This window comes from Pelodiscus sinensis, chromosome 14 (assembly GCF_052426305.1).
Source record: "Pelodiscus sinensis isolate ZL-2025 chromosome 14, ASM5242630v1, whole genome shotgun sequence".
Lineage (NCBI taxonomy): Eukaryota > Metazoa > Chordata > Testudines > Trionychidae > Pelodiscus > Pelodiscus sinensis.
Window position 1 is genome coordinate 3,821,852 of NC_143065.1, and position 65,922 is coordinate 3,887,773.

At 44.2% G+C, this 65,922-nt stretch overlaps 1 protein-coding gene across 2 annotated transcripts; it reads right to left on the reverse strand.

Moving 5' to 3' along the window:
* Positions 1–1,758: 1,758 nt before the first annotated feature.
* On the reverse strand, positions 1,759–46,075 carry ANXA2 (annexin A2). 2 transcript variants are annotated; one of them, XM_075897688.2, is made up of 14 exons: positions 45,929–45,982; positions 44,805–44,885; positions 38,586–38,645; positions 34,214–34,313; positions 20,041–20,135; positions 15,712–15,825; positions 11,204–11,294; positions 9,173–9,252; positions 8,200–8,259; positions 6,685–6,778; positions 5,866–5,961; positions 4,681–4,739; positions 2,987–3,109; positions 1,759–2,127 (listed from the first exon to the last, which is right to left on the reverse strand). In XM_075897688.2, exons 3-14 carry the CDS (start codon positions 38,631–38,633, stop codon positions 2,068–2,070), a joined length of 1,020 nt encoding a protein of 339 aa, XP_075753803.1. In that variant the 5' UTR covers positions 38,634–38,645; positions 44,805–44,885; positions 45,929–45,982; the 3' UTR covers positions 1,759–2,067. The 2 variants fall into 2 exon arrangements, with proteins under 2 accessions (XP_075753803.1, XP_075753802.1); XM_075897687.2 differs by lacking the exon at positions 44,805–44,885 and having other exon boundaries at positions 45,929–46,075.
* Positions 46,076–65,922: the final 19,847 nt, after the last annotated feature.

Below are 65,922 nucleotides of genomic sequence, written 5' to 3' on the forward strand. Positions count from 1 at the left end.
GAAAGTGTTTGATTGGGGCAGGTGTACTGTGAGTGTACATCCATGTCTGTGACTTCCCTGGATTCAGCCTCACTTAGGGTCGGGGGTGAAGCTCTGACATAGGGAGCAGGGCAGCCAGTGACCCCACAGAGGCACACTCCTCCCCCCAATTACTGCAGCTTGCAAATGTTTTGCTTTGCTTTCTTGGTGTCAGGCCATCAGTGTAAGGGTCTGAGGTTGAAATTTAGGTCCATTAATGGCTACTAGCCAGGATGGGTAGAAATGGTGTCCCTAGCCTCTGTTTGTCTGGAAATGGATGACAAGGGAGGGATCACATGATGATTGCCTGTTGCGTTCACTCCCTCTGGGGCATCTGGCCACTGTCAGCAGACAGGATACTGGGCTGGATGGACCTTTGGTATGACCCAGTATGGCCGGTCTGATGTTCTAAATTGGAGCTAAATGTAAGTTGTGAATTCCTAGGACCCGATCCTGACACAAGTAATCCATGCTCCCTGTTGGAAAAATCTGGCCCAGAATCTCTGTCGGGACTAGCAAGCCATTGCACTCACGGACAGTGAACATTTATTTCAGTTCTAATAACATTTTCTAAAACAGAGCCTGCTGGATGGGGGACATCAGTTACAAACATTAATGAAGCAGAGAGAGGAAACAGAAGAATGTCAGGTTAGATAAAATGCAGAGACCAACATGATTTGCTTTCTGAGGCCACTCACTGTGAAGTTTATATTACTGGATATGATTTTACCACTTCAGGTGTATCAAAGGCGACCAGAAGGAAGGCCAGAAGCCACCTCCAGATCAAGAACAGCCGGGAACTTAATCAATGCCTGTAACTGTCTGCAATCCAGTATGAAACAGCATTTTTTTGTAAACGAATTCAGAATAATCTGAAAAAATAGGGCGTGTTCCCCTTTAAAATTAGACAGGTGCGTTCAGTGAAAGATTAGTATTATCTACTGAATGGTCCCACTGGCCAGCTCAAGAGGTATATTTGACAAATTTGAAAAGCTCAGTTCTCATTCCTGCATGGTATAACCTTCTGCAGATTGTCAGATCCTGCTCTGAAATATTTTCTAGCACCCTCCTACTCACTCCCGCCCCCCAATTCATGGTATTAAGCTCTTATTTCTAGATCATCATCATCATGAGATATCCAATCTCAAACTGCCTCTGATCTAGCAAGGAATATTTCTCATCCAGGGCCTTGCATCAGGGCAACATGAAGAAAATTTCATGGAGAAAATAAAGCAGGCAAAAAACTGTAAGGCTGTGTCTACATTGGCATCCCTTTCCGGAAAAGGGATGCTAATGAGACACATCGCAATTGCAAATTCCGCGTGGGATTTAAATATCCCCCGCGGCATTTGCATTTACATGGCTGCCGCTTTTTTCCGGCTTGGGGATAAGCCGGAGAAAAGCGCCTGTCTGGACGTGATTCTCCGGAAAATAAGCCCTTTTCCGGAGGATCTCTTATTCCTACTTTCAAGTAGGAGTAAGCGATCCTCCGGAAAAGGGCTTATTTTCCAGAGAATGACGTCTAGACTGGCGCTTTTCTCCGGCTTATCCCCAAGCCGGAAAAAAGCGGCAGCCATGTAAATGCAAATGCCGCGGGGGATATTTAAATCCCACGCGGAATTTGCAATCGCGATGTGTCTCATTAGCATCCCTTTTCCGGAAAGGGATGCCAATGTAGACACAGCCTGAATGTTTACATGTCAATCTACGCTATGAAACAAAGCACCCAACAGAAAGACATGTTTTCTTAAAGTAAAAATTCAGTTTTATTTGTATTTCAACAGAAACATTACATAAAGAGGCAGAGTCTTTCACAAACACATTTCACCTCCTTATCCTTGGAATGTTCATTTTTCTTGCGAAAAAGGACTTTGGTAAAGCCAAGCAATGCACTGTTATCTAGAGAAGTACAAGAAAGCAAACAATACCATCCATCTTGCAAATACAGAGGCAAGTTAAAGTTAGCTAGGCAAGTCGATTTTCCTAGGACTGCAGGAAGATTAAGAACAAAAAAGCACATCTGTTGACAGATTTCTTTGGTCACAGTTTTCAGTCCTCTCCTCCACACAGGTTCAGCAGTGCCCTCTGGTAATCGCCCTTTGTATCTTGCTGCAAAGTGAGAGAAGAAAAATGAAAAGGAAACTTTAGGAAGAAGCAAAGATTACACAAAGTCCCAGGGTGACCGCACTCTATCATGGACTTGCTGGAAAAAGTTTGAGTAGGAGTCTATTTATAGGCAGAAGTTTCTACACTGTTTGGCAGGTACCATGATAAAAGTGGGACCAGTAAGGGGAATTATATAAAATTAACAAACTAATGGCAAGGAGCAAAGGAACATGGTTCAATTCTATCCTATAGTTACCATCTATTCACTAATCTAGTTCCAGGAAAGCATTCTTCCATGAACATAGCTACCACCTCTCAGGGAGGTGTATTAATTACAGTGATGGTGGAATCCATCCTGCGTCTACTCTGAAACTAGTGGCACTGCTAAGTGGCACCAACAAAGCCCCCCATTGTCCATGTAATATTTTTAAAGAAAAAAAATGGCTTGAGATTTATCTTCTGCATACTCCATATGGGCCAGGGCTATGGTAACTTCCACAGACAGCACGGCTTAGAATCAGGGCAGGATCTCGTCTTCCTTGGGCAGCTCCATAACAGCCTGTCTGTGGCTATTTTTTTCTGGTTCTCTTTGTGGGAAGGCCCAGCTTATTGACACCAACATTCTCCCCACAGACTGCTCAACACAGCAAAAGTGGCTTAAGCTCTGCATATAGCTAGATTCACTGTATCCAACTGCTGAAAGCTAAGGGTGGGATTTTCAGAAGTGAGAGACACTGATCCAACTGCTCCCACTGAAGCCAATGATAAAATTCCCACTGACTTTAGCAGGAATACTTAGACCAATGCTGGGTGCCTCTGAAAACCTCAGACATGGATTATAACAAGGAGCCTCATGATTTACCTGGATGAAATAATAGAGGGATTTTCCATATTTCCTCTTGAATTCACTCTTAATTTTCAGCATATCAACCTCCGAGCGGGAGACCATAATCCTGATCAGGATCTTATCACGGGTTCCTTTGCCCTAAAAGCAAATTTACATTGAGAGCTGTAGTATGGCGAAGTGAAAAAACGAGAGAACCAGTGTAATGTAAGAAGGAAGAAACTCTACTGATGAGCTGTACTTTGCCACAGGGACATAAGAACGGCCATATTGGGTCAGACCAAAGGTCCATCTAGCCCAGTATCCTGTCTGCTGACAGTGGCCAAAACCAGATGTCCCAGAGGGAGGGATCACAACAGGTAAACCTCATGTGATCTCTCCCGACATCCACCTCCAGAGAAAGAGGCCAGGGATACTATTCCTGCCCATCCTGGCTAATAGCCATTGATGGACCTAACCTCCATGAACTTCTTTCTGCATTCAAAGTCCTCCTAAAAACCTGAGAAACGAGCTTATTTTCCAAACAATACTCTCCACCACCTGACAAGAGACTATATTTCAGTGCAGCAATTAAAAACAAAATTAGCCTCTGAAGGGCAACCTTCCCTCAGCCCAAGTTTTAACTATTTTATGTTACTGCTCAGTCTGAACCTTAACTATTTGTAAGTGTTCCATTAAATCAATTTAAAGCACATGGGTCTGAGAGTCTGAAGGTTCAATCACCAGTTCAAAGAGGCTCATCACTAATGTATTTGGTATCTGGAAGGTTTCACTCAGACTTGCTTAACAATCCTCTCTCTAGGTAACAGAATGTTTATATATTTTATAATAATCTTTCGCTTCTTTTAATCAATCTTGTTTCATACTTGGGACCTTTTCTACAGTCTGGTGACTGAACTGGGACACAAGGTGATCTTACATGTGCCCTAAAACAATTTCTTGTGACTTGTGTTGGTTCATTGCCTGTATTTTCACTCCCCAGAATTCTGGTATTCACCAGGTTGCAGTCGTGCACTTTGCAAAGTTTCATTATTCCATTCCTACACTCACTTTCTCTTGCTATGTATGTTGTGTATGGAATCTCTCTGACTCCTACCCATGGGCCAGATACATTTCTCATTCACTTCGATGGAAGTCAGAGTAGGCTAGAGCTTGAACTTAATTTGAGTGTCAGGCTTTGTTCTAACTGCTCATCAGTGCTCCCAGCTTATCTAAGTCAGTCTAGCTTTTTGTCACTTTCCTCTACTTTAATTGGTGCTTACCCCGGAAACACCAGACTAAGTTTATTCTAGAAAAAAATGAACACTAATATTTCATCAAGGTCTATATTCCTGGCCTAAGGAAAAACATGCACGTGAGAGACTGGTGCGGAAAAACTGATAGTCACCACTGCTCTGCACTTTTAAGTAACAATTGTAGGGGCTTCTATTATAATTCTTTGTGTTCTACTTTTGCAAGCAGGTGCCATTAATCTATTTTTGCATCAAATGTCTCCTGACATCATTGATTAGGATACATTAGGCTAATTTCTCTATGCATAGAATTTAAAGCCTTCTTTTGCAGAAAGCTGGCCATGATGCCATCATTAGGTATTCCAGTGCCATCTAAACAATCACAGATTTCATGCAGACTAAAGATCAAAAGGTAGTTGACTACAAAGATGTACAAAAAATTCAGTACAAGGAAATAAGGCCTTCTTCAGTCCACCTTACCTTCATGGAGTCGTACAATCGATCAGCAAAATACAGCTGCTTGTTCTGAATGCACTGGACTGCAAAGTGAAGAACATAATATTAGTTAAGTATACTGCAGACAGTCAGATCAGCAAACTAAAATGACTTAGACTCCTTCTTTATAGATCTGATCGCTGAACTAGGAAAGGGTTTTCAAGATCTGATTGCTGAACTAAGAGAGGATTTTCCCACCCCCCAAAAAAACAAACCAACCAACAAAAACCTTAAGGACAAATGATCTGTGCCTGAAACATTTACTACCTAGAAGCTAATATGTTTAAGTAACTGTACCAAGGAAGGTTTGCAATTTAACCATAAGTCCTTAAAAATCAAATAAAATATTTTCTTTCCTTCAATTGCCATCTTATCTCATTATGGCCCGTCCCCCCCAGGTTTCAGTCTTTGATCCATACTCATCTTAATACATTCTGATCACATTCTTTTTGAGAATGCAAATGCAGATGACACAAATAGAACAAACAAGAACCTGGCTCTACCATAATTTCTATCAATTCGGTGCATCTGAAATGAATAACCCCCTACAATAACGTCCCTCCACCAAATGTCACCACAATGGACTCTACAGCCTCCTGAGGTCTATGATTCTATGATTACTCTCATTCCACAACCCAGATCTCACATTCGCCCTTGTGTTGCCATTCATTTCACAGAATACAGTCTCAAATCAACCTCCGTTTTCTAGTCTCCAGAAGCCTTAGACTGGCTTCAACCCAACACACACATACGTACATACGCCCTTCCAGCCACCAACCCTCTACAGTCTTTTTGAACTTTTCAGGTTTCCAAAGAGGAAATCACAAGCAAATATTTAATGCCTCAGATTGGAGCTGTAATCGCCCTTTTTACAAACAGCTGGAAGAACAACTGTTTCCACTGAAGATTATAAACTGGAGATGAACTCACAGCAAATCATCCACTTTGGGGAATGAAGCTGACTTTTACCACAGGGCAGTAAATCACTCACTAAACTCCTCCCACTTCAGATTAAATAATAAAATACAATGACTGATCCCGCACTGATAGCGCTCCGAGCTTCTCCAGGATCCTCGAATTGGTCTTGAAACAGCCGGGCTCTGCCTCGTCTCAGCAAGTATAATGTGAGAGCACTTCCATTCTTAATAACCTTAACAATGGTTTTCTTACCAAGATTAAGGAAGGCATTTTCCAGGTCTCCCTTGACCTCCTTCTTGATGCTCTCCAGCATATCATAAGGGCTATAGCTCTTGTACCTCTCAAACACTATAGTGAGGAAGAAAATAATTAAAGAACAGGAGTGCACCTGAGTTGTACACACAAATTCAAGGGGGAAGAAAGATAATGTGCATAAAAACCTGCATAATACAACTAGAAAGGGGCCAGGGACATTAAGAAATCTGACCACCAATATCTTGATCGTATGCTACTTCATTTTGATTGCCATGAATATTTAAGGAAGTTCTCGATTCATCAATGATTTGGGAAAATGTCACCACGTATTGGTTTTCTCACTATGATATATAAAAAATTATTGTGAGAGATTGCCCATTAGACACATATTGGGTCCATCTGCTCTACTTCACACTGTGGCATTTATGCCCTCAGAAATAAAACTCTTAAAGGAATTTCCTGGACAGTTGTTATGTGAAAACATCAGAGGCCACTCCTAGGGCCCACTGACAGAAACGTTACATGTGTGATGTTCGCATATGGAAAGGATACGCTTAAATGGTTCCAGGAGTGAATTTAGAGAACATTCCCGAAAGTGCTGCTTTTGGGCGTGTATACGTATGTTCGAATCGGTGGACTAACATATTTACTCTACAGACACAAATGCATTTCTTTTCAAATAGTCATGGTTCAGCAGATACACTTTCCACAAACATCTCCCTGTTTCTGGGTTCTTGCTTGATTTAATCATTATTGCAACCACGCAATGACCATCTCCTAACTCCCTCTTCTCGATTTTTTTATTTTCAGCAGTACCTTTCTGGAGGTGGGGGATGCTCCTTTCAGTCATAATATTGATCCACTTAGGAACATCAGTTCCCTTCCTCTTCACACCAGCGTCATAGAGGTCCTGTGGTTAGATGAAAAGTCCTATTTTAGTCACCCAGGGTAAAATGAAGGAGCCACTGCAAAGCTATAGGATATTTCAGAAGAAAAGTCCTACTTGAGCCAAACCAGAGGGAAATGTTAAATATAGACACATACGTAACCTAACCACTGAGGGGGATGCATACAGAACCATGGACTTATAGACCTGATTCTCGACTAACAAGGTTTAATTGCTATAATTCCATTGGCTTCGGTGAAGATACTCTTGACCTCCCAAAGAACAGTCAGGTCTTGGGTTTAAATGGTGACAGGAACAGTTTCATAAAACTGTTAATACATTTAAATCATTACTAGGGAGCTGTGCCACCTACTCGCTACGCTCACCAACCCTCCTCTCATGCGGGGTAGCCAACCCTACCGCCCCCGTCACCAGGGAGGGGCAGGCTGCAGCTACACCAGCCCAGGACCCTTCTCCTTCCCCAACTCCCACCCCCACCCCCCGCAGCTACGTCAGCTGGGGCCCTCTCTCTCTTCCCTCCCTCCCGGCTGCAGCCTAACCCTAACCCCGCCCCCCAGGCGAAGCCGTACCAGGCCTGGCTCTGTGGCTGGAGAAGGCTGGGCCAAGGTGTGCCAGGACATGCCAGACTCTGCTCCCGGCTGCCGGGCAGGGCCAAGGCCATGCCAGTCCTGGCTCCCCCATCCCAGACAAGTCCGAGGCCGTGCCAGACCCAGCTCTGCCCTTGGCCTCAGCAGCCCAGACTCTCTCCCTGCCTGGCCACAGGGGGCTGGGCCAGGTCGAAGGCACAGCCAGGCCCAGCTCTCTCCCCGCAGCTGCCAGGGGGTTGTGCCACTCCCCCCATCCAAGCACGGGGGAGGGAGGAAGGCCGCATCGCTTGCAGCTCCCATCCAAGCACGGGGGAGGAAGGGGCCACGTGGCTGCCAGTTCCACAGGGGGAGGCCACATGGCTGAGGGAGGGGCTGCGGGACACAGAGTAATGCATGACGTCACTCTGTTGTCTCACAGGAAGAGGTTTTTTTAGAGAGAGAGAGAGAGAGAGAGAGAGAGAGAGAGAGACAAGAAAAGACTTCTCCATATTCTCTCTTGGAATCATCTGGGCACTATCATTTCTCAGTCTCAGCAGAGGATCATTGCCCTGTTATGCAACTCCACTAGGAAGTCTCTTTATCAAGGAAGCAATAGGACAGCTATGTATGGTACAGGTGGGAAAGGGAGCCCTGGTATGGAAAGGGCTGAGCTCATGATCCTAAGTGCAACATGCTGAAACCAATGTTATCTGCCTAATCTGCTAGGGAACGTATGCGCACGCTCTCGGTGTGAAAAAGGAAGCAGCATTTCTACTCTCTATTCAGAGTTTTCTGACATGTATTTTCAGATGGAGCACATTTTGGACAGTTCAGTTACCACTGGCCCTCAGCACTTACCCTGGCATCCATGTCAATCAACTCATAATCAATCACAGAGGTGTCCTCAGATCTTTTACCCTTCAAACAAGAAGAATAAACATTAAGCAGATGTATCCGAATTCAAAGAGTGGAAGCTGCTATCTACGTGGGTTTGTTTCAGTTCATGTCAGCCAACGTTTCCCAAATGAGCATTACAGCATGTTCCAGCTCCATTACAAAGCTCTGTTGTGCTTGTTACTCTCATCAACCTGCATGGTCATTCAGCATCTGCAGAGTGCGCTTTCAATCAGTCAGCTGTGCAGGGACAATGCACACGAATCCAAACTGGGTATCAGTCAGGGGACTGGATTTCTAGGCAATCGCTCATCACAGTCAATGTAAATAGCTGCCACCACAGGTGAGCAGACTGAGAAACATGATAGAATTAAGGAAAGCTAGACACTGACAGAACTGTCCTGTCCATAGGACAATTTGGGGCAGTTGCCTGGAGCTCCACGCTTTGGAGGGCCCCCCTGGCAATCACCCCAACCATCCTATAGATGGGACAGTCCCCCATCTTGATATTAGCCGGGGGGCGGGGGGGGGAGGACAACCTGGGGAATTACTCAGGGGCCAGCATTAGGGGGCAGGCCACCTGAGGCAGGAGGTGCAGCAAGGGGAGCCGCTCCACTGCCATCTCCCAGCTGAGTCACTCCACTTCCCCAGGGCAGCAGGGAGCTAAGCGCCCTGGCTGGGAGATGGGCAACAAAGCGGCACAGGCTGCTGGGTCACTCAGCTTTCTGCAGCTCTCACTGCCATAGTGAGTGAAGGGGGCCCCGACCCCGCTACCGCCCCTCACCAGACACCCCAGTAATCCCCCAGATTAAATCACTGGGGTAGGAGCTTCAGGGAAGTGGTGCAATGGGAGCAGGAAGGAGTAGAGCAGGGGCAGAGTCTGAGGCAGAATTGCCCCAGGCTCCACCCTCACCTCACAGACTCAGAATAGCGTTACCTTTGCCAGGGAAACCATCAGCTTGCGGAAGTCGCCAGAGGTGTCAGAGATAATGTCCTTTTCCAGTTCTGTTTTGTACACTAGAAAACAGCAAATACTTTTCTATTTACTGCTGACCCACTGAAATTACTCCATACCTCATCACGGTCAACTGGAGGGGTGGCATCTGCAAGTTACTTTAGATACTGTTATGGGAAGACAAATAGGAACCACCAGCTAATCTATTAAAACAGTGTAACAGGCTGGATCACGGGTAGCCCTGCTCATATCCCTAGGGCAGGCAAGGCTCTACCATCCAGGTGTGCATTGCTAGCCGTTATTACAATCACAAGACCAAGGCTCTTGCATGTTTCATTACAGAAGATCCAGATTACCAAGCCCTGATTTTTTTAGACTGTTTGCAGCTAATAGACAATTTTATACAACATGACTATAGTTTAAATATGTATGCCTAAATACAGGAGTGCTTTCTTATCAGAGTATCAATTTTCTGCATTGCTACAAGACTGCTCCTTTCCCTCTGGAGTTCTATCGCTATCTCTCTCTGGATTGTACCATCTACAGGCTTTCATCCAATTCCTCGCTATAATAATTGTTTTCATCTTACGCCATTAACACTCAGCTATTTTTGTTCATACTGTATTGATTTTGCCATTGCTACTTTACAGAATTGTTTGCAGCTATCAAATATATCAGTATTTTCTCCAATTAAAGCTAAATAAGACTCTTGTAGTTACCTGTGAACACACTGAACACCTTTGTGATGAATGTGATTTGAAACATGAAAGGGTCATAAAAAATCTTAAGGAATACTATTTGATACTGAACTCACGTTCAAATCACTGTTAAATCCTGTTACCATCAACTTAAAAATACAGCTAGGAATGGGTAATATCCTACAGCAAAGTGTAAAAAAAAATCCATGCTTTTATCAAGTCTTGTCCAGATCTGCATGCCTTTTTTGGCAGCTCTATCAATTAAGGTGATAAAAAGGCTTCTTCAGTAGTTTCCAAAATCAGCTGCTCAACATGGACAGAATCTATGAGCAGTTTTTTGCTTTCGCTTACTCCAACTCTGTCTTTCTTATAATAGAAGCAGAAAACAGACTAGTGCTGCTGTTTTCACAGGAAACAAATTATTGGAAGATGCCCCCCATATTTGTTTACTATAAGATCTGCAGTTGATTCCAAGGCACCAAACCCTGAGATACAAATTTCTGACTCAATGGAGAATGCTTCTGGGATTCAAGTTAATTTCAAGATACAAAAATTAAGTAAAAACAACATTTGAAAGGCACAATTGCACAGTACCTTAATCTATGCAGATTTGGTTATTAAGAAGGAGTGACAGTGGGTAAAATCCTGGGTTCTAAAGACAACAGTGTTGGCAGTATTTCACCCTAGAACATCTCCAATATCCAAGGGTCCATAAATCATAAGGAGTTATACACAATTACACTGAAAACTTCAGTTATGCCAGCATAAATACCTTTGCCTGTAGTATCTGACCAAATCAACAGGGATAATGAGAGCCCCTAGGAAGGCCAGTGGTTAAAAAAAGTCTTCCAAATTTTCCCATCACTCATCCAAAAGGAGAAAATGGGAGGGCCTAAGTCTGCTGTGTTGAAAACACTAAGGGTGTGTCTAGACTACAGGGTTTTTTCTTTAAAAAAAAAAAAAAAAGTGACCTTTTTCGAAAAACTTCACCTGTGTCTAGACTGCTGCCGTGTTCTTTCGAAATTAAATCGAAAGAACATGGCGGGTTTTTCAACCGCGGAAAAACCTCATTCTACAAGGAATAATGCCTTTTCTCAAAAGTATTCTTTCGAAAAAAGGCGTTATTGAACACAATCAGTGCTTTTTCGAAAGAGAGCATCCAGACTGCCTGGGTTCTCTCTTGCGAAAATGCGGCTCTCTTTTTTGAAAATACTGGTTGCTGTCTAGACCATCTCTGTCTAGACGATCTCAGCTTTCGAAAAAGCCTATTTCAAAAGAGGCTTGTAGTCTAGACATAGCCCAAGAAAATACTTACTTTCCCTGTAGACTTTATTAATTTCACAGAGCTCCTGGTTTGTCCTGGAGCAGATGATCTCAATGAGAGTATCTTCATCAGTTCCCAAGCCCTAAAAAACAGGTCAAGTTTCCATCAGACACTAAAAAAGGCCAGCCTGAAAGAATGGTTCTGAAACATTTGGCACACACTTTGGTGGTACTCTTTTCACTCAATCTTAGATAACACTCCCTTCCCCACACAGACATAAAAGTGTTAAGCTGGTATTTTTGCCAATGATATTGACCCTGGTGCTAATGGCTGAGCCTCTTTCTTCTCGTTAACTAGTTTGCTACTGGGTTAGTGACACAGCATAGAAAGCAATGTGAAAATGAATGCTACCCAATATCTCAGTTGTGACAAGCCAGCATTTCTCTATTAGAATCTTCAACTGGCATGGCTGAGTACTGATTTACTGGGAGCAGGCACCCACCCAATGCTAAAAATCTCCCTTGAAAACACAAAGGGTTTGTCACAGTGCATGGGAGGCCACAACCAAATTGAACTCTACCTTCCATACAATCACATAGTGGAATGTTACCTAATTTTGTATGTACAGGCAAATCACTACAGTCTAGCATAAAGCACAGAGGGCCGGAGTTCTTCCTCTGTCAATGACTAGCTGTTCAACCTTTGGGGAAAAAAATCACTTTGATCCTCAGTTTACCTCAATAGCAAATGGGACTAACAGTACTATTTATCAATCATGTAGGCTGCCGTGAGGCTGACATACTTTTTTTTTTTAAAGGACTTTTAAAAAGCCAAAGATAAGCTGTGTTTGAGTGCCAAGTATTAGTCTAATAACCTTGCAATACAGATAACGATATCAGTGGTAAACCACAAGCTGGGAGTATTTCAACACTGCTTTGACCATCTCACTGAGTTTCAAAGAACATAAGAATGGCCATTTTGCATCAGACAAAAGGTCCATCTAGCCCAGTATCTTGTCTGCCGACAGTGGCCAATGTCAAGTGCCCCAGAGGGAGGGAACACAACAGATAATCCTCACGTGATCCCTCCCATCGCCCATTTACTGACAAACAGAGGCTAGGGACACCATTTCTAGATGAGGCCAACGTGTCAATAGCAACCTGTCTGTTTAGTGCACTGGATCAAAAACTTTACCCCTTCATGTTGGGCGCCGACCCGGTCTCTTGTACACAGACAATCCTTGCCAGTCATTTAGCAAAGCTACTTAAACATAAGACTTGGGGTAATATGAACTCAGAGGCCAGCACCTTTCATACTCCTAATCCAGCAAAGCATTTAAGTAAATTCTTGACTTAAGGCATGTGAATATTCTCTGCTTGATTTTTCATTTAAAAGAAAAATGCTGTTTGTATTCATTTCTTTAACTGTTAAAGGTATGTGTTTCAGAACAGGTCCTACCAAAAATAACAGTATCTCTTATTTTATGCCCCTGATCAAGAAAAGCACTTCAGTACATGCTTTACTTGACATTAATGGAGCTATTCACGTGTTTAAAGTTAAGCTCATCCTTAAGAGCACTGCAGAATCAGCATACCTAAAGTAAGGAACATTATAATTTTCAAGAGGAATTGTTTATTTCAAATGAAAAATACCTTTTAACCATCAGATAATAATCCAAATAAAGATAGCCTCACCTCTACTTAGCTTTGTTAAAATAAAAAAATTGAGATTAACATTTTATACCCACAAAGAATGTTATGGCTCTTACATATTCTTTAGCTATTTTACAAGAGCAGAAATCAATACAGTAACCCAAAATTTAGAGGGATCTGGCAGTATTATTACCCATGTTAATACTAAGAAATAAAAGTGTCTTTAGCATGATAGACTAAATATTCAGATGAACAGACACATTTTGAACAAGCTGTATGTACTGAAAGGACATGATAAAATATGTATTGCAAAGTCTGATTTTGTGATCAAAGTGAAGATGTAATAATCAGGTTTCTATATTACTTGCCTTTCTGTAGAGCGACAGTAAAAACTAAACATAGCAACACTACTTTGAACTACAATGAATTACAATTGATTAAAATAGAAATCAAATATTGTTAATACAAACAGAAAATTACTAACCCCTATGAAAAGGTGTCAGGTGATAATTAAACCCTATAGGAGTTCAGATGCTCCAAAACAGTGTAGTTCAATCAATGTGCTCCTATCCTCAGGTACTGGTCAATTGTTTATTTCAAAGTTTTATTATGAAAAAGAGGAGAAGTTATTTCATGAGCCCATTCCTTTTCCTGAAGGGGTTTTACCCAAGATTTAATGAGGCTTTGTATTTGAAAAGCCAAAAAACCCCACCTCCTAAATTCCTAACTTTATCAAGGAAAAATATGTCATCAGCAAGACAGAAGTCATGTAGGTTACTTTTCTTATAGATGGTAAAAACGATACTCAATTCTGCTTTATGTTGAAAGTAAAATGATGGGGAAAGCTTTCCATAACATATCCATACAGCTTTACTGAATTAAAATATAATCTTAGGGTCTAATCGTAAAACATACTTCTAGGTAAGGCTACAAAATTAAACCTTAAGGCCTGGTAAATTCTTACTAACAAGGACTTTGGTGTGACTTCAGGCTTTTTAGATCCATTCATGATTCCTATAAATTGAGCAACTTTTCTACCTTGTGAGGTACACTGCTTCCAACAACAACGGATTAAAAACAAACAAAAAAGCCCAATTGCGCCTTTGTTTTGTGCACTCCAGTCCTCTGGTGGGGCAGCAGGTGTAATAGAGTGTCCAGCCCCCGGGTATCAGGCATTGGATCAGTGGAAGAGGTGAACATAAGGAGCTGATGAGGATAAATACTTTGTCACCAGCTGGAAGTATAACTGCACAATGCCACCAGCAATGGTTCTGCTGTGAGCTTTGCAGCCTGGTCTTCTAAATACAAATACAGTACTGCATCAGTGAGTGTCCATAAGCACAGACATATAAATAATGAGAAGACAAAATGATAAACAAAAGTCTATATAATCTAGAACAGTGTTTCTCAACCAGTAGTATGAGTATTCTCAGGGGTACTTGAGAGAAGTCTGGGGGATACCTCAACACAACTGAAATTTGGAGAAAGCTGACTTTTTGTACTTTTTACACCCCAAAATTTCACCACCTGCCCGGCTACGATTAAGTTGTTTAAACAGATGTGTTGCAATGGTAGAAAAAAATTGTGTGCGTCTGAAAACTGTAGGTACTGGGGGTACTTATACGTTTTTTTGAAAAACGAGTACTTTATAAAAAAGGTTGAGAAACACTGATCTAGAATAAAACATACTGTATCTGTTTCAGTCAGCAGAGGGCAGCATTTGATTGTTCAAAAGAACCAAATTTGCCTAGGAATTATTAAATGGTTTTGTACCCTTTCTATGAGCTAGGATGTCTAACTGTTTTGTTTCTTGCTCCCAACTTTAATACAAATTCTTCACACAAATATTTATTTTAAATTAATTAAAAAATTAACACACCATGGAATATCAAAAATGTAAGTGAGAAGGTGGATGATGAGGTAGTGTCTTTTACTGGACCAACTTCCGCTTGGCGAGAGAGAAGCTTTTGAGCCACACAGAGCTCTTCCTCAGGTCTGGGAAAGAGACTCCCAGCAAGGGAAGGGGCCACTCAACCATAAATGGTCCTTTACAATGTGTGCTAACCACTTACACTAAACCATCTTTACGCCTTGCATTTTGCTGTGATGCTGGGAGCTCCTTTCCCGGACTTGAAGAAAAGTTCTGGTAGCTCCAAAGCTTGCTGCTTACACCAAGAGAAGTTGTCCAACAACCAACATTACCTGATCCACCTCATCACTCAAACATCCTGGGACTGACACAGCTGCAAGACCACAGCATACAAAATGCTGAGTGAAATTTAGAAATATGAAACCCAAACTATGAGTTGTCTTGTAGGATTTTAAAAGCAAATCCTGGCACTGGTAGGTGTTCACAGTTTTGTATGCGCATAGTTAGTCAGTTTTCAAAGCCATCTTTTCACAGGCTCCTTGGGAAATCTGCCTTATGCACCTTCTTGTATTCAGATTCCAGGATGGGAAAGGATTAGGTAAGTCACGCTCTCACAATCAGTGGTGTGACCCAGTAAGTGGATATGATTTATGTTTTATCACAGGAATTTTCAGCTCCAGCTAACAATTCCACTACTTCATTTTAAGACTGTAAACACCTTTTTCTTTTAATGCAGAAATGCAATCAGGAAACTAATTTGTTTTCTCAGTGCTCTTATACAGGTTGCTATGCAAAGCAGCTGATCAATTATGGACTTAACTCTCTTTTCATTTTTCCATGTTATTTTTAAGAAGTGACAAAATTTAGGCTTGAGAATTCAACAAGTGGATACTGGTTCGGAGTGCTTTACATTGCACACGTGAAAACTGTAGCACTTAAAAATACGTGGCCATTTTAAAAAAAAATCATGGCCTCGAGTAGTAATTCTAAAGGATGGCATCAGACTTGGAGAGACTTTAATTTCAGTCCTCATTTACCTTCATGGCAGCTTTCAGTTCAGAAGCATCATACTGAGCCGGTGTCTTCAACAGGCCCAAAATAACTGTCTCCAGGTGACCTGATAAAGCTGACTTCAATGATGCAGAAAGGTCCTTAAAAAAAAGGTAAAAATGATTAAAGCTTATTTTTTACCTCCAGACAATTCTGTCTTCAGTGGTTGGAAAGACGGTCCCTGCTTTACCTGGAGAGTGGACAAGGAAACAGAAGGCAGGATATTTCTACAGAGAAATCTAGAAAGGAAGATGGGACAAGCGGCGTTTCCTTCACCCCTTTAAAGGAAATGATCATCAATCTGTTTACAGCCTAAGTCCCCAACCCTCACTGTGTCAGAGAAAAATAGAGGCAGATAGGATGTGTTGACAATCCAGGAGCTAAAGTTTAGAGTTCACATTATCTTAGGAGTTTCAGGTCTTATTTCAATTACACATACTAGTTGCCCTGCCACGCAGGTAAGAAACACCAAATCTTTAGCATCAGTTTTGGATCCACACACAGTCAGTAACCTCCTTAATTTGGACCTTTCAAAGGACACAGTGGGGTTCGTTGCTGCTGTTAAGAGTTCTCATCTGAATGAGTTGTGGTAAAAAGGAAACAAAAGAAAAGCCACTATGATCTCCACCAAGTGCTGAAGAAGCTCAGCTCAGGAGTCAGAAAGAGCCAACTTCCAGGTCTGCTGATTTGTCTCTTAAAGGAACCCATTACACCAATCACTCAAAACATGCTCTCATGCTTAGTTGTAGTTATTCTGTCCCAGAGCTGGCCCTTAAAGCAAACTGGGACCCGGGTTCTATGACTTGAGATGGATCAAGAGACTATAAAAGCCAGTGAGTAAATCAGCAGCAAGGGCAAGAGCTACATGAAACAAGCTGGGGCACAACGTAAGAGGCAAGGATTCCAGAGCTTGCTTTGGTCAGATAATAACCCCAACTCTTTATTTAGGTGTTAAGTTTCTGATTTTTATGTTTTGAGACTAAAACCGCACTCTGAAGGAAAGACCTGAGCAGGCTTTGGGGGTAGTCTGGGGCTGGGAGAGACAGACCAGACGTCCTACACTCGGAAAGCTGACCAACAACAGAATCATCAACAGGAGTCTTTAGGATGTTCTTTCCCCTTCAGTCTGACGAGTATGTAACTCCACTAGCCATAGTTGAAGTGCACTGTTTCATTGTGTGCATGTGAAAATAACTCTTTCAGGCTTCCGATTAAATGGTACAGACAATGCACTCTAATCAATTCCAGTATTGGACAATCAATTTTAATTAGCGTTGTGCAATGTCTAATCTTTGCACTTGCGTGTAAAGATTAAAAAGCACACAAACCAATGCCATGGAATTAAAACCAAGAGTTTAATTCACATGAGTTTGGGAGTGTAAACTTCTTTCCTCATTTCATCTGCTTTTCAAGCTTTGGGCTTGTCTATATGGCACTAGCAAAGCACGCGAGAAGGATACGACTTGTAAACTACTCCAACTTCCCCATGTAGACACTGCAGGTGCACTCTAAAAGGCCATGCTGGTGGACTTCTGTTCCAAACAGAATTACATTAACACAAACAAGGTACTTCTTAGAGCACACCAGCAGGGGTCAACCCAGGGCAGCTAAAAACATCCTTCCAGTTTGCTTTGTTGCACCATGTAAACGTGCCCTCAGTTTCCTTTAAACACATTTCTGCATCAGCGTTGGAAGCAACAAGCCAGGCACAATTCTGATGTAACACTGACTAGTGAAGTGCATGTCAGTGCTCCGATAGGGAGCAGAGTTTAGTGCATTCCCCTTTCATTTTATAGCTCTTCTGTCTAAAAGTGTGCATGTAAACATCTTACAGCCATGTTACTGAGAGCTCCAGTCAAGTGCAATGGATGGCATAGCCCTGCACAGGCCGTCCTTACCAGAGTAAGTGTTGTGAGCATCATGGCTAGATATATGAAGCAGCTGGGACTAATTCTGTCGTAAGTGAAGCTCCTTAATCTGATGTAGAGAGAAATATCAATAATGTTTTGTGCTGCTTACACAGGGAGCTTCATTCAGTGCCACATTTCCTGACCAGCTGGGTTCAGGAAAACAGAGCTTTTAGCTCACCATGAGTCTGGTATGAAGCCAGAAAATTCCTTTTCCAGAAAAAGCCTGTGTGTTACACTCACTGTTGGTGCCAGTTTTAATGAGTTTACAGGGTCTGTGGTCTGTCCCCAGGGGTCTCAGCTAGCTGTTCATCACAGAGCCTTTAGAACAGGACAAGTGTTCATTCACCTGAGCCCAAGGTAGATTAGTACAGCTCTGGTTTATGGTAAAAGGCTTACGGCAGAACAGGGAATTTCTCTGTCTACCTTCTTTCTAACTGCAGTGATGGAATTGCAGAGAGGCAGTGGCAAAGTCTGCCGGCAACAGCATGATCCCCATGTGAAGTTCCTTGCTGTCATTCTCTGCCACCAGCAGAAGTGAATCCCAAGGGAAACGCTGGAGCAAACACTTGCAAAGCCGCTCATTAATTAAACCTCATCTTTACAATCAGCCAAAATGTTCCAAATGAAAATTACAACATGGCAGCACAATCCCAAACAACTCTTGGTGAATGGACTCCCGAGAGGGTTGCACTGGGCAGAGGCTGGCTAGAAGTTTGCAGAGCTCCGAGAACAAATGTACACAGACAAAGTCCGAGGCTGCCTTTGATAACTCCTATAACATCTGGAGAGGGAGGGTTTGAGATTTCATGAATGGGAAGGGAGGTGGGATCATGAGACACACCCTTTAAAACAAAAAGGATCGGTGCTGTAAGCAGTAAGACGCAGCATGCATAATGTACCAACTCATCTGAGGAGAGACTCTAATTGAGCAATTTAAGTGTCTCCAAGGAAATCCACAAAAGAATATCTCTGAACAGCATTGGCTGGGTAAGTCCTGAATCATCAGCCAGGATGTGCTGTTTCCTGCCCTCATGAAACTTACTCATTTGTTTTTACAGTTGTATTGGAAGATTTGTTCTCTTAGTTTCCACTTTTTCCACAGGCCACTTTACCTTTGGCAGCTATACAATCCCATATTTCAACTGGTATCTTTAGAATGCCTATGAGTTGGAATAAGGGAGGAACATAAGTGAAGGGAGTCAACAGCTACATAAAAATTCTGAAGATCATTTTAATGATTTCAGAACTTTGCCATCTTTTTAACAGAGCTGCAAGTCTGACTATTCATGGTCTAGCTTATAACCACAGCTATCATGATGCCCTTGCACAAGATGGGGGTACACTCAGCTTTTTGTGTGTTGGAGAGAGTGTGCCCAAACATGAGTATGTACACCCAACGTACACAGACTCACTAGAGTTTGTGGGTACCTAAATTGGGAATGCACAAAAGTTTGTGGATTTCACAAATATGACTCTGGATTTGTATTTAGTTTCAGCTGAGAATTCAGGGCTTCCATTTAGTATTTGACAAATCTGAAAGAGATGCAGTCGTCATAACCCCAATCAGAATCTGTGCATGTTTTTCTGTCTCTTATGTGGACATAATACTTCAGTTAAGAGTAAGATTTTAAAACTTTTTCAAGAGAATCTCTCTCAGCTCCCCTCTTGCACAGCTCATTTTACAGACAGCTATACATATTTTATAGGTTCCTTTTCATCAGTAGCATGGTACTCTGGATAGTCTTGTCAGGGTAACATCTGGTGAGCTTTGTTCAGTACCTGCACAATTCACTGCATAACTGAGTGCAGTAGTCACTCAGATGGACTTTGTTAATGAAAGCTGCAAGAGTTTCCTTCTACATGAACAGGCAGCCCTCAGGTCCTCTCCTTTCACTGGGCCCGAGGACACCAGGCACCATTCGAGCAACAAGGAATTGCACACGCTCAAGCACATGCGCTGCTCCACACACAACGGACACGACTTTGAATGACACTGCAATAGAGGAGAATGCGATTGACTGCTGCTAAAACCATGGGCTTACTATTTGGAGGTGTGACAAACCCCATCTCCAGGTGATTTCAGTTACAGTTGTGCGTGCTTGGCAGCCCTGGAAAATTGGCCTGAAAAAGAGGCCTAGCTTTTATCTCCTGGGGTATCATGACTTCCTGCAATAAGGTGGACTTTAGAGCTGTGGTAGTATAACCCATTAGCAGCATTCCTGGTACTTTGGAATACGCACAGGAGCGGGGCATCAACTGTTGTTACCAGCTATTTCTCAAGCTCTCTTGGTCCAAGCTCAGCCACGGTAACAGCAAGTGGAGCTCCCAGTGACATCATTTATAGTATGATCACTTGAAACATGAAGAACAAAAGGGAACATAAACCAGCTTTGATGCTCATAGTACCTTTTTAGTTCTCCTCTGATAGGCAAAGGCGATATCCTGCCTCTGTTCATTGCTGCGGTTCGTCAAGATGTTGAGGATGGTGAGCTCATCCACACCTACAAAGACACAAGGCAAAGGTTGCTGAGGAATCCCTTCTTAATAACTAAAACAGCACGTGGCTAGGAGTGCAGTGTAGGCCACACCCACAGTCGGCTTCATTACTAGCAACCATGTCCTGCCACCACAGGAAGTGCAGCCAATGGCAGCACCAGTTTTCAGAACAAGTGCAAATGCCTCTGTGCACAGACTTAGAAACTAAGGCATGAGCTTGTTTGAAAAACTGGCCCTGGAATGCAGAGGTGATGTGCTACTTCTGCCTCCCAATTGACTAAGTGTGTGTCACTTGGGCACCAGCTAGGAAAGGCGTATGAGAGTAATTCCTGTAGAAGTGATGTGACATGCAATTAGCGACAGCCTGCTGACAGTTTCAATTGAGCAATTTCAATTAGGATTCTTAATAAAGCAGTTATTTTTCCAGTTCACCACTGAGCACTTCACTTATATTCCAAACACTGTGATTAGAAGAAAGGCCCTTTCTTCAGCAGCCCACAGGCTCACAAGGCCAAGGCCCGGTATGTCTACACTGCAACGTAAGCCCAGGATCCAACTGAGGCCCAAGTCTAATGCCCCCTTCCACCTACACACAAATCACGCTAATCCATGGCTTGGATTCAGGGACCCAGCCCCTACAGGGGTAAAGGGTCTGAGCCAAGTTAAGTTGGGACCCAGAATTCAAGCCCTATTTCTTTGCAGTGTAGTTGGGGAGGGCCCCAGAACCCTGTCTCAAGACCACGCCCAAAAGCTTACCCCTCTGTTAAACAGCACCATTACCAAGACCAGCAAGTACGAGTCAGCTGATAGAGTTTAACTGCACTATTGACATGCCCTGGAAGTCCCCCAGAAGCACCCTAACATCCCATGGGCTGATTGTCTTTGCCCACTAGAAAGTCAAGTTTTCCCACACTGCACCACAAACAAAGGGCAAGAGCAGCCCCATGTTGTGAAGGCACTTGGGAGTCCGGGATGTGGCTGGCTGGATCAGGCCCACATAATGCAGATGAGGGCGCTAGAGCCCCAAGCTGGGACCCAGGATTCAACAATTCCAAACCTGGAGTTACAAATGAGTGCAAACACTCAAGTCCTAGGTCAGGGGTCTCCAACCTTTTTATGCTTGAGATCACTTTCTGAAACCCAAATACCCTGCACCGCCTCCTTTGTGCCCTTTCTCGAGACCCCGCCCCTGCTCACTCCCTCCTCCCTCCCACTAGGCTGGGGCAGAGGGTTGGGATATAGGCTCTGGCCTTGGATTAAGAGATTTGGAATGTGAGGGGTTCCGAGCTGCAGGCAGTTGAAGTGTCGGAGGGGGTTCTAGGTGAAGGCTCTGGGAGGGCATTTAGATGCAGGGGTGCTCGGATCAAGGGCAGGGGCATAGGGTGTAAGAGGGAGTTTATGACTGGGATGGGGTTTCAGAATGTGGGTTCAACTGCTGGCCCTGCACCACTCCCACCAGCAAACTCCATCCCAAGTTCTGTTGTGTCCCCTCTCTGCTCTGTGGAGATAGGATACAGGGTGGGAGAGGGCACCTTGACATCAGCACCCCTCCTCGCCCTCGCCTGCCCTGCACAGAAAGCAAGAGGCTCTCAGAGGAAGGAACAGTTCCAAGGCAAAGTGCAGGAGATGGGCAGCAGTGGAGGGAGGGGTAGCTGAAGAACCGGCACGTGATAGCCTCTTGGCCAAACCAGTCAGGATCACCTGTCCAAGGCTCCAAGATCTACCAGTAGATCCCGATCTACTGTTTGGTGACCGCTGCTCTAGGTTAATAAGCTGTCTATGAAATTCTCTCATATACATCCTAGTCAATGGAATTATTTGCCACAGGTCTCTTGGACTCTAATGGGTTTAGGATTAGGTCCGTAACACTTCCCCTAAACATCTGGATAAGAGAAATAGGAAAGCTGAGCTGCAGTTAACCTCATTCACCAAGGGCTAGGTAGTGTTACTGCACCAACACAGGCTTTTACCTTGCCAATCAATAAGATTTTAATAATCAATGTGTTCAAGAGGTGTCTTAGAGCTTTCCGGGATTAACTCTCTGAATATTCATTTTACCAAAAGAAAACCAAATCAGTATTTACATTCCAGCAAATAAGCACAAACTTTGTCCTAACTAATTTTTTGGTAGATCTCTTCATGGAAAGATGAAGATGCCTGAATGCATAGACACAACACCTCGTCAGGAGAAAAGAAACAATTGTTTAAAAAAAATTAGCCACAAGTCATCAAAAATAAAACAGAAATAAACACATGATTGTTAACAAAAAGCACTGCCATTGCCAGGGAACAAGGGGTTAAACAGATGTGCATGGAAAAAAGTTGGTGCAGCCACACTTTTGATGCTAAGTGGATCTGAACTGATGTGTAGAGGTTAGATTAGTTCAAGGTACTCTGATCCAATAAGGTAGGCGGTCAAATTTTCATAAGGCCTGGGGTAAAGATATATTGTTGTTTAAGTGAAGCCTTGTTTTCAATTCAGAATCTTGCTGCTTCAAATTTAATTTTCACACTCCACCTACATTTAATAAGAACAGCTGGTTTATAGAGGAGAAATAATATCTATTCCAACCTGTATTAAACTGCATGAAGCAGAAAACATTTAGCAATCTACCCCCAAATTTCTAACACCCATTAATTGTGTCCCTAATATTACCATTCAGTTGAAAGTTAGCCCCTAGATAAACTGTCCATTTATATCAGATGTACAGTACTGAATCAGTATAGCTGTCTGGACCTGTCACTCAAAGATAGAAGCAGAATATTACAGTTATAGGAAATATCTAGATACCAATTTCTTCCAGAAAATAGTAGCATCGAATGTACAGGGCCAAAGAGTTAAAAAAAAGAGTGTCAAAAAGGTGCTCACGGTGTTATTGTTCTATCAGGCTAAAGTTTTCATTTGATAGCATTCCAGTGGCTGATTACGCATTCCTAGTTGTGGATGTAAAGAGGCCTTTTTTAGCTTTATTCTCGGATTCAGAGGCTTGGGCTTTATGAGTTTTATACAGAGAATCCAATTTTAAAACCTATGTGTCTAAAATTGGGGCATAGTTCTGTATTTGGACACTCAGATCAGATCTGTGATATGTAAAATAGGTACAGGTCCAACTTCTCTAAGCTGGGACTCTATGGTCCAGCAACATCTGTGATTCGGATATTCCAGGACCAGAGTGTCCCAGTGAAGGGCTGGTGGCTGGGAGCCCAGCGGGGCTAGGAGCCCGGCAGAGCCAGGAGCTTGACAGCAGGGCTGCTCGACGGGGTTAGCAATGGGGGAGAATTGGCTGGGAGGCTGGTGGCCGGGCCAAGGCTGGGAGGGGTGGGGGGCAGTGGCAGGGGGCCCAGAAATTTCTTCCCCTGGTTCAGTAAAATCCCTCACATGGGATTGGTCAGGTCCCAAGAGTGCCAGACCAGGGAGGTCCAACCTGTATTTACTGGGAGTTGTGTGCCAATCTGAGAGCCCGTATTCAGAATTGGGTTCTTCTCACTTAGATGCCAGATCTGAAATGCTCAGTTTTCCAAAGGAGTATTGCAAATAGCTTCCTGCATATTATAGTGTGTGCAATGATGTCTGTAATATCGTTAGAAGACAACAGAACAGAATTGTAGTTACATACAGAACACACCCAATCTCTGGAAAGTCTAGCTGTTTAACAGTCACTCTGAGTGTTCTCTGAGAATTACTGACCCAGTAAATGCCCACGGAGATTAACCATCTGACACACGGGGAAAGCTGGAGAATATAAAATTACACAAATGCTGCTGTCTACAAAAGACAATTAAGGGAAACTTTTACAAGCCAAAACTAATGGAGCGCTTTCCTTATGTTGGCTTTTCGCCTGCTTCCATTGTTTTACTTTTTAAAATTACACTAAAACACCCATGATGTTTCTTGGGAATCCTGCACCTAGCTTGTTTCCTCATAGCATAGCTGTAACTTAACAACACTACAAAGTGCTTGCCTGTACCTTGAATGCAACTCCCTTATCTTTAAGAATTGCTATTTCCTCTCATTTCAGGATTCACAAGGAGACAGATTCTTCTGGAAAAACAGGTAGCATGAGACAGTTTCCACACTTCACACACCACTCCATTTCCAGTCTCACTTGAAGGATGACAAAGACAAGGCCCATCACTGCTTAACTCTCATTGCTGACTTCTGCTGCTCCACCAGCCAACTCCCTAGACTCTCTGTTCTGTACCGGTGGGAGATATCCTGCAGAAAGGCAGCTGCCTTTTCATTTCTGATTCCTGCACTCACCAAAATCCATGATGCTCATGACATGTCAACTCCCGCTAGATTAGAATTACAGTTCCAGAATGCCAAGGTGGGTAAGGAAATGGCTCAAAAGCTGGCTTCTCTCACTAGCAGGAGTTGGTCTAATAAGAGATCTCACCTCCCCCACTTGGTCTCTCTTGTAGCTGTGTTGGTCCCAGGATATAACTACACAGCATCGTTCCTGAAAGCATTAACTGATGACCTAACAAAAGAGCTCTTTGAGTGAAAAGAAAGCTCCATAATCTACACTCCACTTATCCTGCTTGGTGCAGTAATTCAAACTGATAAACGTGTTTATTCTGCGCCTACCAGGTCCCATAGAAAAATGATATGGTCACAGTTAGGTAATTCAGCCTTGATTCTACAATGAAATCCACAAACTCCATTCCTTACTCACAAGTGGAGAAACTTTTGCTTCAATAAGAGAGTTCATGGTTGCAAATCCCTTTGCAAGATCAGGGACATGAGTGTGGAAGGGGAGAAAGCAGCCCAAGAACAAAAATCCCTGGAGAGTTATCCGTTTAAGATTCAACGTCCAAGTGAGACAGGGTACAGCACTTTCCCAGCAGCCTGCCATTTAAGGTGAGGTTTAGCAAACTGCCCGGCATCAAGTTCAGCCATATTGGCTTCTTGGTTTGGCACATGTGGACAGTTGTGGGCAAGTTCTTTTCAGCTCCTTTTCAGCTTTCCACCTTTTGCTGCAGACCTGAAATCAGACTTGCTCAGAATACAGGCTCCTCCTCTATTTCCTGACTCCACTCTTTTGCCAAGGAAAGAACAAATTCAATAACTGAGCTAAGTGACAAGCTGCCAGGCTTGCTAAACATGTGCAATCATTTTCAGATTCTATTAGATGAGCTAAGCGCACAGGCAGATAAAAATCAGGCTTTGTCTACACTGAGAAAATGAGTACTGTGAAAAGTGTGTTACTTTTGTTAAAAACCCTTCAGCACATTGTAGAGACAAATATGTACTAGCTGAGTTACCCACAACTAGCCTACATGTTTTTAAAAAAGTTTACTAATAAGACTCACTGCACCAGTGTAGGAAAAGACCCTGGTCCCCCAACCTCTGCTAATCCAGGGAAGCAGTTCTGGGGCTGTTGCTCCCAGAAAGAAGCAGAACTAACAAACAGGAAAGCTGTTGGGAGCAGGGTGCCAGAGGCCCTGGGAGCCCTGAGGCCAGAGTTAAAGAGTGTTGTTCTTTTTGTCTGCTAGCCTTAGTTCTCTTTATCTGTTAACCTCGGGTAAGGGCATAAACCTTGCAAAAGACAGGATATCGTACTATATGCTTTGGATCTGGGGAGGAGCACAGCACACATGCACACACAACACGTCAGCTTCTGCTAGGCCATTGATCCACTGCAGCATTCAGACAGCGTTAGTCCTGGTCTTTGAAACTGGGAAAACAAAGTTTTAAAGCACTGGAAAAAATGACAGAACAAAATCCACAAATATTCATGTTAAAGTTTCCTGTTCACATTCTCAGGAGATGGAAACACACGTCTATTCATTGCTCTGGCATTCCATGGAAAATGCACAATTGCACATCAGTGCAGGGAAGTATGCAGCTAACAGCAGCTCTGGACAGGATACTGACTCACATTTGCTAACCAGGGTGGGGCAGAAGGGCTGTTCTCACTTGGCTGCTATTCTCTGGAATTTGGAATTTAACGCTTGTTTCATTCAACCTTGATTAAAAGCAAACTTATTTTTGCTCAGCATATTTTGCTTGTATATTTCTACTGATGAGCAACAAGCAGAATTGATAATGTTACTTTTAATACTTCCCTTTTTTTCCTAGCGTGACAGTTAAACTCTTTCAAAAGACTCCTACAGAAAACAGTTAAAATTTTCAACTTGAAAATCCATATATGACAAAACTATTCTTTTTTTGTCTACTTACAAGTTTTCTTTCATCCAAGCGGGTTTGTTGCTGCTCTACTAATTTCAATGTCAGCTTACTCAGCAAGAAAGAAGGGAAGCAAAAACCTCAGCTATGTAAATGAACAAACTGAAGTCGTGATTAGGTTTTTATTTTATTTTGCTTTAACTGAGTTACTTATCAGTCTTCCTCAGTCCCAGATATGGGCTCATTTTGATAAGCATCTAGGCACTGGAAAAGCCAGCAGATGCTTGTATAATCTCCCAGCAAAAAGTTGTGGTGCACTTACTTTACTGCAGGAGGCAGTCTACGTGCATCAGTTTATTTACCATGCGTCTTAGTTTTGCCTGTAATTTTCAACTAATTTTCTACATTTGTGTACAGCTACCCAAAACATGGAAACCACACTAGCAACAACAGTGCTGAGAAGGGATTATTTTTCAGAGAACTGTGCACCGTCGTATCTTGAGGGAAAACAAAATAAATGGCCTATCCCAGTTGGGAAAATGGACTATGTCCAATTTGTGTGGTTTCCTAAATAAAAGCTATATAAGAATGAGCAATTTCATGTTATAGTAGGATCAAGGAAAATTGGAATAATTAATGTTAGAGAATTCAGGGTTGCTAACACTATGCCCTTAGTGTGTTATTTCATGATGATCACAAGAATACACCAAAGTGTATGAAAAGTATTACTATTTTGACTGCATCTACAGGTACCTATATAGTTTTATGAATGTGGCTCCTTGAATCATTGTGGGACTATTAGATTGGAACTGCAATGTGTACCTTTTTATAATTGTTGGGTGACATCCTGGCCACATTGATGTCAAAAGCAAAAGTGCCACTGACTTCAACAAGGCCAGGATTTCTCCCATGATATTTTGTTTAGTAGGGGTTGCTTTGCTGCTGCTATAAACAGTGTGACCAAATATCTTTCTCTGCAGTTCTGTATATTTCAGGAAGTATCTCCCAGAATGTGCTGGCTGGATGTTCATAAATCCATGTCAAAGGAGTTTTTCCTCTAAGCTTTTATTCTCACACATTAAGAGCACCATTTAACATGCACAGACATGCTGAGCTATCCACATACACAATACAATCTTTTGGGAAAATCTATGTATTAGTTGACAGTAACTCCTATGGATTCTCTATAAGAGTAATGCAATCAGTGCTTATGCTGCAAGTACTCTCACACAAAGAAAGAACTGTAAGATACAGGCAGTCCCCGACTTACGCGGCTCTGACTTATGTCGGATCCGCACTTACGAACGGGGCTTTCTGGCCCCGGAGCTCACAGGCAGCGGTCAGCCACCTCGACCTCCGGGGCGAGAAAAGCTGCTCCCGGTGCCCCTGGTCTGCTGGGGACCGTCTCCAGCAGACCAGGGGCACCGGGAGCAAAGCGGGTCCCGCGCCAGAGCAAAGCCTCAGAGGCGAGGCACCCCCCGCTGCTGCGGCTTTGCTCCCCGTGTCCCTGGTCTGCTGGGGGGGGGGGGGGGAGGCGCAGCTAGTGTGCCCCCCCCCAGCAGACCAGGCTTTTGTTGTGGACCTTGGTGCAGAGCAGCTGGGGCGCTGCCGGTTGGTCCCGCAGCGCCGCTCTGGGCACTACTGGACCAACCCGGCAGCATCCCAGCTGCTCTGCTCCAGGCGTCCCCAAGTCAGCCGTTGCTGAAAGTGACCAGCGCTGACTACAGGAAGCCCGAGGCACAGTTGTTCTGCCCCGGGCTTCCTGGAATCAGCCGCTGATCAGTTTCAGCAGCAGCTGACTTGGGGTTCTTAAGTTGATTCTGTATGTAAGTCAGAACTGGCGGTCAGTTTCAGCAGCGGCGGAATCTGGACGCCAGTTCCGACTTACATACAGATTCAACTTAAGAACAAACCTACAGTCCCTATCTTGTACGTAACCCGGGGACTGCCTGTATCTGTCCATCCCATAAATGAACAGAAATTTATCATGCAACTAGGTAACAAGTCTGTCACAGTTTGATTTTTAAATGGCAAAACCAACAGTTCAGTAATTCTAAGAGGTAATAATTCAGCAAAATTATTTTCAACAGACATGAGAATCACAATGTTCTATTTTCAAAAGGAAAAAAGGAAACATGGTATTAATTTATTAATTATCTAACTCTTACTTGTTCTGAATTGTAAGTATGCATAGCTACAACACATTTTCAATAACTAAACAGGTATGTATGTAATATATTAATACATACCCATACAAATAGTAAGCATACCTCACTAATTAAAAAGAATATGGACCTTCAGTGCAAGTTATATATTTTCTCTATATTGTATTTATTCTACTCTGGCTTTCTGAACGCACATCTAGTTATCTAGGTTTGTCTACCTGTATTATCCAATGTAACATGTACAGCGATGTATCAGCAGGCAGAGATGCTTGGCCAACTGAAAACAAAACTCTACACCGGAATGGGGAACCTCAGGCCTGAGGGCCAGAAGTGGCCCCTGAGTTGCTTGGATTTAGTTCCCAAGGCTCAGTGCTCCTCCCAGCATTAGGAAGCTCCAGCCCCCTCACCCATGCACTGTGGAGCTAGAGCACACAAAATCTACTAGTCTAGGCCCCCCTCGACTCTGGTGTGTGATGGGAATGTGGAGCGTGTCTTTCTTCTCAGTTGGGGGCCATGTCAGTGAGGGTTTGGGGAGGGGTCGCTTCTCACTTATGCGTGGTCCCCAACTGATTTTTCCCAAAAAAGGTTCCCGACCCCTGCTCTATGCCAACACCTACTTTGCACAGTCCCAAATGATTTTCTAACAAAATGAATTATGTAAAAAAGAAAGTGGAAACCTGGATTCCGTAATAGGACGTGTTTATTACACAGTTTTAGTGGGAATAAGCCAGAGCTACTCAATTTAATGGCATTTATGCTAACTCTGGATTGTGTAGCAGTTAATTACAAACTATTTTATGTAATCTGGATTAGCTCTTTTTAAATGACTTTTGGACAAATACGGCAAACTATCCACAGCTATTCTGTGCATTCAATGCATTTAATCCAAAGCTATTTCAGAATTAGAGCAACAAACTCTTACATTATGCAGTGGACACCGTGGTGTTTCTAGTAGAGGATAAATCCTACAGTGGGTACATTTAGGACTAAAAACTGAGTTGTTAATGAGAAAAATGAAATGCTTGCATTATGCTGCCTGGAGCCTGTAATCTGCAGAAGATGCATGCACTCTATAGATTTAAGGAACAGACTTTTTTTATTTAGCAGGAAGATATGGGGTAGGACAGATCAACACCAAATTAGAAAACTGTGGCTTTGTGATTCATGGTGCTTGGATTTTGTGGAACAAATGGATTAAATGCAGTGAGATTTCCCATTGGTTAAGAGTACTTTACAGTTGCATTCTAATACAATACCTTTAACCAGCGATGGACAACCACGGCCAGTGAGTGGGCCACACGAGTGTTCCTCCATCTCAGAGGGCTAACAAGACTGTCGTAACCAAAATGGTCTCCCAGGATAGTGTAGTTTTGCTAACTGCACTTCTGCACGTAGAATTTGCGGAGTGTGACAACTGAACCGTAACTGTATTTTGACTGGAAGCAGAAGGAGCGCATGGTTTTTACAGTCTACATTGTGTGCAATCAGCATTCACCTCACTCCATGTGCCCTTGTTTTACATGCATGTCATGTTAGTAATACCGGTAAGAAAAAAAACTACGTGGATGTAAGCCAGCGGAATCTGGCAACCCTGCCTGTGGGCAACAGTAAACAAAATGTCTCAGGCCACACACAGAACCCTGATGAGCACCCTGCGGGCCCCCCGCAAAAAACAAAACAAACCCCAAACCCTCCCATATTAAAACCGCACCCAGATGTTTCTTCACAAAATGTATCAAGCTGTGTGGGAGACAACCTCAACAATATTGCTATAACATAATTACAAGATTAAAGGATTCCCTGAGGTCACATCTGTCTCATAGTAGCACCATTGTCCAGACTCTGGGATCAAAAAGAAAGGTGGGGGTTTAACATACAATAAATGTATGTCTATGTTCTTGAGCCAGAAACATGATGGGCAATCTTCACTTTAATTTTCCGAGCTTTATTGAACTGGACAGCATGAGTAGTACATTTAAATGCTTGGTTACCTACATCATACAGTTGTTTGCTTAGTTATTTAAGGTGTATTATGAAATTTGCAACTTTTTGCTCCATTTAAACAGGACAAAGAAGAATACATGAAATTATTTTCTTTCAATTCCATGGTCCATTGATATGGTATTTTATTTATTCAAAGTACTATTCAAATAACAATTCCTGAGATAAGTATCAGTGATTCCTGGTGGAAATAAGTTCTTATGGGCATGTGAAGGTTTGCTAGTGTATAAATATGGAGTCTTTTTTGTTAAAGATCTGGAAAATGCTACAAATATTTTCCATAGTTTGCACGCAGAAGGAATTCTTAATATTGTCATTATACTGATATTTCTAGAACAGCAGAAGTACCATAGCAACAAAGATAGAATATCCATTCTCTAAACCTATCAGTTTTCTGCAGTGACAAGAGCCCAAGCTCCATATTCAAGTGATCAAACTACAAAGAAATGAAACTTTAAAGAAAGAGGGTTTAGAATTCTTGTTCTTTATCTCCTTTAGGCATGTTCTCTTTGGATAGTTGTTCTTACAATGGTTCAGTCAACACCAAAGCCAGAGTCTCCACACAGATACAAGACCAATCCTGCAAAAACTTATATGTATGAGAATGTGTGCTTAATATTTATGTGTACGCAGAACTAGTCCCGACTTTTGGTACATTTAAGCAGTTGAGTTCCCCAGAACTTCAAAACAAACTCAACAAACTGCTAGTTGAAAGAAAATGAACAAAGTTAGCCTGGCTTTTCCTGACAGGACAAGCCCTCCATTTCCCAGTATATTTAATGGAAATTACAATAATGAACTAATGATATGCCAGAGTAAATGTCTTTATCCAAAAGGTTCCACAGAACTTTTAAAATGTTTATAGTTGCCCTGTAATTAGCTCTGCAAAATACTTTTGATTAAATCTAGACAAAACTATACACACAAAGCAGGGCCACATAAGCCTCACCAACCCTCACTTTCAAGAATGTTGCTTTGTTTAAAAAACAAATGTGAACTTCAGATTTTTTAAATTCACTGGGATTGGTCCTGCCTTGGGCAGGGGGCTGGACTTGATGGCCTCCTAGGGTCTCTTCCAGCTCTATGATTCTATTCCTACTTCCGTAGGATGAGAGAAAAGGAAATTATTACTTCTCTCTGTGCGTTGCCCTCTGGCAGTGGTGGAGTTCATGGTTTTGTTTTGGTTTTTTAATTATAATTAACTAGAAGATTTACCTGGCGTTGCTTAAGTCCTTATTTTTTGTTTTTCTTCATTTAAGTAATTTCTCTGGGGTAGACATGGGACTGAGGATGTTTAAAGAGTTTGCAGGCTTCCCTGGGAAGAGACGACTACTCCAGCCCTTCCTCTCTGCAGCAGGTTGGGGCCAGGTGAGAAGTACCTCTCCATGGCCACCCCAGCAGGCACAGCTTGGGGAAGGGTGCATGTCCCAACTGTAGGGCAGGGTCCAGGTTCATCTTCCCTCTACACTCCCCAGACAGAGTGAGGAATGCAGAAAACTGTGCACTTTCCTCTGAGTCCCTGATGAAGAGGACAGCCAGCAATACTCCCATACAAATCGGGAGGGCGTGGGGGGGCAAGAAGACCTTCAGTCCCCCCCCCCCTTCCTAAAAGGCGCTTGGGAGTGGGAGTCTTGGGGCTGGAGCAGTCCTGGATGGAGGGGGAGAGCATGCCCCTTTCACCTGTCAGGTAAGTCGGTCTCTTTTCTGTATGGTTTTAGAAGAAGCAATTCCATTCCATGCTAGGGATTTAAATATCGGTTAATTGAATAGTAGAGTAACCTCATGAAATGTTATCAGTTAGTCTACTATTCTATAGACCCCCGGGACAGGGCTGACAGCGACTGTATCAGAGGCAGCAGCGTGAGGTGCCAGTTGGGAAATGGTTAAGGTTGCCAGGTATCTGGTTTTGAACCGGACAGTCCGGTATTTGAGCTTTCTGTTATTATCATGAGTGTCAGTACATAGCTGCATACTGCCTGGCTGGTAGACACGCTCACACTGCATGAGCATGTCTACCAGCCTGGCAGTATTCAACTATGCGGTAGGCGGGGAGGGGGCAGGATGGAATCCCTGGGGCCGGACTCGCCCATGCGCTCCGCTGGGACCATGCGTGGAACAGGCAGCGACCCGGGATCTCCATGTGCAAAGGCCAGCTCCGTTTCCCACCAGCTGATTCCCCCCTGGCTAGCCCAGCTCCCCCCCCGACCGCCTCCCCGCCCAGCCCCACTCCCCACCAGCCAGTCCCCCTCCCCGCCCTGCTCCCCACCAGCCGGACCCCCTCCCAACCAGCCCTGCTCCCCACCGGCCGGTTCCCTCCAATCTCCTCCGCCAGCCTCGCTCCCTCCAGCCCATCTGAGATCAAGTGTGTCTGGTATTTTTATCTAAACCATCTGGCAGCCCTAGAAATGGTCCGTGAGGGGAGCCATTTAAAAAAAAAACAGCTCCCCTCGTAGACCAGCTGCCTGTTGCTTTGTGCTGTTGCTTCTGAGAGAGATGGCAGCAGTCCCTGCCTGGTATGGGGTCTGAGCTCCCAGACCCAGTATAAGCCAGAACTGAGCTGAACTGCCTGCCTGCCCTGCTCTTAATATACTTGAAATGCAGAGCTGAAATCGGGGTAAGTCCCAGATCCAGCCGTGAGCCAGGACTGAGCTGGGCTGCTGGCCAGCCTGCTAAAACATTTACTGGCAGGGAGAGAGAAATGCGTGTAGTCTATAGCATTAACCTATAAGCTTTTGCTTACTGGTTAATTGACTACACTATTACATCCCTATTCCATGCACATCCCATTTTCATGGCACAACCAAACCCTTACCTTGCTTTAAGTTATGATAAGAGAAAGCCACCTACCAAATTTGGTTGTCCTAGTTTTTACCATTTAGGAGGGTAATTCTTGAACAGACACACACATTCACGGACAGAGAAACTCTCTTGAATACATATTTGATTACAAAATACCCCTTTTAATATAAGAAAGTTTCCCTAGCACAGAAATGCCATGCTGTGAGGAACAGGCAAAGGTTTTATGCTATCGTTCGTTAAGCTTCCTCGACACAACACCAAGGAACAAAAGTGGACTTTGTTCAGATTCATAAAACTTAGCATTTCCTTCAGATGATAAATGGCTCAACTTTTAATGCCTCTCTGTTCTGCTTCTTGGAACAGCCTCAACAATTCCAGCCACACCCAACTCTTTTCTCTGATCCAGAAGAGAGGAGACTCTGGAATATTAATCACACCCTTTTTTTGTTATGAAGGCGGATAAGATAGTGTTGCTGCTACCCTACCTGTCCTCTCCCTAAGTATAATGGAAGTATTTTTGCAATCTGTTTGTGATGTTTCTTCCTGATGTGATTCCAACAGAGATGTGGGGAAAGAGCTGCCTTTGGACACAACAAAAAAATGCTATGCTGTACCAGTCTCCCTTTTAGCATGAGGGGAGGAGAGAAGAGGAGGTGCATCACAGTAACTATTCAGATAGCCACTGTACATTATGGGAGATGAAATGCAGCTGGAGAGCTTAGTCCAAAGAGAATTTAATTACAAAACTTCATTTTCTTTCAAAAAGATTTTTCTACTAGTAGTTTTAATCTTACTTTGACAAGATTTCAATACCATAAGTCACTAGGAAGAACACCCAAATCAAATGCCCTGGAATAAGGACAGTAAGTGGCAGGTCAAGAAACCAAGCTATCCATATGATACCAGCTCTTTCCTTTGCAAGTATAATGAGAGAGAGAGAAAAAAATATATAGACAGACCGACCAACGGACCAATCTATTTCCCCTACCTTTGGTCTTGATGGCTGTTTCAATAGCTGCAGCATCTCTGTCAGCATCAAAGTTCGCGTATGCCTTGACAGTGGCATATGCAGTTGGAGGAAGAGAATGCTGAGATTTAAAAAAAAAAAAATTAAAGTTTTACACTTTGCTTGTGGTTAATTTATTATTTCCAAAAGGTGAAGTATCACAGAGTCAGATTTTCCCAATATGCACCTGTGGACAATCTATTAATGTAACTGGAATTCAGCTAAGTGCCATTGCATTTGACCTTTTGAATATATTACTGTTCCAGGAACCCACGCACAGGTGTGTATTTGTCATTAGAGAAAGCACACACAAATAGGCATAACATCATTGGGGGTAGGAAGTAGTTATTCTGAGGACATTTCACCCTTAAAAATCTTAACTTGCCTAGACAGAATTCAAAGAAATTCATTCCTTATGGTCATTTGGAAAAGATGAAAAAAGTTGAGTCAAAATGACAAAGCTCAAGAAATTTCAAACAGATAGTCTGCCTTCAATTTATATCACTCACAATACCATGATGGAGGTAATTGGAATTAATAGCGAATAAGTTATGTACAGTGTAGCAAATTCTGTGTTCTATACTCCTGATGGATTTTACAGGAGCAAAACAATTTTAGCATTATTTTCAAGGTATTGCATCTTGAAAAGCATCCCAGTAACCACACAAGGAATTTTGAAATGCTTGAGGCCTGATTTCCACCCAATTTCTTTTCAACACTTATTTCTTTTGGACTCTTCCTTTAAACTCTTTAAAGCAGTGGCTCTCAACCTTTCCAGACAACTGCCCTCCTTTCTGGAGTCTAATTTGTATTGCATATTCCAAGTTTCACCTCGCCTTAAAAAAAGTTACTTGCTTACAAAATTGGGCACAAAAATGCAAAAAATGTCACCACACTGTTACTGAAAATAATTCCTCATTCTCTCATTTTTATAATTATAAAATAATGCAATTGAAATATAACTAGTGTACTTAAAATTTCAATGTATAGTATACAGAGCAGTATTAACAGGTCACTGTATGAAATTTTAGCTTATACTAACTTCACAATGGTTTTTATGTAGCCTGTTGTAAAACTAGGCAGCTATCTAGAGAAGTTGTACCCGTTGGGATATGCAGAGGTCTTCCAGGAGCTACATGTAGCTGGTAGAAAACAATGCTTGAAGGTTAAGGTCAAACTGTTAAAGAAGGACACGTACACAAGGCAGTCTCAGAAGCACCACTGAAGTTGTCCACGGATGAGATATCTGCACACCTATTTACCTCGATTACAATGTCACACACACTGGCTGTGTCTAGACTGGCCAGTTTTTCCGGAAAATCAGCCGCTTTTCCGGAAAAACTTGCCAGCTGTCTACACTGGCTGCTTGAATTTCCGCAAAAGCACTGACTTCCTACTGTAAGAAATCAGTGCTTTTTGCGGAAATACTATTCTGCTCCTGTTCGGGCAAAAGTCCCTTTTGCGCAAAGCTTTTGCGCAAGAGGGCCAGTGTAGACAGCTCAGATTTGTTTTCCATAAAAAAGCCCCAATCACGAAAATGGCGATCGGGGCTTTTTTGCGGAAAAGTGCATCTAGATTGACCACGGACACTTTTCCGCAAAAAGTGTGTTTTCGGAAAAGCATCCGTGCCAATCTAGATGCTCTGTTCCGAAAATGCTTTTAACGGAAAACTTTCCTGTTAAAAGCATTTCCGGAAAATTATGCCAATCTAGACGCAGCCACTATGTCCTCTTTTGAAAATCTGAGCTAAACAGCCTTTTCAATCAATGCAGTCAGAGTTTGGTCCAGAGCTACACCACAAGATGCACAATTTCCCAGAATCTATACATTTACTGCCAACAACAGTATGGACAATTTTAATGCACTTCTGGAGCAATTAGTGTGCCTGAAAGATTCTTACCACAAAGCCCATATGTTATAAAACACAAATTTGAAGACTATAGATGTTAAAATGCATTTAATCAAGTAAATGCTCAAAATTTCAGCAGTTACATGGTTACACGCAGGGTGACAGGAGCCAGTGCACGCAAAAGCCAGGCTCCTGCCTGCCCTTTCATGGTGCTGAAATAAGAGTTAATCTGGAACAGTTAATTTACTTTGAAGTCCCATTTCCTTTATTCTGGATTAATTTTCTTATATAGATAAGCCTTTTCTCCCTATAAGTCTGATGCAATAAGCATAAATATCACTTTTGGGACCACGTCAGACTAATCAGCTCTTTTGGTGTAAACAGTGCCCTGCACACCCAAAGAGTTAAATATCCCTTTGGGGAAATATGTTCTAGAAAGACTTGTTTTGGTTTTGATAGTAAACTGGCTGAATTCCTCTGCCTGGCCAACCAGAGCAAATAATTCAACTGTTCTAGCCTCTTTTAGTGCTTCTCTAATATTTGAGAGCAGCATAAAATTCTAATAGAACAGACCTCTTGATGCTATGTGGCAAGGCGCACAAGGGATGCACAGAGTTTTACAGAGATCTCCTGGGTCAGCTAAATACATGATAAGTCATCAAAGGTGGCATGTGAGGTCTCTACTAAGAAACAGCAGCTCACTAGTCATCCTAATCATTGTGAAATGTATCTATGTATAACATCTAAGAAGTTATGTATCTACACTGGAAATTACATTCTTCAAGCCTTGAAATTAGAGGCAGGTCACCAGGAGGGGACATCTCTCTGACAGCTTCTATTCTGGCAGAGGGTAGTAGACATTTATCTTTCTGTCTGGTCATGTGGCTCACAAGGAGCCTATTTATGTACTGACTGAACCACCGGCTAATCAAAATTGTGAAATTGACAAGAGATTGTGAAATCTATACCAAGGCGCGCACAGCAAGATGGTGTCTGGCCAATGAATAAAGATCAAAAAGACTGTTTTGGGGTTGAAAGAGACACCCATGAGCCTTCATGTACTGGATTAGCTGGCAGCATGTTTTGTCTTACGAAAAAAAAGGAACAGTCAGGACCAGCTGAAAAACACTGGAAGGATTTTGGGGTCACGATCTACAGGAAATGAAAACATTCACTACAGTGTTAGAATTCAGTTGATGAATTTTACATGTTTCCATGACGTCCACTTGAAACCACTTGAATGTTTCTCTTTGTTAAATAACCTGCTGCTTGTTTTCACTATAAACACACCTAAGTGCAGTGTGTGAAGCAGAGAACTGATCTGAGTAAGTGATCTCAGGGTGTGTCTCCACTACTGGGTGGATCCTCACTGCAACAATAGAGCCACTGGGGGGCAATTTAGCAGATCTAGAGAAGAGCTGCTAAATCAACTGCTGATCACTCGGATGTGGACTGTTACTCTAATGGAACAAGAGGAGTTCCACAGAAGAAACTCTCCCATTGACACAGCACAGTGTGGACCGCGCGGTAAGTAGAGCCATATGTCCACTTGAGTTATGTTACTAACGCAAGTAAAATTGCATAGCTTAAATCAACTTGTTCCCAGAGTGTAGACCTGCCCTAAGTGAAACTGGTAAGCTGGAACGTGCTGCTTCTTTGGGAGCAGTCAATCTGTGACTATTCTAGGTAGCCAGTGGATCAAGGCCTGGACACTTCAGGGAGACGCTCAGAGGACTGGGGGGTCAGAGCATTCTATTGATAACCCACACAGAGACAGCGTGGAGCCTCTGAGGGGAGTGTTGTGTTGCCCAAGGCCGGTGAAATCAAGACCGACTCAGAGTAAGCACACACAAGGCTCTCTCATGCTGAGGGCAGATGGTAGCATGATGCCTCATAACACAGAAAGGGTCATGGTATTCATTGCTTCAAAATTCCCTGATCTTGTGGAGCTTGTTGAGGGTAGATTTTAATGTGTGGTTGGACTGGACAATTCTCTGCTGTTATTTAAGTTTTCTGTTTTATTGGTTAGCTGAGAATGGCCAAAGAAAGTTTTTTTAATGAGTCACTTGAACCTTTTTGCCATATTAACCCAGCTCCACTGCTCACTTGCATTAGGAGCAAGCAGAATTTAGCAAAAGCTCTCCCATACAGAGCAAAAGTATGGTAATTTACTTCATCACAAGCTCCAAAAATAGGAAAACAAAGTCAATACAGCTCGGCAAGTACCAGCCATGAAAACGAGCCCAGTCAGAGGAAGCTACTGTTAACTCATTAGCAGTCAGAATTGCAGAGCTGGGATTCACTTCCTCCCTGATTACAATCATAGCAACCACAAATTCATGGCACAACATCCTGATATTTCACTGGGTCAGTTCAAGTACATGGAGCCTCACCCTTACCATTAATACAGTTGAGTCTCCGCCCTAATAAACCCTGGAAAGGAAATAAGACACGCATTTAAGAGAAAGTCAAATCTCTTTTCTAGCTCCTCACAGTGATACTTACATCTCCTTCAAGGCTGAGCTTGCCTAGAATTTCATGGACTGTAGACATCTTGAAAGGAAACTGAGGGGGGAAAAAAGAGAGAGAAGAGACTTCATATACATTTTTGTACGACGCACACTGCAGCACATTAAACAAGCCCTCATATACAATTGTACCAACATTGGGACAATCCAGCAACAAGTAAGGGATTAATTCAATAGTATACAGCAAATGGCACACATAAATGGATAGGAATTAGTCTCCGCTCTCTTATGTGGCAGTAAGTGACCATTGTCACTCAAATCTCTTTTACCGAGCTTTTAAAATTTAGTTAGTAAGTTTCAAGAATGCAGTGACGTTGCCCAAACTACTCCCATTTACACCCCTCAAAAAAATTCTCCTCCTCCTCCTCCCCTCAGACCCTCCCAGCCAAACAATGCTACTGCCCAGGCAAAGAAACCAAACTGGTCAGGTCTCCAATAAGTCAGAGAACTCCTACCAACAAAAAATTAAAAACACCTCAAATAGATTTCAAAATCAACCCCACCCATCAACTGAGGGCCACTTCCTAAAAATCTCTTATGAGTAATTACGGCTTTGCTTGAACACCACACCACACTAAGGATAATACATTAATGAATTTTTGAACACACACGACGACCAACTCTTTTTAGTACTGTATCAACAAATTTCTTTTAGAGCTTCTACACCTTTGGCCCAGATCATGGTCAGAAAGCAATTACAAACAACTGCTTAAAGCCAATGACCCGCAACTCAGAGGCTTGAAATATCCTGAAATTCAGAGAGGCCGTTTGCATTTTACAGAAGCAACTGATGTTACTTGATATGGAACATTGGGGCCAGAATGCCTGCCTAACTTCCCATTTGAATAGCTATGCAGTTTCTAATATTGCTACTAAAAATAATGATAAAAATTACAAGCTGGGCACAAATAATGATTAGCAGCATGATTTTCAGAGCATAGGTGATAAGAACCCATCAAAATACAGACTCCAAAAGGAACATACAGTACAGTGCAGTGGGACAATACCCATCATTGTGGGGTGGAGCTTCTGTTGCCAAAAAGTTTGTACATTTCACATCACAGCCAGGGCAACAACTTCCCTCTCCGGAATATTTGATGATGCTAAGCTGGCCGAAATTTTCAAGCATCTAATATACTTCTAGATAGTCAAAAAATAAGCCTAATGTGCTTAGATCCTATAAACTACAAAAATGATTATTTTAATTGGAGAAGTTGATGCCATTATGTCATTATTTGCCCGACAAGTCTGGTTTTTCCGGAAATGTTTTTGCGCAAGAGAGCCAGTGTAGACAGCTAAAAACTATTTTGAGCAAAAAAGCCCCGATGGCGAAAATGGCAATCGGGGCTTTCTTGCGCAAAACCGCGTCTAGATTGGCACAGATGCTTTTCCGCAAAAAAGTGCTTTGTGGAAAAGCGTCCGTGCCAATCTAGACGCTCTTTTCCGCAAATGCTTTTAACGGAAAAACTTTTCCGCTAAAAGCATTTGCAGAAAATCATGCCAGTCTAGATGTAGCCCATGAGTAAAGGGAAGAGGAGGAGAATTTTTTCAACAAGTTTAAGCAGGAGGCGTTTGGGAAATACCACTGCATTCCTGAGTATCTGGCAAGAAAGTAAGAACTCCTAAATTCGACCAACAGGGAAAGAAACGTGGCTGTCCATGTGACGATGCCACTGCAACAAGCACTGATAAACTGTTTCACTGATTAAAATTGCAGATTGCCTTGTAGAGACTTCAGCACCAAGAAATGTAGTGGAAGTGTCAAACAGGGAAAAGGAACAAGCTAGATTAGACAGAGGACAGAGCTGGCATTTCAGCCAATAGGTGGAGAAATGTACCCCTGCTAACACCACTAATCTTAGGCAGTACGCTCTGTTAAGGTGTTGGAAACAAGGCATTAACACTTTTAAACCAATAGCTTTTATATTACTTGCATCTGGATAATATTTAGCACACATGGGATAAGGATATCTGTCCTCAGTACACGAGACTAAAACTAGAGTACAGGCAGTCCCCGGGTTACGTACAAGATAGGGACTGTAGGTTTGTTCTTAAGTTGAATCTGTATGTAAGTCAGAACTGGCGTCCAGATTCAGCCGCTGTTGAAACTGATCAGTTTCTGCAGCAGCTGAATCTGGACGCCAGTTCCGACTTACATACAGATTCAACTTAAGAATCCCAGGCATTTCCAAGTCAGCTGCTGCTGAAACTGATCAGCGGCTGATTCCAGGAAGCCCGGGGCAGGGGCTTCCTGTAGTCAGCCACTGGTCAGTTTCAGCAGCGGCTGACTTGGGGACGCCTGGGGCAGAGCAGCTGGGGTGCTGCTGGGTTGGTCCAGTAGCACCGCCGCTCCTCAGCGCTACTGGACCAACCCAGCAGCACCCAAGCTGCTCTGCCCCAGGCGTCCTGATTCAGCTGCTGCTGAAACTGACCAGCAGTGGCTGAATCAGGACGCCTGGGGCAGAGCAGCTGGGGTGCTGCCCGTTTGGTCCAGTAGCGCCCAGAGCGGCGCTGCGGGACCAACTGGCAGCGCCCCAGCTGCTGTACCACAGGGGTCCGGAGCAAAGCCGCGGAGCACGGGGGCAGCGGGACAGCCCAGACGCGCCGTGGCTATCCTGCTGCCCTCGGGTTCCGTGGCTTTGCTCTGCTTTGCTCCCCGTCCCCCTGGTCTGCAGACCAGGGGGAGGGGGGGGCAAAGCAGAGCCAAGCCGCGGAGCGCACCGGCCAGCTGACAGCCCAGATGCGTCTGGGCTGTCAGCTGATCGCGCGCTCCGCGGCTTGGCTCTGCTTTGCCCCCCCCCCGTCCCCCTGGTCTGCAGACCAGGCGGGGGGGGGGGGGGGGGCAAAGCAGAGCCAAGCAGAGCCAAGCCGCGGAGCACGTGGGCAGCGGACAGTCTTGTCCGCTGCCGGCGTGTTCCGCCGCTTTGCTTCCTCTCCCTGGTCTGCTGGAGACCAGGGAGAGGGAGGCCCCCGTTCGTAACTGCGGATCTGACGTAAGTCTGATCCGCGTAACTAGGGGACTGCCTGTATAGTCAACCTCACAATTGCTCCCTCCCGCCCGGGCCCTGGGTCATACTCCTCCAACTGCCAATTCTCCTCTTCCTCCTTCCCATTACCTCACGCTCCATATCACCTCCCTGTTCCCAGACACTTCCAAAACACATCCTTTTAGTCAGTCAGTTTTCCAACTGCCAGCCCAGTCCTCAAGAGTAAAATTGGGAGCCAGTTGCTCAACTGACAGCTTATGTTTGAGGGAGGTCCACGAGCTGCAGACAAAGATTTGGGTGGAATTCTTTCTAGACGAATTCTCATCTACTTCCCAATTGTCAGAAATTTTTGTTGATCCTTCAGCTAGTTTCCAAAGGTGGCTCTTTTGAAAGAGGATGAGAATTCTAAGGACTGATACCAAGCAAAGAACAACCCTCTTTGTGTCTCGGTCATCAAAAGATGGGGTGAGCAGGAACAATCAGCCAGTGCTGTTAAACAGCATGATGATATTGTCAGGAAAATGGTCAAAAGAAAATAGCCCTGTTCCTGAAGTACTTTGCTTTACAGTTTACACCATTACATGTTATGGCTGAGAAAGAGACCCTGTGTAATAAGTTACAAAAGATAAGAAATAAGGATTCATATTTTTAATACAAAAAATAAAGCTACATCTGTCCATATCCCCGAAGCACCATAGTTTTAGTGATGACTTCTTCTTAGCCAAATAAGCTATCACAAAAGTCTTATTTTTCGTCAGTCCCTTCCTTACTCATCAAATACTTATCTTCTACATTGCTCAAGTTCAAGACAGAACTGAGCAGAAATGCCCCAGCTGTTCTACAGCTATGCAAACTAAGTTTGTTTATTATGGTTACAATTTTGATCCATGAATGATTTTCCCTTTCTACCAAGCTTGTCTTATTTCCCATTAACATATTTATTAAAGCAGTAAAACAGCCTAGAATGCCATACAATATGTATTTCTGATATCAGGCCTTTTTTCATATTAAAATATAATCATTTCTATAACAATAAATACCAGAAACACTGTTATATTTCAGTGTAGCATAGATACTGTAATCTCATCATATCTAACCTGCCCTAACTTGTTATAAGTGTCTGTAAAGTTTGCATGCTTGTAAGCACCCAGAACAATAAGAATCCTTAATTGTCTGAAGCAATCTAGGTGGGATGGGAACAAAGTTCCACTTATTTCTCTATGGAATAATTAAGCGTTAGTATCAAAGGGAAGAAGTTTGCATGAAATAGTCAGTTTTAGGGAAGAAATCCAGAACAATCCAAGTGGAAGAGGAAGCCACAAGAAAGTCGTAAGGTCTTGCACAATCCTTAACCATGCTGATTGTGAGGACTGTGATATGGCAGCCACATGAAAGCTGAAGTATTTGCAATTCTCAATAAAATTAAATGTTACAAACAAGGTAATCTTCCACTTAAGATGCTCTAAAATTGATCATCAGGACATGTGACTAAGAAAGCCTTCGGTCTTGCATGCCACAAAGGACTAAACAGTTAAAGCTGAAGTGAATGCAGTTGCAGTATAGTCTTTCACAGAGCAACTTTCATCAAACAGCTTTCTGCAAGTCTTCCATTTCTAAATCAAATAAAAACCACATTGAATCAGGCTTGTTGAAACAGAAAACTTGAACAGAGTCCAATAACTGAGCTAACACCCTCTGGTACAGCTGAATGCTCAAAGAGTTACCAAATAACAACGCTATAGTAACCAAAAGCCAATCAGAAACAAGTTTAGTACACACACAAAAAAACAAAACCTGGCAGCATAACGGGGATTTCTGTAAAATCAAGGTTCCAGATAAAGATCTTCAGTTACAGTATAAATGCTAGCTAGTCACAAGTTCCTTCATTATAATTTTGGCCCAATATATGTCAAAAACTTGTTACTGGTACAGTTCTGACTAGCACTGTTTGAATTTTGGTATATTTAAATAAAAACCACTCCTCCTTAAACTGGAGGGAAGCTGGGCCTCTACTCCAAAGCCTTAGGGCAAGACTTCATACTTGCAGACAAACTGAAGCAACCTGTTTTTCTTCAAAAGGCTATAGTGTGCTCCTGAATTACTATTTCTTTATTTCAACAAGAAGTCTCAGTTATTCTTTGTTGAGACAAGACATAGTTCAGACGTGTGCAGGTCAATTGCCAACAATCTTACTGTTCTGTGTCTGAGCCCCACCCTTCCATCAATATACATGCCCATCAGGCAATCTGGTGGCAATGCTAGCAGATAACGTTGAGTTAGACAGCCTCAGAACTCTTGGTTTCTGAGCACAGCTCATGAAAAAAAAATGTGCATAGGTTCCAGGAAAAAATGAGGTTAGCTGAACAAGCAACAATCGTTATGTGAGGAGGCAAACCTTCTGTACCAGCCTGAAAACGTGCACCACTCTTACGGATTTCAGAAAAAGGTGTTCCCAAACTTATGGTGCAAATAGACAATGAAAGAATAGAAGCTATTAAAATCAGGAGCCCATTTGGTTTAACTCTGTCAACCACACCACCAGGGTGTGGCAACTCAGGAACTCTGCTCAGAGGCTAAGAGTAAAATGGGGAGGAGGAAGAAAAGAATAACTAAAAAGAAACAGAATGTCTGTTCTGAATAGAACAAGGACAAAAAGTCATTTATTTGAATTTGATTGTAACTGAAAATACAAGGATCAGGGTGTATCCACAAGCGGTATTCCAGAGCTCCAGGGCAAATGAAGCCATAAGTTGATTACATTTTGAAAGTAAAAGATTTCACAGGCCATATCTGAAAAACATTATTTCAACCCACTAACAGTGCACACTATTTCGGTCATTTATTTCCACATTCAAACATGCTGTTTATTCAGAGTCCTAATGCATGTTTCAATAGTCTTATGAACAGCGAACCCTAAAACTGTACTGTACCTGTTGGGCAGTGAGCCAAATTTGTGCACAGACTCCCTGAAAGCACCCTAGCAATACTCCTACGGCTAAAATAGAGAGTCATATTCCTCGCCCACCCATAGCATGGGTGGCACAAACCCACTCTGGTACTGATCGGAACAGGGCCGAACACAGAATGGCACTCCAGCCACATCACGGTACTCCATGACACATAGACAGAACGTATGTGTGTGTTGTGGGGCAGATGGTTTAAATCAACTGAAGTTCAGCTATACTGATTGATTATTAAAGCTACTGTACCCGAAGAGGAAGTTTGTAGGGGCAGAAACCGCTAGAATAGCTGACTGGCTGTTGCTTGCACTTACACTGCTTCACCACGCCCTGAGAAAGCAAGGGTGAATTAGTACTGTTTCTCCAGCAGGGAACCATTTACCGGGTTATTAACAGCACAGGCATCAAAATGTTATTGTGTCTTAACATTAGCTTAGGAACATCTGAATGAAATTTAAACTAAAAGCTGACATCTCAGCTGACTGTCTAAAATAAAATGTCTCTACAAAACTTCTAGTTGGAAACTGAATAATGGCCACTGTGGGAAAATTGCTCATTCATTTAAAGAGCCTTCATGTATTTAATAGGGGAAGAAAAGGGGGTTTAGTTCTTAAATGACTTTTTAGGAGTTTGAGACCCACTCCTCCTGCTAGGAGTTATGAAACTCCCTGTCGCCCACCCCAGCAAAAGATAATGAGGAGATTTCAATATGGTAGGTTCCAGCGAACAAGTTTAAAAGTAAGACTTTGATCTGACCTACTGAACCCCCTGAATGTGCAACAAAACAGTGAGAAGAACTTCAAAAGAGAGAAAAACAAGAAAAATTCAAAAATGTTAAAAAAAAAGACGGGGAGGAAGGGGGGGAACCTTTACTCACTGGAGACCACACCCAACACTGCAGTCTAGCTATTCCCTGATTACCTACCCTGCCAGCTAACATCCTAGCAAAAATGCTGGTATTTGCAGCATGAGCAATTGTGTGACTTTATTATTTTATTGCAGATGCTCTTTACAGCCTCCTCCGTTGCTGCCATTCAGCTTCTCGCCCCGCCGGAACCCGCTGCCAGCCACACAGTTATCTTCGATCCCCGCCTGGCTTCCTTCCAATCCAAACTTTCATCGCGAACACAAGCGGCAGACGCAGGGTGTCCCCAGCTGCAGCGCGTCCCCAGCCCCCCACTGCCCAGCTCCGCGGCTCACCCCACGCAGGGAAAGTGTCTGGTTGGGAAAGCTCCGCTCGGAGTCTATGGACACGCGAAAGCGAGACGCCCGGTTCAGCTACACTATCCCCCCCCCCGCAGGCATTTCCCTGGGGTGCTTTGCTTAGCCCCCCCCATCTCAGCAGTGCCAGGCTGGGGCAGGGGGCTGCTCACCTGGGCAAGGCACAGGCTGCGCCGGGCTCCTCGGGACGCGGAGAGGGAGGCTGATGGCAGCTGGGTGGGGATTTTGTACCGAGCCACATCCACAGTCTGGCCTAGTCTCCACCCCCTGGCGCTCCCAGCCCCCTCCCCCTTGCAGCCTGCGGGGCGCCCCACCCCGGCCGGCTCTGACTCATCTGCCTTGGACTCAGGCCGGGCGCCGAGGGCGGAGCAGCCGCCGCACAGCCAGGGCGGGCAGGGCGCTCAGCCAGGGCGGGCAGCGGCCAGGGGGACCCTCTCTCCAGCCCCAGGGCGGGCACGTCCCAGAGATTTTTGTGGTGCCCAGAGCCCGCGCAAAGTCCCCCCCTCCAGCTGGCCTGAGGCTCAGGGAGCGAGCTTGGGTGGGGCAGAGGGGGAGCAGGGCTGTGGGGGGAAGGCTGGCTGCAGGCTGTGGGGAAGGGCGTACAGGGGGTGAGGGCAGGGAGATGAGGGGGGACAAGGTGGGGGTGCAGTGCTTCCTGGGGTACTCCCCTCGGGCAGTGGCTGCTGGGCGGTAGGGGGGATCTTTGTGTGCTGCTGCCCGGAGGCAGTATCCCTGCAGGTTCCCATTGGCTGCAGGAGCATTTGGGGCTGGTGCACCAGGCAGAGACACCACCCTGCCCGGGGGCCACAGGCATTTGCCAGCAGCCCTGAGGAGCCAGCAGCTAGAAGGTGCCTCAGCCCTGCTGTGCTGCTGGTGGCTAAATCACCTGCGGGCAGCAGGCAGGCCAGAGGATGTATGAGGCGGGCGGGGCGCAAAGACCCAGGCCCAAACTTTGGTGGAGCCAGGCCAGGAATGTTCTTGGGGCCCAGGCCCTTGGATCCGGAGAACTCGCCATATATATGCATAAAGCAGAGGGGCAGAGTGTTTCCTCCTACCCTCAAGGGATTCCCAAGATAACCAGGCTAGTCTTAATAATATCCAGGTCTTAGAGCGTTCCAGAAAGGATGTCAGGCTAGGTACCCCCATTTTACATTTTAGGAAACTGAAGCACAAGTTAGAATTGACTTGCCCAAGGGCATCAGCAGTTCTGGGACTAGAACCTAGATCACAATAGTCCCGCTCCAGTGCTCTAGCCCACACAATTGCTGACAATTTAGCTGTAGGACTAATACATTCCATACTAGCCAATTAGCCCATCATAAGACAGGATTTTCAGGTCTTCTCTCCTGAGCCTCCTGTCTCTCGCTCCATGTCTCTCTCTCTCCTCCTACTGCCTCCCGCCCCTCTCTCTCTCAGCTCTCCTCCCTCTCTCTTTCTCTTCTCCTCCCCCTCCTGCCTCTCACTCGGGGGACCGCAGAGCCCAACCGGCTGTTTGGGCACCACGCTCCCCGTGCTGCATGGGGGGTATGGAGCCCAAACGGTCACTTGCTCCCATGCGGCGGCCTGGTTGAGCGGCTCAGATGTCAGCCGAGTGCCGCGGCAGGAGGCGAAAGACGTGACTCAGGCAACAGCGCCACTCAGAGGGAACAGCCAGGGAGGCTCAGTGCCACCCACAAGGAACAGCCAGCATTTCAGCATTACAGAGTCACAGACATTGGGCTACTCTATATATGATGGTAGGCCCATGATCAACAGTCTCAACAGATCCAAGGCAAGGTGAGGGACCCTGCTCCATGCTCCCAGAAGAGGCAGTGCCTCGGGCAGAAGGGGTGGTGCTGGGGCTACACAGACCTCAGCACCACCCAGACAGCACCCTACCTCCCCTAGGCAGCCCTCAGTGTTGCTCAGAACACAGCGTACAGCCCTCCAGTAGTGATTTAAAGGGTCCACTGCCACTGCTGTGCTCTTGGCCCTTTTGTATTGCCTGGCCCCAGGGCAGTTGCCCCCTCCTCCCATCAGCAGGCCTGCCAATGATTAGTCACCTAATGCAAGTGATTAAGTTCTATTCTCAAAAGTCATGTAGGCTAAACTTTTGCAGGTCACAGATGTGAAAAAAACCTCCCCCCAACCAACAAAAGTTTCTCTGACAAAAGCGCCATTGTGGAGAGTGGTATGTCAGCTGGAAAGCAGCCCAATGACATAGCTACTGACACTCTTTGGCAGTAGTTTACTTACAGCAGTGCTGCCAGCATAAAGCAGCTATGCAGGAGACGTTACAGCGGCACTGCTGCACCAGTCCAGCTGTGCCCTGTAAGTTCCATGATGCAGACAGCCCAGCTGTGCACTGTAAGTTCCATGATGCAGACAGCCCAGCTGTGCACTGTAAGTTCCATGATACAGACAGCCCAGCTGTGCACTGTAAGTTCCATGATGCAGACAGCCCAGCTGTGCACTGTAAGTTCCATGATGCAGACAGCCCAGCTGTGCACTGTAAGGCCAGTCATGCATACAGCCTTGCAATCCTTCCAGTAAAGTCTACACTAAAAGCGCTTTGTAAAATTGCCTTTTAAAAAAGCATCAAGAAAGAGAAGTCAAGGAAGGAAAGGAGGATAAAATCACGTAGGGTTTTCCTACTAATCTTATATAAACTTTATAATAAAACTGTCATTAGAGTCATACATTTATTAGCTTAAGCTTCAGGGAGGCCATTGCCAAGAGGAATGATGTTGAATCACTAAGTATTATTAGAACTATGCTTTCCAAACTTTTCTGTGCCACAGTTTAATCAGCACCCAGTACTGAATATTTATCTGTACAGGTAATGTCCCCAGGCAGGTAGGCCTTGTCTACACTATTCAGTGAAGTCAGTTCTGCACTTGTCCTTTGTCTTCTGGTACAACTGCCTCAGTTCCTTTATTTTTATGCAGCACTGCTGGGTGTCCCTGGCCTATCTTTCTCCTCCGTGCCCTTTGCAATCTTGGCATAAATATCTGCATTTCTTGTGCTGGTTTGTAGTTATGCAAGAACAGATTCCTCTCCCCACACAGCAGCTGGTGTTCACCTGCGACCCTGGGAACACATGGTAAGGTGTGCTGCCTGCTCTGAGGTCTGCTCGCCACTCTGGCCACACAGGAGATGAAATTCAAATTTTCCCAGGGCTTTTCCTGTTCACCTGGAGAGCAGTAGAGTTGAAAAGTCCTGGCCAGAGTGGTCACTGTGGGGCACTATGGGACACCTCCCAGAGGCCAACTTCTTCGACTTTCCGAGTGTTGCGTTTGTACCACCATAAAGTCAATCATGCAAGGTCAAATTTAGTGTTGCTCCTTGTGAAAAGCAAGAGTACCAAAATCGACTATAACAGCCCTTAAAGTTGATGAAATGGGCTTGATAATGTGGATTCATTGTTTAGAAATTTGACCTAATGTGGCTAAGTTCAACCTAAATTGACAATGTAGACCAGGCCAAAGACAACATAAATGAGCCTAGCACATTTGTATCTTTAAAAGAAAATGCAGCTGTCTCCTCAGAATGATGTTTTAAACAAATACGCTTAGCAAATGAACAGAGGGTTACTCAACAGTTTGGCTTAAACCCCAGCGCTTAGACCCAGAGAAAAATATAAATTTGCCACACTCTCTCAAATTGACCACAGTTACAAATGAAATTAAATATAAATAGCCACTCAGGATCTCAGGATAGTAACTTGATGAGCAAACATACAAGACTACCCTGAATGAACAGGCTGTCTTTGAAAGATCCTGCTTCAGTAAATATTAATCACACTTTGTAAATACAGGCAGTCCCCGGGTTACGTACAAGATAGGGACTGTAGGTTTGTTCTTAAGTTGAATTTGTATGTAAGTCGGAACTGGTACATATTGTAGGGGAAACTCTAGCCAAACATTTCTCCAGAGCTCAGTTTTATTCTCCCACACCTCACTTCCCTCAGTCCTTTATTCTCAAGCTGAGGTGTCTGCTGAGAAAAGCCGCTCTGCATCTCCCTGGTCTGCTGGGGGGAAAGGGGGGGGGCGCTAGCCTCACGTCTCCCTGGTCTGCTGGGGGGAAGCAGCTAGTGTGGGGATGCCTCACCCCGTTTGTAAGTAGGGATCCGATGTAAGTCGGATCCATGTAACCCGGGGACTGCCTGTATGTAAAAGTGTAAGTGTTTATCCTCCTATGCCTCAGCAGTAAAGTTTGTAATGATTTACCCACTAGACAGCTTATAAAATTACAACTCTATTATGTGTTTGGATAGAACGTTGGACATCAAAGCCATCTTTTTCCTAACACAATATGGCAGAGCCAGACATTGTGTTAAATGCTCCACCGAACAAGCTAATCAATGGAATGAGTTCCTTTCTGTACAGTGTAATGCTAGGCACACAGTCACATTCCAGAGCACAAGTCACACTGTGCTCAGAATTCAATTTACTTCAAATGCTTCCTCTTAAAGGGCTAGAATTATCCCCGGGAAAGATCTTGTATATAAGATCGCTCTCACATGCTCTCTATTGTGTATTTTAAGGAATTCCTTATTATGGTAAGAAATAAATGCAGGTAGAATTAAGTTCACATCACAGAAGTAAAACTCTACTTATATCTGGGCCCTTGGGAGGCAGTGTTCTCTAACGGACAGGCCACTGAACTCAAGAGTCAGAAGGCCTGGGGTCTGTTCCTGGCTCTGTTGCTGCCTGACATTAGGCAAATCACGTCATCTTTTGGTGCCTCTCTCCCAATTTTTGTTTGTCTTTTCTATTTAGACCGACAGGGAAAGTAACTGAACATGTCTTACAGGTACTGTCCCCCATTGCAATCCGGGTCCCTGTCAGCTCTTTAAATAGCTCCTTGCTGACTCTTGCCACAGCTCAGCCAGCTCTTGCTGGAACTGTGCACCAGGGCACACCCACTTACTTTCGCCTCTGATTTAGACCATAAATTATCATAGAATCCTAGGGCTGGAAGAGATCTCAGCAGGTCATTGAGTCCAGCCCCCTGCCCAAAGCAGGATCAATCCCAACTAAATCATCCCAGCCAGGGCTTTATCAAGCCAGGACTTAAAATTTTTCAGGGCAGAGGCTGCTTCTCTCTGTGTTTGTACAGCACATAGCACAATAGGGCCCAAATAGCAGTTGGAGCTACAAGAACCAATGCCTAGAAGTTGAAGCTAGACAAATGCAGACAGTGAGAGCAATTAACAAGAATCCATCAGGATTCAGATTCTGAAGAAGTTTCCACCAGATGCAATTTTTAAATCAAATTTGCAATTATTAAAAAACATGCTCTAGTTCAAAAGGACAACAGGAAGTCAGAGCAGATAATCACAAAGGTCACTTTTGGCCTTGGAATCTATGAAACTATAAATAATAATAGCTGAATCCCACAAGCTTCTGCAACTTGAGAGTGTGTCTACAGGTTGCCTTTCCGGTTGGTTTAAGGGTCTCATTTTCAGAGAAAAAAATCATTGTAGCAGAACTTTATTGCTCTGAAATTTGATTCTAGCCTTGTGGTTTAAATTTAGCTTTGTGGTTTTTCTTTGTTTTCCTAATGGGTTGAGGTTCAAGATAATCCACTATATCAGCACCACATCTAACAAGAATAACATTGTGGCTGTGTCTAGACTGGCAAGTTTTTCTACAAAATCCTCTGCTTTTGCGGAAAAACTTGCCAGCTGTCTACACCGGCCTCTTGAATTTCCGCAAAAGCACTGACGATCTCATGTAAGATTGTCAGTGCTTTTGCGGAAATACTATGCTGCTCCCGTTCGGGCAAAAGTCTTTTTTCGAAAGACTTTTGCGCAAAATGGCCAGTGTAGACAGCAGAGATTTGTTTTCCGCAAAAAAGCCCCAATTGCGAAAATGGAGATCGGGACTTTTTTGCGGAAAAGCGCGTCTAGATGGGCACGGATGCTTTTCTGCAAAAAGTGCTTTTGCGGAAAAGTGTCCAGCCAATCTAGATGCTCTTTTCCGAAAATGCTTTTAACGGAAAACTTTTCCGTTAAAAGCATTTCTGGAAAATCATGCCAGTGTAGACATAGCCTGTATGTTTCCACAGCGCCTATTTTAACTATACTAGACACTTAGCTATACCACAGATACCAAGGACGAGGATATATGCTATATAAAGGAAAGGCACTGACTGTTCTGTGGCCACTGGCCAGCTTTGCACAGCCATCTGCCTTCCTCTGGCAAATGAACCTAAATAGAGAAATGAAATGGACAAAGGTGTCTGAAGTCCACTGAAAAGTAAAGGGGTATTTCCCAGAGACCTGAATTGATCAGCACCCTACTCCTGTTCATCCACATCCCAACATCCACATTTAATCTTCAAGGCAGCACTACAGATCAGCCTCAGATTGCTCAGTGATAGGATGTACATTGACCTAAGATTGTTCAATGATAGGATGTACATTGGCATTTAGCTGGAACGGGCAAACTCACGGAGCCTGAGCATTCTCCATAAGTGAAGATGATCAAGGGTGTGAATTATTCCATCAAGGCAATGGAATAAATTACAACTAACAATTTGCTTTATGATTTACCTGTTTTGTATGATACATCAGGACCAATTTTCAGGCATTCTTAAAACTTAAATGCCCACCTGGGAAAGTGAAGGAACAGACTGACAGAACCAGATGAGTACCCAGGAAAGGCCCTAAAAGGAAAATAACAGAACCCCATTGGCCATCACCTACAGCCCCCAGCTTAAACCCCTCCAGCGCATCATTAACAATCTACAACCTATCCTAGGAAACCATCCCTCACTCTCACAGGCCTTGGGAAACAAGCCAGTTCTCACCTACAATCCCCTAATCGGAAGCAAATTCTTTCCAGCAACCAGGCTTCACTCCTCAAACATAGCAACCCAGGAACCTGCCCCTGCAATAAACCTCAGTGCCAACCCTGTCCACACATCTATACTTACGACACCATCACAGGACCTAACCGCATAAGCTATAACATCAGAGGCTCATACAATATCACAGACTTTAATGTGATCTATGTCTTCAACTGCCAGCAATGCCCCTCTGCCATGTATATTGGCCAAACTGGACGGTCTCTGTGACAAAGAATTAATGGACACAAGTCAGATATCAGAAATGGTAACACAAAAACCTGTTGGATCATATTTTAACCTATCTGGGCACTCATTAATGGCTCTAAAAGTAGCCATTCTTCTATGAAGGAATTTCAAAAACCAACTACAGAGAGAAACTACAGAACTGCCCTTCATATGCAAATGTGAGACACTCTCGGAGGGCTTGAACATGAATGGGATGGGCCATTATATTCAACAACCAATTGACATCAAAAGCAAAGTACGGAACACTTCCAGCCCACTCAATTAGCCTCATTAGCACCAGCACTACAATTGTCAGGTATTTTTTTCTTTTCCCGTTATATATTGGGAGGTTCCCCCTTTCTGCTCATCTGAGGAAGTGGGTTTTGCCCATGAAAGCTCATGATACTATATATTTTTGTTAGTCTCTAAGGTGCTACAGGACTTATAGTTGTTGCTTTGATATACTTCTCCGTTCATATTCATGTTTCTGATTGTATATTGTGACATCTTCTTGGAGAGCCCATCAAATGAAATTCTGCTCAACTCCAGCTTCCTTCCCAAAGCCTTTCCACTCCCTAGCTTGTCTATCATCTTTGGAACCCCCTTCCCCCGCCTCCCTGTCCTTTGAGTTCACAGCCCAGGTATAAACATTTGCCTCCTTCCTCCCGCCCCCAAAGATCCTCCCAGACATGGTGATGTCTCCAGGAAGTGAGGTCTGATACAGGGTGAGGGAGTGAGCTGCCCACTTTCTATGAACACCTGTCGATGGTACCAAAACAGCATGCATGCTAGGACTATAATTACAGGTGCAGTTTCAATGAGCAAAAAGCGGTACCAAATATATCCCAGGCTAATAAGAGTAAAGCTATTTCAGGGCAGCACTGTGCACGCTGCATTGCAAGCTGTCATTCCTGGTGAGGCTTGACTCATTATGACTGAACCCCTCCGGGCCGATTGTCCCCTGCTACCAGAAACAGGGTGAGGATAGCACTGTATTTATACATGCCGTGTAAAATACACACTCCAAATGAATCCTGCCTAAACAGGGCAGGTACCTTACTACCAATGTTTGCCACCTATGTGACTGCCCTCCATTTATCACAGGTGTTTAAAGACAGGCTTTCTAGTGTTCTGAGCACATTGAACTAGGTGCAGTAGGATTTCGAAAATTACCCAGCTATTTGGTCTTTCATTATGTACCTAGCCTACTAGTCTAGTGCTATGGAGGTCAGAGGCTGCCTACGTACATGTGCATCCAAAAATGAAGCACTTGACAAATACTAGGAACTGACAGTGTGAATGACTTTAGAAAGTCTACTCCGAACGAATGAACCAGTCACAGGATACACAAACAATCAGTTCTATTGTGTGTCACTGCAATTCAATTTGCTTCCGGAACCCAGAAGGATTTCCTGACACTGTTCCAAAGCTGCCTTCAGGGGGCTGGTCCATCCCATTACACCTTTCTTTTGAAGTGTAAAAAAAAAATCAGACATGGAAAGGGGAACATTCTGCTAAGCAGCCTCACAAGTGTCATTGGGAGAACTTGCTCTGTGATTCTGCCTGAATCTGAACATGGTGCTGGCTTGTGTCCCAAACACACTAGCCACATTTTTTCAAAAGTCTTCTACCATTGATGAGATTGATTCAGCTCTGGTGCAATCACTGGTCAGAGTCTCAGGCCATGCAGCTGTGCACTGTCTGTGTGGATCTTGTGCCACATAGTAAAATTTCCCTAAGTGCACTTGCATCTACTCCAGTTAGAAAATGGGACAGATCAAAGCCCATTTTTGTATGTGGCAACAGGGTCCACACAGACACAACGTACCGCAGGCTGGTCCAAATTTATACCCCACCTTGTCACAAACTAAGGATTCATATACACCACCCCTAATGCAGATGGTTTACTGTTATTCCTGCCTGTGTTTTAAGCACCATCACAATTAGCTTGTGAGCAAGATTCAATGACAAAGTGTTGGCACCTGCCAGATACACTAGCGTTCCCATGGGTTGCAGACACCAATGTTCGCAGCAGTGGGGAATTTGGAAAAAATGTTCCTAATGCAACCAGGACCCCTAGCAGCAGCAGCAATTCTGGTGGGAACATCATGCACCACAACTTGCTGCTCCTGGGGAATAGGACAGAAGCAACTCTAGAAGATGGAAGCTTCAGAAAACTGTGAGGAGATTTTCTCTGTAGAGAAGTTGTCACAGAAAATCAGCTCTATTTCAGTACTATTGCTCACCTGCAAGCTATTCTTCCATTTCAGTGATTCACAGTGTAGCCAATTTTGCAGTTTGAATAAGCCACGGGTCTCTGCCAAAGGGTAGGGAGGCTGTAACACCTAATGATTGGTGCCATGGTCTTGTAATGTTCAAGGAATGTAGCTCAGTATCAGGTTCAAACTCATTTTACATGACCTTTTTAGACAAGACGTTCTTTCCCAGTGAAATGCAGGAAACCATTGTGCATCCACTAGCTATATACAGTAGCAACTGTCTCTGTACAAATACTTAAGACTGACAGCTCTGCCTCTAACATGCCCCTTCAAAAAACTATTCACACACACGGACATCACAGAGATTAAAAGATGACTACTGACAAGCAAACCCCTTCGGTGCACGTTTTCTCAATTTGCTTTTCAAATACACAGATAGGTTTCTTTTTGGCTAATTTCAAAAGCTAGAGATATCACAGAAGAAAAAAGATCTTTGTGTAATTGCAAATCAAGCATTATTGAAGCAAAAGCAGTGATACTCAGAGCCCAAAGTGAAATTAGATGAAATACATTCTGTTGAAACTTTTCCAATATAAAGATTGATGAACATTTTCCTGTGAGCCCTCTTTCACACACACACACAGCCATGTGCACACACCACAAAAACTCAATTACAGATGGACTATGTTGCTTTAGTTTACCTATGTATTACTGAAGAGGCTGAGATAAATATAACCTACTTGTCCAACTATTTTCCCCAAACGTTTTTATATGCACTAGGAAATTCATATATTTTCACCACATTAGACAAAACATCTGCATCTCGCCAGCTACCCCACATATATCCTTTCCCTGTTCTATATTCTACCAAATCTGAATACAAGTGATGCTCAGGTTTTTTATTTATATTGTAATCATGCGTAGGAGTCCAAATTGTGGGCCACATGGAACAGAAAGATGCTCCTTGTCCCAAAGAGCGTAACATTAAAATATTCCTTTAGCAAACACAAGTCACCAAAAGGGTAACTACTGAAAGAAGTGTATTCAAATCAGAGTATAATTTAACCAGTTCAAAGAGTACATTATCCCACTGGGTGTCTCCTGTGCCCTTTTTCATAGCGGCTGTGTCTACACTGGCATGAATTTCTGGAAATGCTTAAAACGGAATACTATTCCGTTTTCAGTTTTTCCGGAAAAGGAGCGTCTACATTGGCAGGCTGCTTTTCCGGAAAAGCCCTTTTTCCGGAAAAGTGTCCGTGGCCAGTAGACGCGCTTTTCTGGAAAAGAGCACCGAGCGTCATTTTTGTGATCGGGGCTTTTTTCCGGAAAAGATTACTGGGCTGTCTACACTGGCCTTTTCCGGAACAGTGTTCCGGAATAAGGACTTATGCCCGAGCGGGAGCAGCATAGTTTTTCCGGAATAGTGGCTGATTTTGTACAGTAGAGCATCGTTGCTTTTCTGGAAATTCAAGGGCCAGTGTAGAGAGCTCGCAGCTTATTCCGGAAAAGCGGCTGATTTTCCGGAATAAGTGGCCCAGTGTAGACACAGCCAGCATGTCTTAAGGTTTCTACACTTTTTCCTCCTTCAGTAGAAATTTTAAAGTCTTTTTGCCTTGGCATGTTCCATATGGAGTCAGAACCCTCCATTTCATTGCTGGTTTTATCTATTGCTCATTTAACAATTGTTTAATCCAACTATCATGGTTTCAGAGCACGCTGCAGCTTAGCCCCCCTTTTGTCCTCTCTCGGTTTTAAGGAATGCCATGATGCCCTATCCCCAGATATTAGGCTTGATCTACTCTACCAATCGATGTCACTATAACTGTGGCACTCAGGGAAGTGGAAAATCCACACCCTTCAGTGACGTAATACCAAGTTAACCCTGGTGTAGACAGGGCTTTGCCAACAGGAAGCCTTCCCCCATTAGCACAGCTACCATCTCTTGGGGAGGTGGAACATCTCTCTAGCTTCTCCCGTTGGCATAGACTGTGTCTTCAGTAAGTGCTACAGTGGTTCTGCTGCAGCACTGCAAGGGCAGACAAGTCCTTGGATAGTAGCGTAGATAGTTAGACATTAGATATTTAGACTGTATTTCCAGAAGAATGCTAACAGAGTTAGGTGCCCAACTCCTACTGAAATGGAATGGGAATGGAAGGTATAACTGCCGTAGGCTGTCTTTGAAAATATAACCCCAGAATTTCATCATTGATTTGTGACAAAGTAACTAATAAATCAATTGCCAAACCAGAGTCCATACAACCAAAGACAGGCCTTAAACACTTGCCACATAGCTCCATTTCCCATTTACTGTCTCTGATGCTTAGAGGAGCTTAAAGGCAGCAGTTGTGAGGTGGCAGGAAAGTTCTGTGTACCACAGATCGCCAACCTGTCCCATCTGTTAATAGTTTCAATAGAACAGCCTTTTCATCCGTTGTTAAGCACGCTGATGTGCACCGCCTCAACGGACTTTGCTATGCTTGAGTGGTGGAGGAGGAAGCATTCCAACCCTACTGCAGCTTTGCCACAAAGGAGCTGGGGCACTAACATGTAAAGGGTGGATTTCTTGACTAAAAGTGAGTGTCTACTTCAGTGCTGCCTGAAAGAAAAAAAATGTAGCTCATTTGGATCAATGCTGAAGCAAGGTGTCACTAGCTTGGTGTCTAAGGAGGCAGGCTATTCAGGGAAGGAAGGTGTCAAACCACCGGGCTGGTATTTAGTAACATTTCTGCCAAGCACAGTGAGACTGGCGCGCTTGGAGCAGAGATGCAGCTTTGAGATCTAGACAATGACATTTCTGCCACTCAAAGCTTGTCTCCACTATGCCGGGGATCAACACTGCAGAGATCGATCCACTGGCCATCAATTTATCGTGTCTGCTTAGATGCAATCGATCGATCTCTAAGCGCTCTGCCGTTGACACTGGCACTCCACCAGGATGAGAAGAGTACCTGGACTCAATGAGAGAGCAGCCCATGCCGACCTTACCACACACAGAACACTGCAGGAAGTATGTTGACTTCAGCTACACTATTTGTGCTGTTGAAGGCACAGATTAGATTGACAGCAGGGGTTAGTGCAGAGTGGGTCATAGAGGGCAAGGTAAACATACAAATAGTCTGTAATCTAAGTGCAGGGTTGGCAAGAATGAATGTGGCTCAGCCTGCATGTAATATTTAACATATTTCACTAGTGTTTTCTCTTTTGTAAGCCTCTAAGAAATGTTTCTGTTCTCTGAGTTGGAATGTTTTTGACTGTTGTATCCTGGGGACTGGCTGGTCTTCCCAAAAGGAACAGATTTCTGACCTCTTAAGGGAGGAAGGTTGAGGTGCAAGTGACAGCAGTTCTACAGTGTGGACATGGAGAGACAGCTGTCATCTTTCCTCGGAAGCTGTCCCAAAGAAAGACTTGAGGATACTTTTGTGGGCACAAAAGGGCAAGGAAGCAGCAGTTTGAAGGCATGGCTGCGGAGCTACAAGCTGTCAAATCGGGATACTTAAAAATCAAAGGACGCTGTACCATTCTTTATGCTGTCAGGCTGTGGGCTTGACATGAGGGGGAGCCTTTCATGTGTACAGCTCTTCTTTGGATTTACAGACGCTATGAGACATGACATGGGGCTCCTATCCTTACTGGTGAAAAAGAGAGAAACGTTGGTTTTGGACATAGACACAGACACACACTCGGACAACACAATTTTCGGCTGTGTGTTGCTCAGCGACCTTGTTGGACTGAAGACTGGTTTCAGGCATGTGTCACTGGAGCAGGAGGGGCTATTTTCAGGAAGTGGGAGTGGAGGTGAAGCAATCCACTGCAAAACTGCCAGCCACGGATTCTGTCTCCTGCAATGGTTTGGGTCTGCCAGGGAGAGGTGCAGAATCCCTTTGGTTCTCTTTCTCCAGCATGTACATACCCACACTCCTCATGCACATTAGTTTGCTTGTGTGCTCTCCTTTAGGAACATGCCACATGTGTGTCAATAGAGGGGTTATGACACAATAGACATGTAACCCAGTCCCATGGCAAGGACAGACGGCCTCCGATTTACACTGAGGAGATCCCTGTTTTGTGTAGCCACCAGAATAGCTCCATATACACCACACACCTATGGTACTGGGTACAATATATATTAAAGAATCTGAATTAAATAGGTGTTTGTATATTCAGGTGATCCTCAACGGGGATACTTTGCTATCTTTGTGCATAAGGAGATGTGGTGGAGGTTATTTTGTGATCTTTTTTACATTTGAATTCCATCTCCAGTGTAACGTGCATTCCAGTAAAGGCTCATCAGGTACCACCTGAGAACACAGCAGGTCAAAAAAACCACTTCAGTCTGTGTGAAACATTTTCTCATTCAGTCCTGTTTTTTGCCTGGAAGAACAACTCCACTTGCTTAGAAGTTTGGTAGGCGGAGCTCAACAGGTACGCACACGCTCACTGGTTAGGGTGCTGTTTATATACTCTCACAGACAGGGGATAAATAAACCTTCGAGTCTACAGAGGAGCCATGAATTCATTAATAAAATATAGCAAGTGCCTTATTTCACTGCTAGACCCATTACTCTAAAGCTGACTTTCAGTCATTACATTTATTTCTGAAATGTTCATTTATCTTCTCTTATTATCCTCTTATTCTGTTGATGGTTTTAAATAGGTTCTGAGAAAATGCATTAGGGTTATTGACCACAGAGGAAATTTGGCAGCATTAGCCGCTGCACTTCAGTTCACTAATTCAAAAGGCCACATTCTCCGTCTTCCATGTAAACACATGCCAAAGGGGAGAATTTCCTAGGGAAACTCCAGAGTAGCAGAGGCGGACTAGTACTGCTGCATCATCGCAGTCAAAACACAACACGGGAATATTGTAGAAAGGCAGGGAGTCAGGCACAGCTGAAGTGCCTCTTCACTCTGTGGTCATCTCCCCCGCATCAGGAGCATATCTGGGTCAAGCTGCCTTGGGTTTCTCACTAGTGCTTTTACTCCCAACACTCCTTAATGGCTTGCACTAGCTGTGTCAGAAACAATTAATGCCAGCTCACTTGACCTCACTGAACTTGATGCTGCTTTTTTCAGAGGAATATTTCACTGTTTTTCCTGCACCACCTCCTCCTAGTTATGTACACTCCATTGATTGCATGATCCTTGGAATGCACGTTGCTTGGTGCAGAGGGACTGATTACATCAGCATGCAGGCATGCAAGCATTGCCAACTCCTGCAATTTTAATGAGACTCATGATATTTGGGTATTTCTGGAAGTAAGAATCTCCGCTTTCATTTTTAAAGAAGCTTTTAGTATTTATAGTTTCAGAGAAAAGCTTGAAAATATGACCCTAAAGGCTCAGAACCCAAAAGGTAAATAAACCTACTCTCTCACAACCTCATGATTTCTGAACATTTTAGGTTGGCATAAGACAGGACATGGGATATGACCACTGCCTTCCCTTTCTACACATATACAACTCATTTGGCAGCACCCAAAGGAATACAAGAGACAAAAGCTGCACACTTCAACCTGGAGACCGAGACGTGTTGTATCATGCTCACAGCTAATTGCACCATCTTGTTACAGAAAACTCTCAACTGAATGTGGGAAACTGTACAGGCTGGTGCTCTGTCACAAGTTTTAATAAAACTGAGATGTAATCACATGGCTCTTTGAATAGCCTTTCTGAATATAGCTATAGAGCTACAGCTGGACCTATGCCACCCTCCAAGGGTGTGGGGCTGGCTGGTTTGTACATATTCCTGGGAAAGCAAAATTAGTGCACTGGTTCTTTTGGCTTCCATGAAGACAAGTCTTACTCAATTGAAGATTAAGGAGCCTCTTGCTATTATGTTATAACAATACTAAGCACTGAAATGAACAAAAGAGTGTTGGGAGAAGAGGTGGGTGAATACTGGCTTTTTTAGTTGCTAGACGTTCCAAAAAAATGGAAAAAAAAGTGTCACTTTAGGGCAATCAGATTGTGTGTGTGCGTGTGAGGGTTTTTTGGGCAAATTCAGAAGGCATGAAACACTTGGAATCAGATGGAAGGAAATGTGTCTTGAATGGCAAAAATAGTCACTGGGGCCGGGGCACCAAGTGAGAGTAACTCTGTAGCCTGATGATTAGGAAACTCACCTAGCCTGCAGGACACTTAGTTCAAGTCCCTGCTACAATTATTTACACAAAGCGAAACATCTTCTCCAGGAGAAATTGAGAATGCTCCGTTCGAGAATATTCCCTAGACTAGCGACAAGGGCAGCCTGCTGCAACGTGGGAGACGCAAGGCCAAGCCCATCTCAGTGTGAGGCAGAGGTGTGAATTGAACCTAGGGCTCTAACATCTCAGGACAGCGCCTAGGGCTAACGATGAAGAAGGTATCACCACCACTGGTTCATTTCAGCGCCAACATTTTGATTTTTTGGTTCAGTGGAAACTATTTGATGGACTCAGCACAAATTTGCAAGCATCTTTTGGTCAAAGGAAATTTTCCAGCCAACTATTTGCCACACAAATTCCACCCTCCTCTAGTAGTGAGCTAACTTCCTATATATGAGACGACACAGAGAAGGCGTTAGATTTGTAGTGAAAAAATGTGCCACTTCTCCTTATTTCACAGGCTTTCTAGCCAATCTCAATTCTAAAAATGCCCTGTATTTTTTTTTAATAAAAACCAAAATCCATGCTCCAACAAATATGAAAAATTCTTGAGGTAAGGTTCTTGTATAATTTTATTTTTAATTACCTCTCATTCATACAAAACTCCCACTTTGTCTTCAAGGCACTTTTCCCCACAATGGTAGGCTGACCTGCTCCTTAGAGGGGAAGATTATTAACAGTGAGGAGCCCAATGGGCTAGGCACTAGGACCAGGCCCATTTACTTATTTTTAAATGGCATGGAAGACAAGAGTTAGAATTTGCTGATGACAGGAAATTCTTTCCTTTAGCTTAAACAAAACAAAAAACGCCAGAGGGCTCAACTCAGAAACTCAGATGAGCTCTGCTTGGCACAGGATCCAGGTGGTGTAAGGATAGGGGAAGAACGTTGGCAAGCTACTTTTATGCGCTGCCGGTCCTAGGCCAGCTTGGGGCTGGCTCACAACATAGAAACAGGATTCTGGCTTCTCTAAATAATTCCCATCTGCAATGGCCCTTCCAAGGGTCAATCTGACAACGGGGGATAGCTACACTACAGGGGCACTTCTGTCAACTTGTTCCTCCACTGAATCCCTCCGTGTTGGGCACTATGGCTGTGTCTACATTGGCATGATTATGTGCAAAAGCACCTGATTTTGCGCAAAAACATGCTGCCTGTCTATACTGGCGGGGAGTTCTTGTGCAAGAACGCTGACGTTCTATGCGTGAAATCAGTGCTTTTTGCGCAAGAACTATGATGCTCCCGCTCAGGAATAAGCCTTCTTGTGCAACTGTTCTTGTGCAGAAGGCCAGTGTAGACAGGCAACATGAATTTCTTGCGCAAGAAAGCCCTATGGCTAAAATAGCCATCGGAGCTTTCTTGCGTAAGAGAGCGTCTACACTGGCACGGATGCTTTTGCGTAAAAGCACATCTCTTGCGCAAAAGCACATGCCAGTGTAGACGCTCTCTTGCACAAATACTTTAACGCAAAAACTCTTGCGTTAAAAGTGCAAAATCTTGCCAACGTAGCCTACAAGTATTATCCTGTCAAAGAAGGGTAATAAATCCGCCACTGACCACTTAGGTTGGCTTTAGGCCCACTTTTGCCACCATGTTTATAATTGAATTTGGATAAGTATATAGTCGTGCAGCTTTGCAAAAATCATGTACAGCTTTGTGGTGCCGAACTCGCATGGGAGGAAAAAGTTGAGAATCATGGTAGATAATCAAATCTATTTTAGCAACAGTTGAAAACCAACAGGAAACACTTTGCTAGTGACCAATAAGAGAGACAAAATAAGAGGACATAGCTACCAATATCATATTCTTATAGGATGTAATGTGTTCAATTTTGCCTAGAAAAGCTATAGGTCATTTAGCAGCTCCTCAGAGACACAGATATAATGGGACTCTCAGAGGCTCATAGGTTGTAAAAGGTACATTTATTTAGGTAAGCGAAAAGCTAGAGAATAGTAAAATTAAAGTTATGGTAAGTATTAAATATACTGAAGGATAGTAGATTTCCTTATTTTGATAACAAAGGATACTTCAAGTGGATAACAAATACATAGAGAATAAAAGGAAATACCTCTTCAAACAGCACATCACTAACCTGTGGACTTTACTGTGTGGGAGGTTCCCAAACTTTGATCCGCCGGGAGTTTTCTGGTCATGCGGTGCTGGCTCTCCCTCCTAGCTTCCAGCTGCTAAACTGCATTAAAAGACAGTGGGAAAATGTTTAAATACTTTCCTAAATTTTTGAACCTAAACCATTTCTGGCATTACCATCAGGATGTTTTGCAATGGCCAAGAGGAAGGGAGGAGACCTGGGCAAACATATATAGGATAGGAGGGCCACAGTCTTTCCACTAATACGCAGTACATGCTGTGATATTGAGATTGCTTGCTATTGTAGCCTTAGAGGGGACAATGAACAATAACCATTATGGTTATACAGGCAGTCCCCGACTTACGCGGATCCGACTTGTGTCGGATCCGCAGTTACGAACGGGGCTCGCCCCGGAGGACACGGACTGCGGGACCTCGCGGTCCTGCCACCCGTGTACTCCGGGGCTTTCTCCGTGTCTCCCTGGTCTCCCTGGCCTGCCCCGCTGCCCGAGCCCCTCCGCGGCTTTGCAAAGCCTCGGGGAAACCAGCAGCAGAGCAGCCCGGGCACGCCTGGGCTGCCCGAGCCCCCCCCCCTTCCAAAGCCTCGGGGAAGCCGGCAGCGGGACAGCCCAGACACCCCACGGCTGTCCCGCTGCTGGTGTCCTCAGAGGCTTTGCTCCCCGTCTCCCTGGTCTGCTGGTCTCCAGCAGACCAGGGAGACTGGGAGCAAAGCCGCGGAGGACCCAGGCAGCGGGACCGCGGTGCATCTCGGTCCGCCGCCCGCGTCTTCCTGGTCTGCTGGGGTGAGGGGGGCGCAGCTAGTACGCCCCCCCCCCCCCAGCAGACTAGGCTTTTCTCCGGACCCCTGTGGCAGAGCAGCTGGGGTGCTGCCGGTTGGTCCTGCAGTGCCGCTCTGGGCGCTACTGGACCAACCCGGCAGCACCCCAGCTGCTCTGTCCCAGGCGTCCTGATTCAGCCGCTGCTGGTCAGTTTCAGCAGCGGCTGAATCAGGACGCCTGGGGCAGAGCAGCTGGGGTGCTGCTGGGTTGGTCCAGTAGCACCGAGGAGCGGCGCTACTGGATCAGTCCAGCAGCACCCCAGCTGCTTTGCCCCAGGCGTCCCCAAGTCAGCCGCTGCTGAAACTGACCAGCGCTGACTACAGGAAGCCCGAGGCAGAGTTGCTCTGCCCCGGGCTTCCTGGAATCAGCCGCTGATCAGTTTCAGCAGCAGCTGACTTGGGGATGCTTGGGGTTCTTAAGTTGATTCTGTATGTAAGTCAGAACTGGCGGTCAGTTTCAGCAACGGCTGAATCTGGACGCCGGTTCCAACTTACATACAGATTCAACTTAAGAACAAACCTACAGTCCCTATCTTGTACGTAACCTGGGGACTGCCTGTACATGCTAAAAAGGGGACTACAGTAATACAGTCTCATGCTTCCATGTATAAACTGATAGATACCCTTCACCTAACCCCAACTGGTCAGCTATGTTACAGGTATTTTCACCTCTTTTTGAAGCATCAATAGTCAATAGGGAAGGAGGCAATTAGAATTAAAAGATCAATGCTCTGATCCAGTATGCATAAGCATATAGGTTTTGCCAATGTGAAAAACTTGCCCTCAAGAATTAGAGGAATAAGAGGAGACAATACATTTTATTGTGACTAGAGGGCTGCGCCCCCTGCTCACAGTGTTCACCAACCTCACTCTCTCTGGGGATAGTTATGTGGATGGGGGAAGGGTGCAGGAGTGGGCTAGGTCAGGGTGTTTGGCCAGAGGGGAGGATGCAAGAGCAGGTTGGGGGTGTCTGGCCAGGGGGGAGGGTGCAGGAGTAGGCGGGGGGTAGGTGTTGGATCACGGGGGAGGATGCAGAAGCAGGCTAGGGGTAGGTGTCTGGCCAGAGAAGAGGGGGCAGGAGCAGACTGGAGTGTGGGGTTTTGGTAGAAGGAGTGAGCAAGGGGGCTGGCAGTACAGTGAGGGGCCTGGAGGTGTGGGGGTGTTGGCCAAGGGTGAGAGAGACACAGGGCTGGAGGGTACAGGGAGGGGGAGGCCTTGTGGCTCCCCTGTGATGGGGGACAGTGCACAGCTCCTGTCCCCACAACCTCCCCCCCATGAGGTGGAGGCTGCATGGCTCCAGCCTGCCAGAATACCGGGGAGGGAGGGAGGAGGCTGGGTGGTTTAGGGCGGAGGGAGGGGCTGTGGGCTGCAGAGGGACATGATAACATCACTGTCATCCCACAGGAAAAATTTACACCCACACCCACACACACACACATACACAACAATGGGAGATGAAGCTCTTTCCTATTCATAGGCCCTTTCTCACACTAATCAACGACCAATTAGCTCACTATGTAGCTCTGCTTAGATGTAGCAAAAATGTATATTTTTAGTATTGGTTATAAAAGACTAAGTATGATGTATAATGGTTTGGTGTATGACTTGCTTGTAAGTTCCAAATGCTTCTATTTCCCTCTCTATCTCTTGGTTGGATAGTTTACCGTAAGGCCTTGCATCCTGTTAGCATTACAAATTAAGTTGTACCCCTTGTCTGCATCACAAACTACGTGGTGTCTTCTAGTAATTATTGATCTTGCCTGAAACTCTGTATAATTGTGTGGTGTGAGTGGAAGGGTG

What these genes read in the sequence shown, in the direction of transcription:
- ANXA2 (XM_075897687.2), bottom strand. Translation starts at nt 38,633, where the DNA reads ATGTCTACAGTCCATGAAATTCTAGGCAAGCTCAGCCTTGAAGGAGAT. An exon ending in AGCTCAGCCTTGAAGGAGAT is followed by an intron (nt 34,314 to 38,585) that starts GTAAGTATCACT and finishes TTTAAATCTCAG; the next exon opens with CATTCTCTTCCTCCAACTGC. An exon ending in TGATGGTTTCCCTGGCAAAG is followed by an intron (nt 8,260 to 9,172) that starts GTAACGCTATTC and finishes TCTTGTTTGAAG; the next exon opens with GGTAAAAGATCTGAGGACAC.